This window comes from Solanum lycopersicum, chromosome 5 (assembly GCF_036512215.1).
Source record: "Solanum lycopersicum chromosome 5, SLM_r2.1".
Taxonomy (NCBI): Eukaryota; Viridiplantae; Streptophyta; class Magnoliopsida; order Solanales; family Solanaceae; genus Solanum; species Solanum lycopersicum.
This window is the reverse complement of record NC_090804.1, coordinates 353,224-416,032: the sequence shown is the minus strand read 5'-3', so window position 1 is coordinate 416,032 and position 62,809 is coordinate 353,224. Positions and strand designations below refer to the sequence as shown.

The 62,809-nt window shown below is 30.9% G+C and overlaps 7 protein-coding genes across 13 annotated transcripts; all 7 read left to right on the top strand.

Moving 5' to 3' along the window:
* Window positions 1-13,168: 13,168 nt before the first annotated feature.
* Window positions 13,169-17,014, top strand: LOC101246135 (ATP-citrate synthase alpha chain protein 2). Its single transcript, XM_004238599.5, has 12 exons — window positions 13,169-13,587; window positions 14,608-14,784; window positions 14,967-15,128; window positions 15,219-15,299; window positions 15,419-15,470; window positions 15,556-15,670; window positions 15,799-15,880; window positions 16,002-16,097; window positions 16,177-16,278; window positions 16,426-16,542; window positions 16,619-16,735; window positions 16,819-17,014. The coding sequence occupies exons 1-12, from the start codon at window positions 13,489-13,491 to the stop codon at window positions 16,888-16,890; spliced, it is 1,272 nt and encodes a 423-aa protein (XP_004238647.1). The 5' UTR covers window positions 13,169-13,488; the 3' UTR covers window positions 16,891-17,014.
* Window positions 17,015-20,643: 3,629 nt separating this feature from the next.
* Window positions 20,644-22,608, top strand: LOC101246424 (F-box/kelch-repeat protein At1g23390). Its single transcript, XM_004238600.5, has one exon. It carries the CDS (start codon window positions 21,290-21,292, stop codon window positions 22,400-22,402), a length of 1,113 nt encoding a protein of 370 aa, XP_004238648.1. The 5' UTR covers window positions 20,644-21,289; the 3' UTR covers window positions 22,403-22,608.
* A 3,721-nt stretch (window positions 22,609-26,329) lies between these two features.
* On the top strand, window positions 26,330-32,127 carry LOC101245842 (protein NSP-INTERACTING KINASE 3). Of its 2 annotated transcripts, none has more exons than XM_004238598.5 (10): window positions 26,330-27,147; window positions 27,541-27,673; window positions 27,781-27,852; window positions 27,959-28,102; window positions 28,243-28,302; window positions 28,535-28,632; window positions 28,775-28,921; window positions 29,805-30,146; window positions 30,912-31,306; window positions 31,487-32,127. In XM_004238598.5, the coding sequence occupies exons 1-10, from the start codon at window positions 27,042-27,044 to the stop codon at window positions 31,799-31,801; spliced, it is 1,812 nt and encodes a 603-aa protein (XP_004238646.1). In that variant the 5' UTR covers window positions 26,330-27,041; the 3' UTR covers window positions 31,802-32,127. The 2 variants fall into 2 exon arrangements, with proteins under 2 accessions (XP_004238646.1, XP_025886795.1); XM_026031010.2 differs by having other exon boundaries at window positions 26,467-26,533.
* Window positions 32,128-32,824: 697 nt separating this feature from the next.
* Window positions 32,825-46,516, top strand: LOC101244666 (putative late blight resistance protein homolog R1A-4). 5 transcript variants are annotated; one of them, XM_069297679.1, is made up of 7 exons: window positions 32,825-33,218; window positions 33,919-37,858; window positions 37,947-39,115; window positions 39,890-40,406; window positions 40,599-40,656; window positions 41,954-42,750; window positions 46,246-46,516. In XM_069297679.1, exons 2-3 carry the CDS (start codon window positions 34,470-34,472, stop codon window positions 39,103-39,105), a joined length of 4,548 nt encoding a protein of 1,515 aa, XP_069153780.1. In that variant the 5' UTR covers window positions 32,825-33,218; window positions 33,919-34,469; the 3' UTR covers window positions 39,106-39,115; window positions 39,890-40,406; window positions 40,599-40,656; window positions 41,954-42,750; window positions 46,246-46,516. The 5 variants fall into 5 exon arrangements, with proteins under 5 accessions (XP_069153780.1, XP_069153777.1, XP_069153781.1 ...); XM_069297676.1 differs by having other exon boundaries at window positions 32,847-33,410; XM_069297678.1 differs by having other exon boundaries at window positions 32,850-33,414.
* LOC112941517 (protein NSP-INTERACTING KINASE 3-like) lies at window positions 39,257-40,439 on the top strand. Its single transcript, XM_026030998.2, has 2 exons — window positions 39,257-39,260; window positions 40,039-40,439. Exons 1-2 carry the CDS (start codon window positions 39,257-39,259, stop codon window positions 40,437-40,439), a joined length of 405 nt encoding a protein of 134 aa, XP_025886783.2.
* Window positions 41,529-42,713, top strand: LOC101245543 (F-box/kelch-repeat protein At3g23880-like). Its single transcript, XM_026030967.1, has one exon. It carries the CDS (start codon window positions 41,529-41,531, stop codon window positions 42,711-42,713), a length of 1,185 nt encoding a protein of 394 aa, XP_025886752.1.
* A 943-nt stretch (window positions 46,517-47,459) lies between the features above and the next one.
* Window positions 47,460-50,492, top strand: LOC101245252 (protein trichome birefringence-like 2). 2 transcript variants are annotated; one of them, NM_001324532.1, is made up of 5 exons: window positions 47,460-48,453; window positions 48,899-49,091; window positions 49,174-49,364; window positions 49,454-49,612; window positions 49,978-50,481. In NM_001324532.1, the coding sequence occupies exons 1-5, from the start codon at window positions 47,699-47,701 to the stop codon at window positions 50,309-50,311; spliced, it is 1,632 nt and encodes a 543-aa protein (NP_001311461.1). In that variant the 5' UTR covers window positions 47,460-47,698; the 3' UTR covers window positions 50,312-50,481. The 2 variants fall into 2 exon arrangements, with proteins under 2 accessions (NP_001311461.1, XP_025886701.1); XM_026030916.2 differs by having other exon boundaries at window positions 47,486-48,453; window positions 48,971-49,091; window positions 49,978-50,492.
* The last annotated feature ends 12,317 nt before the right edge of the window (window positions 50,493-62,809 follow it).

Genomic DNA, 62,809 nt, shown 5'->3' with positions numbered 1-62,809 from the left:
AAAGAGGGCACGTGGTTGGGTGTATAAGTGGTCAAGACCACTGATTATAACAGCTCTTTTATGATCACATGCAACCTTCACGGGCTTAAGTTTTTTGTACCTTTAATTTTCTCTTCCCCTCCTGCAATTTCCATTTCAAATGAATTACTTCTATCGAATCATTATATTTTTATTCCCTCATACTATACTATAGACTTCAATCAGTAGAAAAAATGAACAGATTTAATATATAAGCATATATATATATAGATGCAAAGTGCGTGCAAGAAGTGAGTTCAGCGATTTGTAATTACTAATTTAAATTTTGGATATTTGATTAATTATCAGGAAGGAAAAGTACATGAATTCCTCCAATGTATAGTTTGGCAAGTGCAATCGTACTCTTATTTGTTTGATTTTGTTACTGTTTTTTTTCCCAGTTTGTTTTAATTAAACTCTCATCTTACTATGATCTTATAATAGTTACGATTAATTAAAAAAAATTATAATTGTTTCATATGGAAAAACTAGAAAAGCTTCGTACTATTTCAGTAAAAAAATCTGATTCTCATCATATATTTTCTCCACGGAACTGATTCAATGAAAAATAAATAAAAGTATTGTGTCTTATGACATATATTTTTCACTGATTTGTTGTGAAAAAAAAATGTTTATTTCTAGTAGTTGTGAATATAAATATCAAAACGTGTTTAAAATAATGATTTTCGAGGATGTTTTTTAAAAAAAAATTATTCTAAATTAAAATTTTATCATATAAAATGAAACGGAACGATGTAATCAACGAAAGAATGGGGTGGGGGAGGGGGAATAGAAACATAACGCCCATGGTTTTGTACTAAGGTAGGTTTTATTTTTATTTATTTAAATATATGTGAATAAGTAGTTGCATGAGGTTTATGTACAGTATACTACTAAAATATGCATACACAAAGCCAAGTGTCCAAACTGACAATAATTTAGTCCACATAACATCAATGTACGTAACAAAAAGGATCACATGCTTTAGCTGTTTATGGAATGGTGGGTTTAGAATAAAGTTTTTATATTATTTATAAAAAAAAAAATGTAGATAAAAAATTTGTGGGGGCTGTGGTAGGGCACTCTGGAATTCATGAATGTCACAATAGAATGTAGGTATTTTTTCTTTTTTGCACTTTTTATGTGAACAGAAATTGATCTGATTGTGACCAAAGAATTTTTACCAACATCATCATATGGGTAGTTTTTGAGCTTTCAATGACATTAAATTCTTTCTTTTCTCTCTTTTTGTTGATTGTCCAACTAAACTTTTTCTTTACTTTTTCAATACCTTTTTATGAATTTTAGTTCTTATTCAAAAAAAAAAAATACCAATACTTGTGACCTTGACACTATTCTCCCTTTTAGATTTTTATAGGGTCAAAAATTTGAATTTTCGAATCACATTATTGCATCATATTTATTACTATATTAAATTAAAAGATTCTAGATCTCTTCTTTCTAGTTTCAACAATTTACATCTATACACTAGAATATTTTCCCCACTTTTTGCACACTAAAATTTTCTTAACGGAAATTTAATTGAATCCCTTCGTAGCCTATACAATATAAGTATAGATTCATAATTTGAAGAAGAAAAAAAATATGCGAGTAAAATATTTAGAGTCGAATTTACGCTAATTAAGAAAATATTTTATATTGTCAGTATATAAAATATTCATAAATATTGTTTGTATATGTATGTTTCTATCTTCTTCTATTTCAATTTACATGACTCACTTTTATTTTTAGTCAATTTCAAAAAAAATGATAACATATTTTTATATTTAGTAATAATTTAACTTTGTCCTTAATGAATGATTTATAGTCAGTCACACAAATACTTACTTATAACTTATTTTAGACCATAAATTCTAACCTTTCATTTTTTTTATAAAAAAACATTGTGTCAAGTCAAATTAAGTCGAAAAAAAAAGTATATATCTTTTTTTTTTTCATATATATGTGAAGGTATCAAGAAGTTGTATGTCTACATCACCCTACCTGTTAAGCTAAGACATACAGATAGACAGTATTTTGGAACCACAATTCATTTTTTCCACCCAACAAGTTTTGTCTTTTGCACTTTGACCTCTCTTATCTCTATTTTAATTTGTATCTCTTTCTTACACATATATTGTATTGTTTGACACTTGTATTTCATGTGACTTTTGATTTGTTCCAAAGTTTATATTATATGATACTTTAGAAGAAGAAGTTGAAGGATTTACTAGTTTGTTTTCAAATTCATTCTTACTATTTGAATTGGTGGAGTATCTATTAAAATAATGTCTAGATAGTTTAGAGAAGTAAGAAATAATGTTTCAAAGTGTATTGTCACATTTTACATCAAATGGTTGAAGAGACTTACTTTTTTTCCTCGAATTTATATTATGCTAGATAATGTAGAAATTTATTGGTCTATTATTAATGGTAAAATAAAAATTATCCATTGAAATACGTACAAGACTTTACTTACGGCCTTATTAATCCTAATAGATATCATTTTAATTTTAAGGTTAAACATAGACTAATTCATGATAACAACCCCTTTAATTTTAAGGTTAATTAATGCAAAATAATCCTAATTTTATAAAATTGATAATCTATCCGCAGGTAAAATTTAAAAAGAATAGAGAGATTGTTTTCATAAAATTTTTGATTCAAATATAATAAATTTAAGAAAAAATGATCTTATACACCTTAATACGAGACCTTTTACCTAAATACAATAAGGAATTATTATAAAAAATCTCCATGAATTTTACAGGTAAATGCACGTGACGGTACATCCATTCAAAATGCCCTTTTGTAATCAATAATAATTTCATCCCATTTATGGGGCCATGATTTTTGCCTGTTTCCATATATTTGAAGATTTATGTAAAGCTCCTCTGACACGAATTAATTAATTAATTAATACTTAAATTGAAGTCATTTAATGTCCCTCTAATTTCTTCACGTAATATATAACTGTGGAAATCCACCTGTATTAACGTCCAAATGACACAGTATTTCAATTTGTACTAAAAACAATCAATAATTAATTTTCAAAACAGCTGTTCTTTCTAATAGTAATAAAGAAAATATTATATCACATGTATATAATCTTTTCCAGCATTGCAGGACGGTATGTCGAGCATGATTACCGTATTGAATTATTATATCGAAATTCAAAATTTTGATATCATTATTTTAATAATATATATATCAAAGTATATAGTTACATATATATTTATAAATATTATGAAAATACTAATAAATATATAAACTACTAGTATATTAGTACAAAACTACTCTAACTTGATTAAAATGTATTTTTCTATAATTGTTTAACAAAAGAAATTACTTAATTAGTTGCTCTAAGACGTTATTCTTTTTTATATATAAAAAATCAAAGTTGTAATTTTTTATTACGTGAGTATGTAAAATTATTATTGTTAATTTATCATCTCGCAAGTATCAAATCGTATCAATTTAATTTGATATAAATAATATTTTACGAAAACCAATAATGTACCATATGGTTTTCCTTTGATCTGTCTTGAGTCTTGATGATGATTACTCTCACATTGTCACTTTCTAAAAGTCTCAATTGAAATGTATAATACAAAGGCAATTTTTCATATACTCCTTTCCTTTCATTTTATCTTATTTGATTAGAAATAAAGTTAAATCTTCTTTCTTGGGAACTTGTGATAGAAAGAAGATCATAAACAATTGTCATGAAGAAAAACAAAAAAAAAATTGAGATTCATTTGAACTCAATAATTTCGATAGAAAATACAAATTATGCGTCTAAAAATTACAATAAAAACAAATTTAAATTTATATGTAAGAGTACAATAAGTTTAAATATAATAATTTATAAAATTTAAATTCTGAATCAGTTTGGTAGGACATTAGGAAAAGCAAAGAAGAAATATGATGAGTAGGGTAGGTAGTAGGATCTTCGTCTTTTAGTGGAAGTTATGCTCGTGAACTTATTTGATACCTCCCGTGAACTCAGCAAAACATTATACTATATTTTTTTAATTTTTTTTTAGTATATGATTGGTTTTAATAAATTGCCAGCTTTCTTTTCTCTTTTAGGCTTTTATATAATGCAACTTTGACATTTGGAGGCCAACCATGGTGCCTTATCCTATCATTATTAGCACCCAAATAATTATGATTCAAATCGTAACATTTACATCGCCTAGTTTATTATTTCTCAATTTTGTTATACGTCAACCATTTTCAAGAATAATTTGCATGATTTATAATTTATACGTTTGTGTTATACAATTAATTAGTTATAAACACTAAATTCTTCCATCATCAAACTACATCATGCTTAAAGATACTATTTTATACATCTTAAAAGATACCAACTATAATATATATTTTTATAATATATAACCAAGTCCTAATTTTGCTGAATAATTTGTACGGATGTTTTTCCTTGTATGAGTGATGACACCAACGGAATACCTTCATTCTTGTCTGCCAGGTCAATTTAATTTATTGTCTTTTTATTTAATAAATAATTTACATAATATACTATTAGCAATATGATGATTATTATATATTTAATTTATTTTTTAAATCTATGTTTTACAAATGTTAAATCTTGGGAATGCTACATTACATAAATTAATAATGAGTTGTTGTTTCATACACTTGCCTACTTTTTTTTATCGTATTGAATTTAATAGTCTTAATTAATTAGATTCTCAATTTAGGTGTTTTAATTTATTTTATTTTTTTGCCACTAACAGCTAAACACTATATAATGAAACAGAAATTCGTTAGGGAACATTATTTTCTTTAAATCTGAATCTATGCTAATTAAAGTTAATGCATGTGACTAAAAGTTAATCAATAGTTATACTTGAAAAGGATGGATGCAAAAGGTTAAAAGTAAAAACATCAAAGTTGTAATTTTATATACGTTTATTTATGCATGTACGATTAACAAAGATACTGAAAAGTACGTATATTATTTTTGGTGGTACATAGATAAGAAATAACTTAATAAATGTTGTATTTCTAACTCTTTGACCTTTCTGTTTGTATGAAAAAAATTATGAACAAACTAGTAGATTCTATTAATTTTCTACTCTCTTTGTTCTAAATTCTAATGTTTGATAACTTTTTGAGTTTCCATATTCAAGTTAAATCACGAGTAAAAAATCTTAGTATATATGAAGTGTTTTTTTCTTAAGTCTTTAGGCAATATAAATTTAAATGTTTTTTCTCGCAAATAGATTATTCTTGGGTCAACAAATTGGTCCAAGTCAACTTTAAAAATACTCAAATATTGATATTTATAAGATGTTTAACCATGTTTTATTATGAAATAAAAAAATAGTTTTAATTTTAGAAGTAAAAAATAATTTTTTGAAATGGAGTTATAGTTAGCCATGAAACAAAATTGAATTATTTTAATTTATTGCAAGTAATTTGAAGTAAGAAAACAAAATGAAAAAAATAATAATTATTTTTTGCACATCTAAAGAATAAAATAATCAAAACTGCTCAAAATATACTTTAGATTTATCCCTCAGTATAAAGAATTATTTTGTCAATTTCCTAATACTTATTGTGTGGTTTCTACTATTAAATTTTATCAAACTTTGAACTTAGTATCGAAATGGATGGTACAAAATTTTTATTTGACCCTCATCAATGAAAAAGTATCCAAAAAATTGAAGAAAAGGAAATAGATAAAAGAAAAAATTAGAGTCTTGATGACTTATATAACTTACTCCTAAGTTAGAATAATTTTTAAAACTAATTTAACTTAATACTTAATATGAGCTAATCCAAATAAGCTTTTAGCACTTCTTCTTGCATCCTAATGTAGGGCAACAGTATATATATAGCAATTTACAATTTTGAGATGGTAGTTAAATTAATCTTTAGCAATAAAAGGAAAGATATATATATATAAATTACTAATTATCATATTTTTGTTTTTTTTCCTCTTTTTCTCCTAGCCATATACACTGGATCAGATCGAATGGAAATTTTCTTTTGTCTTTATTGTAATTAATATTGTTATTTACTGGGAGTACTATTTTCTTCTTTTGCAAAACTGTTAAAATTACATGTCTAGATAAGTGATTGATATTTTATCAATGAGTAAATATAATTACTTTAAAAAAACTAATTATGATTGTTGATCATATTTTTAGACTTTAAAAAATGACTAAATAATTGTATTGGTCACTGATTATTACAATCAACTATAATTCTTTTTATTTATATTTAAATTCAAATTCACGCTAGCAAATCTCCTTATTAATAATTACGACTACACATGCAAATCACAATGCTAAACTCACATGTATTAAAGGGAGTAAATTTGTCCAACCAAAGTTAGAATTACCATGTGAAAAGCATTGCATTGGAAAAGTGGAACCATACAAATCAACTTCTTATAATTACTAACAATATATAATCGTATAAATATTTATAACTTACTTTACATTAAGTATTTCATCATTTTTTTTATTTTTAAATTTATACCCAATCAAAAACAATTTTTATAAATTTATATATATATATATATGATGGGATCTGTAATCTACACTAACTCCGTCCGAACATTAAAGACTTTGTTCACGGATCATCATAGAACTTTGTAAATTGAGACACAAAAGTATAAAAGAGAAGCAGAAAATGAGGGTATATATCTATCTGCTGTCCTATCTTAACCTTCCAATGGAAATGATTCATTAGCTTGTTTGACATGTGAAACTTTTAGTTTGTTTTTATTCAAGAATTTAAAACATAAATTTATAAAAAAATAGAGTTTTAGAACTGACTTAAATAAAAGAAATTTTCAAATAAAAACAGTTAAATTTAAATAATTCTTAAGTCGAAAAAAAAAAATTATTATAGGGGGAGATTTTCTTCTGTTTTTTAACTTATTTTAGAAATACTGTGATATATTGTAGCAATAATCAGAGAACACGGGCATTCACGGATTTGTCAAGTTTTGGCTATGTAGACCCCTTTTTAAAATAAGACTCATCAAAAAAGTCCAAAAAAGGTAACATATTTATGTTGAAAATAAAACCAAATTTTGTTTGTTGAGGCACAAGGTCAATATAAGAGAAAAAAACAAGCACATGATACTATAATAAAATTCATAATCTAGCTAGACATGTAGCACACCTACACTGTCATGTTCATAGCCACTTACATTAGCTAAGGTCCCCAAGAGCCACACAAATTATAATGGTAACTTGCTAACTTACGTTTTCGTGTATCTATACACATGTTATAATAATATTCTCTATTTTTTATTGTGTATACTACAATCTATAATATAAAATAGTTGAGGTGTGCACACATATTCTATTATGGTATTTTTCTACTATGTTACTTTCTTTTGTGTTGAAATACTTGTGGTCCTTTTTTTTTTTTTTAAAAAAAAAAGCATATACTAGTTATACTTATCATATTCAAATTTATCGGAATGACAAAGAATTTGAATTGTTGGAAACTATATTAAAAGAGCTTTCATTTGATATATGGTTCATTGATTAATTCATTATATATTAAGAGATATAATCGCTCAAAAGTTAGAGCACGGGTGTCTAAAGACCTTTTCATCCCTTAAAAGCAATTTCAATTTATTTCAAACTACTTCTCCCCCTCTACTAAATATCCCTATGGGCCTTCCAAACCTAAAATTTAGATACCACATACATTTACTATGGGGCCTTACAAAATCAATGAATAGTTCCACCTAATAAAAGGTACAACGACAATAATGAATTAAGTGAAATTTTATAAATTGCATAGAGTGTATTTCAAACATGATCATTATCTCTCTTAAGTAGAGAGATTGTTTCTAAAAATTATAAATTCAGTGAAATCCCGTATATATTGCATGACACTGTATGATCAACAATAAGGTGCAGCCACCTAATTAAACTCAGTAAACCACAAAGGTAGCATTACAAAATTAATCAATAGTTTTATATATGGTTGGATTGGCTTTTAATACAAGTTTGCAATTAATAAATGAATAGCTACCAAGAGAGACAATAAAAGGGATTGCTTTGTCATGACAAATATAAGAAAAGTGTACACAATTATGGCCATTTCTTATCTTGTGTTATATATGTACATGAAGGGACCATCAAGAATCAATAGAATTGTCATTTGCTTCAACAACACTCAGTTGGTTACCTTTTACTTTGTGATTTTTCAAGTTAGCATATTAGAACATTTTTCTGCTCATTAAAAATAAGTAGCTAAAAATAAGGATCTTGATTCCCCATATTGGGTGATAAAAGTCCATATCAAAAAAGGTTATTGCTTGCCTAAGAAGGCTCCAACACAGTTAATTATTATTCTTATCCATGAGCAATTATATTTCTGACCTATTGTATTTATAGATTAGGGACTCATTTGCTTGTAACTAATAGAGGTTTAATCTTAAGTCATTAAGTACATTCAGATGGAGTTGATTCTGAATACATCTTAATGATTAAGATGTTAAATAAAGTTTTAATCTCATCGGCCAGTTTGGAAAGTCATCCTTTAGTGTAGTTGGGTGTAATTACATTGTCTGACATACTTAATTTGTCGTGTAACTATTTGATCAGTAGATAATTGAGTGTAATTTGCAATCAGAATTATTGTTGTCAGTTATCAACCATACACAATTACCACTGACAACCAACACCACTAGCAATCATTGTTGTCAGTTATCTCCATCATTATAATTATATTCATTGTCACTGTCATAGTGATCGCGGCCGCTATCTTGACCACCACAACACTAAATCTAGAACAATTACTTGCAGGTCATACCACTGCTATGACCAATCCCTATCTTCACCCTATGGGAGAAGTTAGGTTTTATTTCACTAACACATTAGACCATGAAGGCGAGACAACTGATGTTTTGCCTAAATAGGTATATACTAATATTATTTGAGACAAATTTGGAAATAGAATTGCCCCATATAGTTAAGGAGTATATGACCCTAAGTATTTTTATGTGTATATTTTTATTATTATATATACACACACGTACACATAAAAATAATAGTAATAATTTCTAGTTGCCTTTTTTTAAAATTTATTTTACATCATTCTTATTTTTATATGACATAAAAGTGTTATTTATTTGAAATACATTACATTGTATATTATTATAAAAAATTAATTTAGTGATATAAAGGTTTAAGTCGTTTAATTTAAAGTTTTAAAATATTTTTGAGAAAAAAAGTAGGGTACTTTTGCTTCTTTTTTTCTGCATAAATTTTGATCATTTTTTATAATTTTCAATATTATTTAGATGAAAATAAAATTATAAAATTCATTATTAAATTTTTTGGGGGAGCCATTCGTACTTTCCTAGAGCGAACATTTTACAAGTATTATTATAAATGAATTTACTGTAAATTTTTTATTTAATGAGAAAAATAACTTGTTCGTTATTTTTTTGGTTAGTATGGTGACAGATTAAGATGAGAGAGAGATATTTTATAGGTTGAATACATATGAGAAATTTAAGGAGTAAACTCTTATTTTTACTCAATTATAAAAGATATTTTTGGGATATGAAATAGTTCATAATTTTTAAATTACCTTCAAAATTTTCTACTGTGTGTAAAATCTTAAAACTTGATACGTATTTGTGCTACTTTTTAAAAAGAGACAAAACATAAATGATAGCTTAAAAAGTGACATTTACACAAGTCAGCCTCTTGTAATAGGCCTATTCGGTGAATCTAAATTGGGCCTCAGAATGGGCTTCTAACATTATTGTACATTGGTATTAGTATTTTAAACGTAGATCGAATCGAAAATCGAATCAAAATCGGAAAAAAAATTGGATCAGGGATTGGCCAGATCCTCATGAATCTCTAGACACGTGATTTACTCCTAAATTAGTATGTTTCAGATATATTTCGATTTTAAATGCACAGAAGTAGATGTACATATTTTGCATGTATTTAAATATGCCAAATACATGTATGTTGTGACAAATATATGATTTATTAACTTAAGTGAAGACATGTAACTAGACACTAAACTAGTGGATTGATGTTGTTTACTCAAAATAATTTAATAAAATAGTATATAATTGTGTATACATCATTTTCAATAATACATATCAAATCAGTTTTTTTGAAAAATGCAGAAGTATTAAAAATCTAAACATCAAAACCACCAACTATAGATCAGCAGCCATCCACTTGAGTTGAAGTGAATAAACAACATAAGACTTCCATTTTTGTCATTTGAAATTTAAAAAAGTAAAAAAGAGAACACTACAAGAAACTAATGTTATAATAAATAAAACAAAGATGGCTAAGCTAACATACTGTGAAGAACGTGAACTTTGCAGCCTATCCAGAAATTGTAATAAAAAAAGTCAATAAAATACTAAAGAATCATATATATATATATATATATATATGGGGTATAATTTTGACTTAGTTAGCTTAAGCTGAGACTTGAGAGTATCATTTTGACTGGCATTCTGGGAAGACTAATTATTTATTTTCTGTTTCAATTTATATCATTAAATCTAAAATTTGTGAGTTAAATGACATTGATGGAACAAATTTTTAATAATGACATATATGAATTTTTTTTCAAAATCTACTAACATATTTGAGTTTTTTTCTTAAAATAATTTAAATTATAAAAAAATAAATAGGGTCATATCAGTGGAGTGGAGTGATGAATATATATATATATATATTATACTATATTATATTATAGAAGTCATACTTCACAAGCTCCCAACAATTCCTTTAAGCTTTAGCAGACACATGAGTATTGACTCTTCCAATCTAAAATGGTTGAGAAATAGTAATGTTTAATAAAACGATTAAACAAAATAGAAAATTAAGAAGTTTTTTGATATTTCATTCGGAATCTATTTTGGCGAGATGGATCAATTAGAAATGAGTGAAAATTCATATTCTAAAAATAAATTTTATTTATAGTAGTATTAGTTTTAAATAAATTATCAAAAAGCACGATATAGCAAATAAAGAATCATTTGGTATAAGAGTGATACTTTCTGTGTTAAATTTTTTGTTATTTTTACTTTCTAGAGATACTTTGTTATGAATATAACTAAGATGGAGAACTCATGTGATAAGATATCAAATTACATTTGAGATCTCGAAAAGATGTTTATGTATAAAAGGGAAATATTCAATTAGCTAGGTTTATGGAACTTGTCTCTTACTTCTTAGTTGCTTAGATTAATTTCGAACCTCCCTACCTTCTTACTTTTAATTTCTACTTCTTCCTCTTAAGGATTTGTTACCAGTTTGAAGTCATTAAGATGATAAAGTCTTATAATTAATCGTGTGATTTTTTAGATTTTTATTTGACATCCTCTGCTAGATATGTCTACAACGGCTAAATGATAAAATATTTTAAAATTACTGACACATATATATTGAATGAATTAAATATAAATATGTATATCAAGAAATTAAAAATGTATACAACTATAAAAGAATATTATATTTAGCGTGCCACGTTAAGCAAACTTCATTAATTTGGTGTTTTTGGCAGCCTACCACTTCTGGCAATTTCTCGCCTAAGCCTAATTTTTTTTGGTTACAATGCCATTAAATTTGATAGCCACAAACACTATGAGAATAGTTTAATTATAATTAGATAGAATTCATGTACGACCTCTATTTTAAAAACTTTATTTGAGATTCGTTAAAAATTTCACTTGGATTTAATATATTTAAAATAAATTATATTTAAATTTGACCTCATGTATTCAAGATAAATATATTCAAAGGTAAAATCATGATCTAAAGACTTCGGGTGCATCAATATTATCTTGAATAAATTTGCGAATGGTTTATCTGGATGCACTATTTATTATATTCTAATTTATGCAAGTTTCTCAAGATATATATACATATATATACATGACTTTTTTAAAATTAACAAGTGTACGTGCACCCCTATAGGGGGATTCGCCTCTATATTTATCTAAACATATTTGAAGACATGAAAATCTAATAAAATACATAATATTACAAATTAAAACTTGTCAAAATAATATAAAATTTATGTACGTTTCTTTATACAAATCTTTTCAACCGTTTGTTGTAAAAACAAAGAGAAGTATATCATTTTGTTTCTTTTTACTCGTGTATATTCCATCTTTTAGACTCCGACCCCCATCTGTTCAAAGTGTCACACTTATAATATTAAAATAAAATAAAATAAAATAAGACAATCTACTAACAAAATCAGACATGGCTGCCTAGAGATGACATAACTCCAGTTTTTGGACCGTTACACAAAAAGACATAACTCCACAATTTTTACGCCATCAATATATATACCTTTTGGTGACTTAATACTATAAAAGAGTATTTACACATTAGCATACAAAGATAAAATTAATGTTTTTTTATTATATATAGTATCATTAAATTATAATAGCATGTTAGTTATCATTTTTAATTAATATGATACTTATAAATAATTTCCTATTAGTTATAATTTTTAATTACCAAATTATCAATTGATACTTATAATTTTTTTTAACCTATAATTACTAAATAAAAGCATAATTATATAAATATTTGAAGTTCTAAGAAATGGTTATACTTATTTTCTCCTATAGGGAGTGGGTCAGTGGCTAAAGCCAATATGGTGTGATTGGAAAAAATGTCTTCTGACCAAATAAATTTATTTTAAATATAAGAAAAATGATTTTTATGATAAACTACGAAAAAACAAATTACATAGATGACATTTTAAATATATTGTCTTACCCCGATCCACCCAACTCTCGAATCACCGATCTCTATTCTATCCCCCTTTCATAGCATTAGCTAGATAACATAAATGCTTTTGAAGTAATATATTCTTGATCACCTATCAACGGTGGAAAATATCCTCCAATGTACCAAACATACCAAGGGGTAGTTCAGTTGAAAATATGTTATTTCAAGATTAATTAATCATCCAAATAGGTTAGCTCACTATATATGTATGATATAAATTGTGGAATAAATAATCTAAAAATTATCTAATATCGCTAACGAAACAAAAGATAAAATATCTTATGTTTTATGTCAAAATTATTATATTTTATATCTCACGTCAAATAACTTATTTTACCGGTTGGTTGGTCCACATTGGCGTGCAGGCATTTTTTTTGTGCTGTTATTTGTCCGCTGTCCATTAGACTTACCAACAACTAATTCCCGCTAACAAACCATCTTATTTTTTTTTTTACAATTCCTTATTTTTTCATTTGTCTATTATTTGTTGAACTTATTATATAAATAGATAGAGGTATTAGAGTTCCCAAGATTGTCAGTGTGTGCGTGTCTCGTTTTTAACGTTAAAGATCTCAACTTTGTTACTATCATATTGATCTGTGAAACTAGATTTGATTTGGATTTTCAGATCTGTCACTGAGATTTGAAATTTTCTCCTGTTTTTGTTAAAGAAAAAAAAATGGCCAGGAAGAAGATCAGAGAGTATGATTCAAAGAGATTGTTGAAAGAGCATTTCAAGAGACTTGGAGGTTATGATTTGGCTATCAAATCTGCACAGGTAATCTTTTTTGTTAATTTACAAATGTTGAACAAATCTTTATGTCTGATAGATAGTGATACTCTGCCCTTCCATTTAGCGGGATTTCATTCGGATCAAATCTTTAATGTTTAGTTTAATTTGAGTGGTTTTTTATTTCAAAATGTTTAGATAAAATGGGAAGAAGAAGAAAGTTCTGTTTTTTTTAAATTGATTGTGAAATGTTGGAATGTTTTAGGTAGAATTTACATTAAAAATTAGGCCACCTACTTGAATCCATATGATGCATATGAGTTTTTATTTTTAATTTTAAAAGCAAACTCAATCTAGAAATGTTGATTTTGACTCTGGTTTGTAAAATCCTTTCTGCATTTATTTTGAAGTAATGGTTGCTACCTCTACATTTGAGATCTATTTTTGATTAGTGGATCAAAGCACATGACATTAGTGACCTTAAACTTCTTATTAAGCCTATTCTTTTGAGATGTAAAGTTTTTAATAAGTAAACACTTTGGTTGGGGAATAGACCGACAATTTGCTTATATGAGCCTGAGCAATCCTCCTCTCATGATCTAACATGGTATCAGAGCCATGTCGACTTGGACAATCTTCTCCCTATAATATAGTCGATCCATGTGAGGGTACTCCCTAATATGTCACACTTCTAGTAATTCTCTCCTTTTATATGAAAAAATTAACCTTTTCTACAAATAGTACTTACTCAACTATAAACTTATTATTGCTAAAAGTAAATAAATGAAGCCCCTCAAATTTGGGGGGCTAAGATACCCTTGCCTTTTGTTTAACTCTTCAGAACCTCCCATATAGTGGGGCAGAACAGGTAGGTCAGCTACAATGCTAAAACTTAAAGAGAGTGCCTAATAATGAAGTTTGCTACTTGATAATCCTAACATTCTTTAGACTCAAGTTATTAATTCTCTTAGAAAATACTCCTAATAATGAAAAAAGACAAATATCATCAACCACTTGTGTATCTTCCTAAAATATTTGATGGTATTTGTCCCTTCTTTTGTGGCTTAGGTGACAGAGTCTACTGACATCAATGAGCTAGCAGAGAAGGAGCCTTGGCTCAACTCAACAAAGTTGGTTGTAAAGCCTGATATGTTGTTTGGCAAGCGTGGAAAGAGTGGACTAGTCGCCTTGAATCTTGATCTTGCTCAAGTTGCTACTTTTGTGAAGGAGCGTCTTGGCAAAGAGGTTGTTCAGATATTCATTTACCTTGTCCCTTTTGATTAAAACCAAGCGTATTGTTTGTTTTATGTGGACTATTAACACATAGTGTCCTTGTCTCGGATCATTTGCTCATGTTTGTTTTGGACTATTAACACATAGTGTCCTTGTCTCGGATCATTTGCTCATGTTTGTTTTCACATTGGCAGGTGGAGATGGGCGGATGCAAAGGTCCCATCACAACCTTCATTGTTGAGCCATTCATCCCCCACAATGAAGAGTTTTATCTTAATATTGTCTCGGATAGGCTTGGTTGCAGCGTAAGCTTTTCTGAATGCGGAGGAATTGACATCGAAGAGAACTGGGACAAGGTATGTGACTAAATTCAAAAGTAGGCATGTGAAGTCCAAATCTGTTATAGTATTAATATCTCAATCTAACATATAGTCCTTTTTATCCAGGTTAAGACCATCTCTGTGCCGACTGGGACTTCTTTTACATCAGAGATATGTGCTCCACTTGTAGCCACTCTACCATTGGAGGTAAATATTTGAAAGAACAGGAAGAAGAAATAATACTGCAAGAATAGTCTGTCTACTTTTTACTCATTCATGCAATTGATATCTCAATTTTAATTTGAAATTTTACTTGTATGTTACAGATTAAGGGTGTCATTGAGGAGTTCCTCAAAGTGATTTACGCTCTATTTCAAGGTATCTACGAGATAATTGGTCATCGCTAGATCTTTAAGACCTTTTTGTATTTTTGTGTAACCATCTCAACATTTCTTTCTATCAGATCTCGACTTCACTTTCCTAGAGATGAACCCTTTCGCATTGGTTGAAGGGAAGCCTTATCCTCTCGATATGAGGGGAGAGCTTGATGACACTGCTGCTTTCAAGAACTTCAAAAAGTAAATCAGCTGCTCCAACATCTGAATATACTCTTATTACTCGCTTCCTAAGCTATATTGGCTAAAAGTGAAATCAACTTTTGGTAATCGACTCATCATAGACTAAGAATATGCTTTTCATCCTGCAGGTGGGGAAATATTGAATTTCCATTGCCATTTGGAAGGGTTATGAGTGCTACAGAGAGCTTCATTCACGGGCTTGATGAAAAGGTATATCTTGAGCACAATAATTAAGTGTTGAGAGGCAAAAAAAAATTCTTCAGCTTTAGATTGCAAATTATCTGTCAATGACTACATCATATGCTAAAATGTTCAAGTCGATTTATTGCAGACAAGTGCATCTTTGAAGTTCACAGTCTTGAACCCCAAGGGGCGAATTTGGACTATGGTTGCTGGTGGAGGAGCTAGTGTCATTTATGCCGATACTGTACATATCTATCCTTGGAAAATACTACCTCCTTTGATTATATATTCTATTGTCTAAACTTGCCATTTTACCTTAACAGGTAGGTGATCTTGGATATGCTTCTGAGCTTGGGAACTATGCAGAGTACAGTGGTGCTCCCAATGAAGAAGAGGTCTTGCAGTATGCTAGAGTTGTAATTGATGTAAGGATAAACTGGTTACATAAAACATTTTATTGACACACAGAAAAAAGAAAAAAAAAACTCATTACATTATGTTATGCCACATTCTCCGTTTATGCACCCTGAAAGGAATTGGAGAAGGATACTGACCCTAATCCCATATTGCAGTGTGCCACTGCAAACCCTGATGGTCGTAAGAGAGCCCTTGTGATTGGTGGTGGAATAGCCAATTTCACTGATGTTGCTGCTACATTTAGTGGTATTATTCGAGCTCTTAAGGAGAAGGTATGGTGTAGTGTAACACAATTGGCTGCTCTTGCCCTGATGTTGAGGTTTCCTTACTGAACATTTGTTATTGCAGGAGTCAAAACTTAAAGCTGCAAGAATGCATATCTATGTTAGAAGAGGAGGTCCAAACTACCAAAAAGGTCTTGCAAAAATGAGGTCTCTTGGTGAGGAAATTGGCATCCCAATTGAGGTATGTGCTAGTAGTGTCAACTACTGATAAAAGATTGACTATTTTCCCCGCTAACATCAAATGAGTTGTAATTTTTGTTGAAGGTTTATGGACCTGAGGAAACCATGACTGGCATCTGCAAACAGGCTATTGAGTGCATCAGTGCAGCTGCATAAATTAACCAAGTTGAAACTTTTTAGTCTCTGTCTTTTTTGCTTTGTGTTAGTGTGTTATTTGATTTGTATGTTTTGACATTTCACATAAATGGGCAATGAACAATAATGAATTTTAGTTTTTCAATTTCAACAATCATTATACTACCAGATGAAAGAAAGAGATATTCATTAATTACATAAAGATATGTTAATGGATCTTCTATCCTTATCTCTACATTCCAAAACAAAAACCTAACTACGTACATATATATATGTTAGTGTATATATATACATACACTAACATATCTATACAGTTGCCTTTAATTACTGAATATTGTTGTTGGCTACTCCAACACCATGTATACTTGCTCACCTTTTTTGTATCATTAATTTTGTGACTCGCAGATTCATTTCTTCAATAGTTATCGCCGAGGTTGTTTGGATGTAGTTTATTTTTAAAAATTAATTAATTAATGTTTGACTGCATCTTTGGAGCTTCACATATATTTGTATATATAAAAAATATGTCTATATTGCATGAAAAATTAGAGACATATTTGGATTAAGTGATTTGGTGTGTACCAAACAAAAAATATATTGTTTTTGACAATATAGGGTGAGTAGGGCCTTCACATTAGTTGGTGAGATGTGACATTTGTCAAAAATATATTATTCCATTACTAGCCTAAAACAAGAAGCAAGGAGCACTACCAAATAAACAAGATTAGGAACTTGACCATACATATAAATAAAAAATACAAAAATGTAGAGATAATATGAAAAATGACATAACTTAATTACAATTAGGAGGTCAGCTTCCTAGTCTATTGCTTCAATTGCATTATTGTGCATTGGAAAAACCATATTAGAACGAGTATATATATATATATATATATATATATTAGAATTTTGATCCAATTTCATTTCGACGAAACTTTAACGTCATTTTATAGCATTTACTTAATTGAAATCATCCTCATAATATGTTTTTGTAATTTTATAAATGTAAGATTCCAATGCCAAAGAAGTGTAAAATTAGTACAAAAGAAAATTTTAATTGTTAGTAATAATTAAAGCAAAAGGAAGATAGACGATAGTGAGATTTACTTAAGAGCTTCGTCGTTAGTAAAATAAATTAATTTAAAGATGCCTAATGATGTTATCTTTGAAAATGACTTGGACAAATGGCAACTTCTTGGTGGTGTTCATTTTTTAAATGTTTTTTGGTGGTGTCCATTAAATTTAACTTTTGCACTAAATAGTTGATAACCTTTCTTTCTTTTTAAGTGTGGTAGTTATAACCATAAACTTTAAACTTATGAGTAATGTTCAATTGATCCTCCACAAAAGCTATTTTTTGATGTTGATATGTGACCTTTTTGTCAACTATACAACTTTAATTAGGTGAATAAACGACATAGTTGGACCAAACCAAAAAATTATGTGAAATGAAATGGTTTTAAAAAGCTTATAATGTATTGAAATAGCATAATATATAAATATGTCATTTAATTTGACTTTATTTTATATTTGTGTTTTCTTATTTTTTTGGTGCGCATAAGTAGACACTTAAATTTGTATAAAATTGAACAAGTAAAACACATGAGCCCTATATGACAAATTTAAATTTTTAATTGTGCATACTCAAAATTAAAGAATATAAATATTATGTAAAGTCAAGTTAAAAAGATAAATTTATATGTTATAATGTGTGAATCACAATTCATAATGCACTTCGCCTAGAAATGGTGAGACAGGTTGAAAAGGCTATGCGAGGTTATTTGAAGGCAAAACAGATAGGTTAAAGGCAATGTGGAGCGGACAAGTTAAATAATAAAATAACTAATTATGAAAAAAAATGAATGACTATTTTGAATAATAAATGATAGTTAAATTATTTTAAAAATATACAAATATCTAAATCTCCTAATCCACTCATATTTGTGTTTGGTTAGGTCTACTGCACTAATTATCAAAGAAAATTCTATTATTAAGATTTGAATTAACTTATATTTTTATTTTTTTAAATTAAAAATAAAATGATCTTAATCGTGTCTATTCCACCTTAGTGAAGAAGAAAAAGAAGAGAGTTTTTCGATATTATTGATTAGATTAAATTTCAATCATTAATAATTATTGAGAGTAACTTTTTTTACTCAAAATAAAGACTTAAAGTATATTTATTTATAAAATTACATCACGTACATTTGATTAAATTGTATTTTGGGCTCCACTTTGTTTGCAAGAGAGCACATACTCCAAATTGTATTAATTATTATTGAATGACAAAACGGCAGAAGGCTATATAGTACCCTCAAACACTTGTGGCTCAAAATAGGTTTCCTTGATATTATGAATTAATGAAGATGGCAGAACTTTTTTCACGTTTAAAACATCACACATTTTTTTAAAATAATGTCAATAATAGTTGTCTAATATTATTTATCTAGCTTGAAAAAATAAGATATAATTTATTTTTTTACGTCTATTTTATCATGTGACTATTCAATACTTTTCTCTATTTCATGTTAATTGAATTTTAGAAGCAATGTTATTAAGAAAAACATCTAAGGACATAATTTAAATCATACTTTGCACTATAAATAAGGTAATTTTTCCTCAAGAAATCAAACATCATCAAATGAAAGGGTAAACATGGGAAAGAAATCATCCGTCTTAAATGTTTGAATGATTTAATTATTTTGAACAATGATAAAAATAAAAAATATATGTTTTAAAGCATTAAATTTAATGATAATGTTAAATTACCAGAAATTTTAAAAGTCCATAATATTCTTTTTATTTAAAATAAACTGATTTTTTTCAATTAAAAGACATTAAAATTAAAAGGTAAAATATCACAATGTGAAATGTGATATTTTACTGATCGCCAAAAAAATCTTTTTTTGATTTAATATATTCAAGGGCTAATGTATTAAAAGTTTTTCTTGATATGTGTGTCAAGTCAATAATCGACCATTGTTATTGGACAAAAGAGTAATAATATTTTTTTGATTTATTTATCAATATAAACAAGTAAATTGTAAAAATATATATTAATTCCTTCGATCATTTTTACTTATAAAAAAAAAACAGTGTTATTTGATCAATATATTTCTCGTTAATTATTTAACCTTCACGAGCGTTCCTTTAAAATAATTAATATTATTTTTTTTAATTATCTAATTAACAAACTATTTTGGAACAAATACTTTTAATAACTGTCAAAATAGGATATAAGAATAGGTAAAATAAAGCAAAAACATATATATAGTATAATTTTTGTGGTGCACCTCTTCGCCTTATCCTCAGTAAATCTTAAACCTTATCCCATGTGATTTTGTGAGTAAAATTGTCCCTCCATTTCAATTTGCCGCATCACTTTCATCGTTCAGTATTTATTGATCTGACTTCTAAATTATAGTAGATCTTTTTTACATGGTACCATGATACTGTTCATGAAAAAAAGAAAGAAAATATATTTGTTTTGTAATGAGAGGGATTGAGGTGTGGGGGCGCGAAGCCTCGAGGATGATAAGAGTGAGTTATTCAAATGGTAAATTTTAAAGGCGTTGAAAAATATAATAAATATAAATTTTGTTATTCAATATTAATCAATATTCAAAGGATAATATAACAATATCATCTATATTATTTATCGTTTTTCAAGTTGTGTGTTAAGTCAATATTGAGTAACATTAATTTTTTAATCTATTAAAAAATTTATATAAATATACAACTTAATTTACCATATATTTTACAACAAATACAATATCCTATTTTCCAAAATATGTCTTTAATGATAAATCGTAAAAAATATTAAAAATTAAAGCCAAACATTACGAATATTGAGTCATACAATGAGACATGAAAAATAATTAAGATATAATTCTGAAACAATAATAAACCAAGACTCAGAACATTCTAGCCTCCAACGAAAAAGAATCTACAATTTTATGAAATTCGTCCCAATAACAACATATGACATTAAAATAGTACATCTGAAATCAACATTCAATTTAAATTATTTTCTTGAAAATAAAAATGATAAATTATGAATTAAAAGGAAAATTTGGTGGCGCCTCCGTTTACGAAGGACTCATTGGCCTTGGACGAAATATTCTGCTGCTCACGACCATTCATCACAAACTAGTCTACCACTAAAAGTCATATGCCACCAACTTTTCGGTCTTTGATTTATATGATAGGATTTTTAAGATATTAATTTAATTATACTCTATTTTTATAATTTCAAACAGGAAAAGTTGACCTGGCTCATTGTTGTTGGTGAGTCAAATATTACAACTACAAAGACATGTATCATTTCTACGAACCTAAAAATTCCTATGGGCTCTCACCAACTCTTATCCAATATAAATAACATACCAAAACCCTATTCTCTTCACAAAAAAAACATAAAATGGCAATTATTCTTGAGGATGAAGCTCCTATTCATGGAGATGTATTGGAAACGATTCTTTCACACGTGCCACTTGTCGACTTAGTTCCTTCTTCGTGCGTTTCAAAATCATGGAATCGAGCTGTTGCTTCTTCTCTGAAATGCTTCAACAAGCCGAAGCCGTGGTTAATTATCCACACTCAATGCACCCGCTCACCTTATGACATTTCGGTACGTGGCTACGACCCTCGCTCGAATGTTTGGGTCGACATGTCTCGACCATCCATTAAGTATATCTCTGCACTCCGATCATCTCATTCCAATTTACTCTACATGCTTTCTCCATCGAAGCTATCCTTCTCCCACGACGTCATGAATCTCACGTGGCATCACGTCGATGCACCGCGCGTGTGGAGAACCGATCCTATTGTGGGTTATGTAGGTGGCTCCATCGTTATAGCCGGTGGCACGTGCGATTTTGAAGATGATCCATTAGCTGTGGAAATTTACAATAACGAAACCAACACTTGGGAAACGTCTGAATCAATGCCCGCCATACTCAAAGACTCAGCGGCATCTACGTGGCTGTCAATCGCTGCCACCGGCGATAAACTCGTCGTTGCAGAGAAATTCACCGGAGTTACTTACTGTTTCCATCCGAAAACGAAGAATTGGTCAGGTCCGTATGAGTTAAAGCCGGATCCACGTATTTTTCACTCAATTATCGGGTTCGCAAACAATCGATTGATCCTGATTGGGATGATCGGAGAGTCCGAAAATGTGGCCGGAGTTAAAATTTGGAAAGTGAATACGGAGAATTTTGAGTGTGAGGAATTGGGGGAAATGCCGGCGGCCTTGATTCAGAAGGTTAAGAGTGAAACCTATGGAGTTTCTTCAATCAGTGTTTGCTTAGCTGGCAATTATGCGTACATGAGCAAGTCGTCGGAGATGGCGGAGGAGATAGTAGGTTGTGAGTTCGGAAACGACGGCGAATTACGGTGGTGGAGCATGAAAAACGACGCTGCCGGCGACGGGAATAGATCGCAGAGAGTGGTGTTTAGTTGTTCTGTTATTGGGTTAGGTGATTTGCAACGAGCTATGCTATCGGAAAATCGGAAATTTACTGTGTTGTGAAAAATAAAATTAATGCATGGACAAAACTAAGTGTTATTTTTTTAATTTGAAAAATGTTGGTACAAAGTACCAACTATTGTTGATTATTAATTACTAAATTAAAAAGGAGTGTTTGACCATTTGGTTAAGTTACCAACAATGAACCACTTTTTTCTAAATTGTAATTATTTGATATTAATTATGATTTAATACCGGATTGATTTGAAGTTAAGATTTTATATAGAAGTAATTTGAATTAAAATTATTTTTGATATTTCTTTATTAAAAAGGATTCTGAAATATTTGTTTGTTAAGTAATAAATTTTCTAGGATAACTTTTAAAAGGGTCTATGCATATGTTTGGTTTATTTATATATATAAATGACAAAATATCTTAAAAGGTTATAAATAAACAAAGAAATTGCACAAGTTGGAGATTTAGCTTACCAAAGGAACAATAATTTTACTCATGAGATGAATCCAATTTATGGGGAAAGTAAATATAAATAAAATAGATTCTATAATTTTGTTTATTTTTGGATTTATTATGAAGCACTATAAAAATAATTGAATTAATCATGTCAAATTTAATTTTTTAATTTAGTTGAATGATTTTTAAAAATAAAAATATTAAATTAAGTGATTTTATTGATACAAGATAAAATTTAATTACTTTATTTGATAACTTTTTAACGTTTAATGACCTTTTTAAGATATCAAGTCAATTTATTGGTATCAATTATGCACAACATAATATGTATAACACTATAGATATAGTTCTTATATTATATGCAACTGTTTGAATTTTGCATACACGTCTTTAGATACATATAGTGATTAATTGTAGAGTGGTAAACATGATTAAATATACAATATTATTTTTGCCATGTGAATATGTATATGCAAATACAACAATAACAAAACTTAAAGCAAATTGCACGCATGTTTATGTTTGGTGTATCAACTTAAATTGCGTATTGCTGAACATTAAGAGCACCACATATTCTTTATTTTTTAAAAAAAACAAAACCAATATTATCTGAAAAATATGTATACATTCATGTGTATCATAAATTATGAAATATTTCTGACAAAGTTCATCTTAGTCCCTTTTAGTTTGGTATAAGACCACTCATGATCAAATTGTCGATTTGCTCACCAAATTATTGTCAAAATCTCGTTTCTTAGTTTAAAATCCAAGTTAAAGAAATATATTAGTATAAATTGTGTATCTTTAAAAAAAAACACTAGTATATTATACATTTAATGTTTACATATTATACTGAAGAAAAATGATAGTGTTGGTGGATATTGACACAAATGAATAATATTTGTGTGGAGCTAGGTGGGGTGGGGGTTTGTATCTATCATGTATTAATACATTACGTATCATATTAATATTTTTCGAACTTCAAGGTATTGAATTATAATATTTTGAAGTAGGTTTTAGATTTTCCAATATGAAAACTAAAGTCTATATCAAACGGATATATTTGGAAAAACTTGAAAACAATGAAATATCATTAGTACTGCAAAATGAGTTTGTAATATTTGTTGTAGTTTTGTAGTAAACTATGTGTTAGATTGTTGAAATCCGAAGAACAAATTGTATTTTCTGAGCAAAAAATGGAAGGTGAGGTTTATTGTCATGTATAACTGTGTGTATCCACGAGTATATAAGTGTATATCCACTTCTATATCTACAAATTACAAGTTCATATATATATATATATATATATATATATGCAAGTTTATGTGTGATATACACTAATATATATGGCACAAATTGTTATACACATATCGTAGGTGTTGTTATTACTAATATAATAATGACATACACGAGGATATACATGTTATTGCATGAAATTCTTTAAACTCGTAAGATTGTGTAATAATAATTAAATTTACAACTCATATTTTATCGCCTAAAATTGCCATTATAAAAATCATAAAGTTGAAATCATAACTTTACTTATGCCTCTTCCGATGTTAAGCTAAACTACTGGTATTTTCTTGTTATTTTTAGTTGTCACGGTTTTTTTTTTTAGCATCAAATAATATGAACTTTGATAAATATTTTAAGATGTATTTTTTTTATTATATTAATTTTTTCTATTTTCTTTTTTATAATTTATAGAACTTTTCTATGATTTTTGAATATATAGACTTTAAATTTAAAATTATCAAATAAATATAATCTAATTTAATTTAAAAATTAATCAAATTAACTATTATAAACCAACCTCCACTCAATGTGTATGAGGATGTCACACAACTAGTCATTGGGCCGAGAAAAAGCCACGTAACAGGAAGGCCTTTGCAAAGGCTGATTCAGGACCTAGGCTCAATTAACAATTTGCTAATAGAATGAATTTAAAAGTTGTTTACGCAAATTGTTGAGAAAAATATTTAATTCTTTTATTCCTTTCTTTGAGTCCTACTTCTCATCTCCTTTCTTCTATTCCATGCTCTTTAATTTTTTTTTTTATTTCTTAAGTTGTTTGTGTTTGAAGTATGTTGGTCTAGTTATTGAGTTTGTTACATTAACTCTAAAAAGAAATAACAACAAATGTCAAGAAAGTAATACAAATATTATAATGTATTCGAAGAGTCTATCTGAGACTTTTTAACACTTGTTAAATTTATTATGTAACATGACAATTAAAAAAGATCGGAGAATATAAAAAAGGTAGACTTGATCATTTATATTTCTTTTTATGAAACTAATACTCTATATTAAATAAAAGGTTTAAGAAAATCAGTGCTGAGCAAGTGATTAGAGAGAATATTCGGTCTTCCCAAAGCGACAAAAATACCCTTGAGCTTTGGGTTTTACAAACGTAAATAAATTAATGCATTGTAAAAGGTGCAAAATTAGTATTTATTATGAACAATGAGTATATTATTTCATTGGAAATGATTATACCAAAGTAATCTTGTGACCCTTTTAAGCATTCACAATTCCAATATGAATCATTTTTAAATTTTTTGTGTTTCGACCTTATTATTATTATTATTATTATTTCATTATGATTTTTGTAGAACTTAGTTGTATTTGTACGAAAGAAAGTATTTTTTGTTTAACTAGTTAAAATATTTTTAAAAACTAATTTTTGAAGAACATATATTTCTTGAGAACAAAATTATTTTTAATGAGAGGAGGTAAAACAGCATGCCTAAATGACATATTAATTTAATTATATGCTCCCAACTTCTAAACACCCCACCCACCCCATCTACACTCCCTCACTAACTAAAACTTATATATAAATAAATAAATTTGTAAAAATATATTCTATATACTAACTAAAACTCCTAAGCAAAAAAAAAAACAAAAAACAAAAAAAAAACTAAAACTTCGAAATAAAATGTAAAAGTCACTTATTTAATAATTTTTTTGAAATTGTATTTAGGAAAGTATCATAATATTTTATACATAACTTCGAGTTGCGGTTTCAAAAATTTCTACACTTTTTTGGAGTCGTTAACTTGAGCTTGGACAGTATAATATGGGGCCAACATTAATGAACAAATAATTGGGATGGATCTAACTCAAACATCATACAATATTGTGTGAAGATGATATAATTGGGATGGATCTAACTCAAACATCATACAATATTGTGTGAAGATGATATAATTGGGATGGATCTAACTCAAACATCATACAATATAGTGTGAAAATGAATAACTCAACCCAAAAAATAATTCAAACAAGTGAATTTGCGTGAATCCGCCAAATTTCTATAAGAAAATGAAATTTTTTAGCATAAGTAAGTCAAATAACAACAATTTTTCATTTAGACTACTAATCGATTAATTTTATTTCATCTTTACAATTCTTAGTTATATAAATTATATAGTTTGAGATAGACAACTGCCAAAATGCATCCAGTTTTTTTTTTTTTAAAAAAAGTAGATGGTTTTTTTTACTACGTAGTACTTTGTATTCATTAACTTTTAAAGCTGTCCACATCTCTGTCTGAGAGTTTCTGGCCTTAAGAAGTTTGGCATGTTTGTATTTTTCTGGTTAATAAAGAAAAGAGTGACGAGACATAATAATAATAGAGGGAGATAATGATAACGATATTGAAAAGGGAAAACTTTTTTAGTAACTTTTAAGTTAAAATTCACCAAGAAGAATTTATGGGGGTCAGTTACTAACACATTCCTAGATCTCACGGTTTCCAGAATTCCAGGCTTTTTTCGTCATTCTGTTGTTTCTTTTTAAGCTTTCTCGATAAAAATTCTATCTTTATTACCTTTTAAGCTCTAAATGTTGCCAATTTTAGCATAATTGAGTAAAAGAAAGAAACTTGGCATTTGAGTTTTTTCTAGTTCTTGAAAGTGCTAATTGTGTAAAGACTGAAACTTTTTCATTTGGGTGCTCGAGGTTTGCAATCTTGAAATGAACTATTTGTGTAAATACTGGAACTTTGTCATTTGGGTGTTTGAGCTTTTTCCAGTTTCTTGAAAGAGCTAGTTGAGTAAAGACTGAAACTTTATCATCTATGTGTTTGAAATTTTCAATCTTGAAATGAGCAAGTTTATCAGGTTCTTGTGAAGGGATATTTGAAAATGGATAAAAGGGCATTTATTTCAATGGTAAATGATGGGGTTTTGTTAAAAAAATTACTTTGTTGAGTAGGTGAAATCTGTAATGGAAAGAATGTTGCATCTGTTTTGGAATGTGGTACTGCTACTGTTTTGTACATTGATAGAGAGTTCTTCTGCTACACTTTCTCCTGCTGGTGTTAATTATGAAGGTTAGCTTCTTTCTTGAAATTTATCAGTTGTACTGAAATTTTCATATTATCAAATTAGGCAAAAAGTAGAAGAACTAGTTAAATCCTCTGCATCAGGGGTGCAAGGGTTTCATCTGAATCCACTTCGACAAAAAATTGACCTGGTGTATTTAAGATTAAGATTATTTTTATCTATGTATAATAGACATTGAATCCCCTTGTATTCGTCGTGTGTTTACTTCTTTATATTTTGTACCCCTTACTCCTTTGCAATGTGTACGAGTATGTGATCTATCTTTTTTCTATACAATTGCCTCTCCTTACATTGAATCTTTGATGTAATGACAAACTGAAAAGTGAAAACAGTGGAACTAATCTAATATAATGACTCTTTTTCCTTATAATAATGTGCAGTTGTTGCTTTGACGGAAATTAAGAAGGCCTTACATGACCCCTATAATGTTCTGGACAATTGGGATGTGACTTCTGTAGACCCTTGCAGTTGGAGAATGGTCACTTGTTCCTTGGAGGGCTATGTGTCTGCTCTGTAAGTTGTTTAGATGAAAAAATATTTTTGTAGAAACTTAGTTGGCTCATGAAAAGGCTTGATTTTAATCCAGTAACTTTATCACTGAATGTTTTCTCCTGAATCAGAGCACTACCTAGTCAAAGTCTATCTGGCACCTTATCGCCTGGAATTGGCAATCTTACTAACTTGCAATATGTGTAAGTTCTTGACTATATACATCTCTTAGTTGCTAGCGTCACTTCTTATATGATTTTCCTAGTGTTATTAAGCCATGTTCTCGCAAACTGTTCTTGATTCATGTAGATTGTTGCAAAACAATGCCATTTCTGGTCATATTCCTGATGTGATTGGGAAGTTACAAAAGCTTCAGACACTTGATCTTTCCAACAATAAATTTGAAGGCGAAATACCCACTTCCTTCGAAGACCTGAAGAATTTGAATTATTTGTGAGTTCATAAATTTACACTTATTATTATTCATTTTCAAGAGACCTCTTATAACAGATTAAAACTGACTGCAACCATATATTTCACTCTCTCAAAGATTGTATACATCATGTATTGACTTAGCTGATCATTGCTTGCAGGGATGTCTCTTATAATAATCTAAGTGGTACCCTTCCTAAACTATCAGCACGAGCTTTCAAGTGAGTTGGTTTTTCCTATTGCCATAATACTCAGTTATTTCACTTTCAAGTAGTTATTATTAATATTATTGAAGTTAAACTATTGATGTACCTGTAGATCTCGATACATAGTTGACAAAAGTCCATTAGTTAAAATACAATGACAAATGTTTCTGGGTGAACTGCTACTTGAAAAGTATTTCATTAGTATTCCACGCTATAGTGACATTGACTTCTTCTTCATGGCTTTCAGAGTGCTGGGGAATCCTTTAATTTGTGGTCAAGGTTCTGAGAATAACTGTTCAGCAATCTATCCAGAGCCACTGTCCTTCCCACCTGATAGTCTGGCAGGTACATATAAGATTTTCGTGATCAAGTCCCTTCCCTTTGCAGCTGAAAATGGAAAACTGTTATAACATATTATACATACTGAGGAAGTTATGCTATTTGTGTTGTTGAAAATGTGTTGCATCTCTTATTTTTGATATCACAGATCAATCTGGTGCTGCACGCAAGAGCCGTCGCGTGGTTGTTGCGTTTGTTGCAAGTTTTGGTGCTGCTTTCTTGGTCATAATAGCCCTGGCTTTGCTTCTTTGGTGGCGCTACAGACATAATCAACAGATCTTCTTTGATGTCAATGGTAAGTTGATTTACTTCTCCCCCCTCTTCTATATGATAATTTGAGCTTTTATTAGTTCTGCATGTCTAATTCTTTTCCTGCCACAGATATATAAGTTGAGCCAAGTGAGCTTTTCATTATTGTCTGAGTGATTGGTGTTAGGTCTCATGTGAATATTTTTTAAGCTAGGATGTAATAGAGTCACCTGCTTGTGGTTTGAATCTTTATTTTAATCTCTATAAAGATTTTTGTCATTGTTGATTTTAAATTCATTTTTAGTTTTAGAGAGGACATGAGTGATCAAGTAATAGGTATTGGGGATAAATTCTGTGTTTACCATATTCAATAAACCTGTTGAATATGAAGAACTTTTGAGCCGCGTCAGTTAGAAAATTATGCCCTTTTGCATACTCAGTAGTTCTGGTCAATTTTCCTAGTAAGGACTCATAAAAGTTGTTTGAATTTTGTTGTTATCGGGGCAAGTCCTGATCCAGTACAGGCTAACTTAAACTTTTAGTTCCAAACATTAACAGAATAATTTGTTAATCACATATCTGAATGGTCACACTTGCATTTTCTTGTGAAAGTTGAAGTAAATATTTCTGTAAAAGGAAGATGGCGTTGTGTTCACTCTCTCCGGCCACCATGCCTGATGAATTGCCTTGCCACATTTATTGCGTTGAAAGTTACTCTTGATAATCTTTTACTTTGTTTGTCTGATTCATATATGTGGATCAGTTTTGGGACCTTTTTGCCTTTACTCTTTCTAATCATTTGCCATCACTTGTTACTACAAAAACCACTACTATTATTTTCTCCCTGTCTCACTTTTTCAAAAGATATTCTTCATCTGTCTCTAGCTATTCCTCAAAGCTGTATCTGAGTAGCGACTTCTCAAATGCAGATCATTGTTATCCAGAGGTATGCTTGGGTCACCTGAAAAGGTACACCCTTAAGGAACTACGGACTGCCACTGACCATTTCAGCTCAAAACGTATTTTGGGAAAGGGAGGATTTGGGGTTGTGTATAAGGCCAGCTTAAACAATGGTACTGTTGTGGCCGTCAAAAGATTGAATGACTATAATGCTGTTGGTGGTGAAAATCAATTTCAGACGGAAGTAGAGTTGATTAGTTTGGCTGTCCATCGAAATCTTCTCCATCTGCTGGGGTTTTGTTCAGCTGAAAGTGAACGGCTTCTTGTTTACCCCTATATGCCAAATGGAAGTGTAGCATCACGATTAAAAGGTTACTTCTTGCCTCCATGTGTTAATACATAATAATCACTATTGATTTCAGATAATGAGTCCAACATTTCCATTTATAAAAGTTAAATATCCTCACATGGTGTTTGTTTGTTACTACTCCATTCATTCATTTTGTTTGACAGATAATTGATAGGATACAGAGTTTAAAATTTTAATTTCACTCATTTATTACATTGGAGTAGGAGAATTTTTTTAAATAGTGGTTATTATACTTGTTGAAGAAAGCATCATATAAATTTTAGAGTGAGGATAGTTAAATGAATTTGAGTTCTTAAAGTTGTAAAAGGTGTACAGACCAATATAATTCTAGAATGGTGCCAAATTTTGAAGCATGTCTAATTTAAAAGTAGTCATTTAGTGAATAGTTCCTACTTCCCAATTTATTGCCATTAAACATGATAGCGAGTGTTCTGAAGACCAGCAACCGCTGTCATAGATGAATTGAGGCCATAAGATTCTGGTTAAGTACTAGCTTAGATGTTACGACCCACCCTTACCTCAGTTCCATCCTTGAGCCCGCGGTGGTATGCTCACCTTCACATACTCTGTACTTCTGTAGTTATCTGATAGGACATTATCAGTTTGCTGCTGGCTGAAACCATTGTGGTATGTTTCTGCATGTTCGTAAGCCAAGCAAACTCCTTTTGCTTTTCTGGAACTTCATCAGCTACTTTTTAATAGTTTCCAACTCACTGAATTTTATATTGGCTTGATTGAAAATGCATTGTGGTTTCTAAATTTGCAGATAGCATAAATGGTAAACCAGTTTTAGACTGGTCAAGGCGGAAGAAGATAGCACAAGGTACAGCGAGAGGGCTAGTTTACTTGCATGAGCAGTGTGATCCGAAAATTATCCATCGTGATGTCAAAGCAGCAAACATTCTGTTGGATGAAGAATTTGAGGCAGTAGTTGGTGATTTTGGATTGGCAAAGCTCTTGGATCACTGCGATTCTCATGTGACAACTGCTGTTAGGGGCACCATTGGCCACATTGCTCCAGAATATTTGTCTACTGGCCAATCGTCTGAAAAAACTGACGTTTTTGGGTTTGGAATCTTGCTACTTGAGCTGATTACAGGTCAGAAAGCTATGGACTTTGGTCGAGGGGCCAACCAGAAAGGTGTTGTTATGCTTGATTGGGTGCGTCTCTTTCTCTTTCTGTGGATGTTGTAGTGAGTACTTTTTGAAATATGTAGAGTTGTGCATCTCTCTCTTTCTCATAGCTGTTTCCTTTTCAGTTATAAGGAGTTGTTGGTTGAAATAGCTAGTGCCTAGTGGTGTGTACATGTAGTTTACAAGGCTCGTTTTACTGATATGCAGGTGAGAAAGCTGCATCAAGAGGATAAATTGAACCTTATGGTAGATAGCAATTTGAGAAATAGTTTTGAGCGTATTGAGCTAGAAGAGATGGTTAAAGTTGCCCTTTTATGTACCCATTTCAACCCTTGTCATCGCCCAAAAATGTCTGAAGCACTAAGGATGTTAGAAGGCGATGGATTGGCTGAACAATGGGCGGCATCACAAAATCTGGAGACTCGTAGAAAGCGAGCTTTTGAACCTACTCCACAAACGTATTCCGACTACGTCCAAGACTCTTCACTAGTTGAACCAATGGAACTTTCTGGACCTAGATGACATCCACTTTGAAGTGAAAAGTATTTCATTGCTGTTCAATGTGTAGTATGTATTCTTTTTCTTATTCTCTAAAAGAAAAGGGAATAAGTCATGCATGTGTAAGCTGACTTCATATATGATATTATATATCCCTTCTTCTTTCAATTTTTAAAATGATAGGGCATGTAATTATGATTTCAGTACTCCTTTTTATATGAAAGATTTGAGATTAGTGGAGATATTTTATTGGTTAATTAATGTAACCTTTATATAACCTATAGTAAATAGCTGTAGTTTTTATGCAGTTGTAAGGCATTTGATATTATAGCAATACACTTATTATCAAAGCTCCAACACTTAATACTACTTTCTGTACTCATTTTATTACCTATATTTCCAAACACATTGGACTGTTAATAAACCAAATCCAACAAGTTAAATTAAATTAAATATACATATCTTTGACCTCAAACAAATTCAACCATACCGTCCTATACTTGCTGAGTTTAAATTTTTTGCAATGACATCAGACGAAAGGGACATAATTATTTAATTAACTAGTTCTCGAACACGTGCACCGCACGCATATTTTATACCATTTTAAATTACACGAGTACACAATCAACTATGAACCAAAGTGCTCCAAGCATAGTCCATGTCCACATTTCTAAGTTCAAATCTGCAAAGACATTCACAGATCAACTTGTATCTGAATTTGAATTTTATTGCTAACAGAAGCTTTTCATAAATAGATATTATACTAAAAGAAATGAATATGCTGCTAGCTTAGCAATAATACAAAAAGTGTTGGTCAGTATTTATAGCTAAATCAATTATATTGGAATAGATTTATCTGAAGTAAGACTTTTTGGAGGAGAAATCTAATCAAAATAGGCAAATGAAATAATTGGACAAACCCACCTTATAATACACTTTATAGAGTATTTAACGAATGTTAAAAGATTGATCAGAATAAATATTATTGAGAATATTAAACTATGTACAGTACAACCAATAAAACAAATAAATTTTATATATTAAAATATGAATGAAAATATAAAAAGAAGTTGCAAGAAAAGACAGAGGTAGGATAAATGTGACATTGTTTTCTTCTTCTTTCTACTTGAATTTTCTGCACTAGAGCCTAGGGTCAATCTCTATACCTCTCAGAACTGGATGCTAACCCTATATTTATCTGAGTCTTATGCTAAAAAGATCTAAGCGGCCTGCCTGCTAACCAAAGCGACTCCTTGTTGGTGGTTGATAGGTGTTGGTCCGATTCACCTATGTCAGTTCGAACTTGGTGGGTCGTTCGTTCGTGTCGAGAATCTCTCTCGTTACTCAGAGTTGATCCGATGCGTCATAGATAGAATGGAGTGGGCTATACGCCGACCCACGTTAAAAGCTTTCTTCTCTTATGAGATTTTGGTTCCAGAAGGTATAGCTCTCGCCTCAGCTTTTTCTTTGAAATCGGAGACTGTTCCAATTTCCTTCTGAGATAGGCAAGCGGAGGGAGAACTAGACGTATCTTGCTAGGCAAAGACAGGTTAGAATGGATAGCTCGCGGGTGGGATTGACGGGATAGATCACTATTGCAGAAGGAGGTAGAACCGGGGGAAGAATTATGGCCGTAGGTTTGCATACACTCTACACTCTACGGATTCGATGGCTGTTGTTGTTATTCCTAAAACTCAAAGTATTTATATATTACTCAGGAAATAGAATAAAAATTCTGCCCCCCTATTACGCAAGTGTGCAGAAACTAAGCTACAAATAAAGAACCTGTTTTGTATAAGTATTTAGTTCAAACAGTTATAATTGTGAAGTGCAGAATAGTAATGGACACAAAATTTAATGTGAAAAATCATTTGGCTCAGAAGGTGTAAAATCAGGATGTATCCAGTAAGATTTAACATGAAAAAACACCTATCCACCTGGCTCAAAAGGTGTAAAAATCGTCAAGTACACAGTAGGATTTAACTTGAAAAATCAATCGGCTTTACAAGTGTAAAAACCGCAACCTAAATCAAGGATTCACTGCTTAGCGGGTAATGGAATCAGTAAAATTAATGAATGTATGAAATATGTTGGTGTCAAGCTCTAAGTCAAGTTGATATTGATGATTCCATTTAATGCAGGATTTGTTAACAATTAGAGGGAACTGAAATAAGGAGATGGCCATGGAGTGTGGCAAAGTGATAGGCGCCATGAACTTTGTGAGGGACGTCCAACATTTTGATATGTCGACGTTTCATCAACTGGAGGATGCTAGAAATAATCTAGAACATGCAGCTGGATTTCTGAGAAAACTGGAGAAGAGATCCCCGGAGAATACGATATCAACATATCTTAGGCCCCTATTTCTAGAAGCTCTTGATGGTTTGTCTGCAATATCTTCTCACATGAAGGATCAAGGCCAGAAGAGTGACATCGTTGAAAGGATTTCGAAGGTGCTGAAAATAATCAAATTGAAGAACATTGCTGAGCGAATCAAAGCTTCAAAACCATCAAGATCATCTAGCCAAGTCACTCTGGAGATGGTGGAGTTTGTCAAATCTTTGCTTGTTTCTGTTCATCATGCACTGTTCTTTATTAGTGCAGATGCTCATGTGTCTGTTCTTGTCAAGAAGCTGTGGATATACGAGGCTTCTTCACGTTTATTGCAAAGCAGTGCATTGAGCATGAGAGTATGAAGGATTTCTTCACCCATGCTGAGGATGTAGCTTACACTGCAGCATACCTATGTTTCTTAGGCTTGAACGGCACTATGGATACTGATATCTCTAAATTTCTGAAAAGGATAAGTCCTTTTAGCCCTGATGTGAGGCAGATTTATCTGAGTGTCTTGATGGGGTTAAATTCATTCAGATCAGAGACTACAATGAATGCCAAATATATGTTTGATTTTGTTAGTGCCCTCCGTAATGATCTGGAAGAGCTACTAAGCAATGTTCATCAAAGTCCGTGCATTCGTCTCCAACAAGGACTTTCACACCTTTCTAGATTTCTCTGGGACATAAAATCAGATCCATTTCCACTTGGAGAATTGATTTCTCTTCAATCACAGATGCAAGCTGTGGCCATTGAGGCAGCGATTGCAATCTACACCTCATATGATGAGAAAGTGAAAATGAAGACTACTGAAACAGACCATTTGCCTTTTATTTTGCAACTGAAGTTAAATCATGTCAAGGTAGAAGTCTCCCTGATTAAGCTACTGAAAAGTAAACCCACTGTAATAGCTCCTCTAAAAGATCTGATTGATTGTGTTCGGGAAGAGCTGATATTCATGAATTTTTTTTTCATGGATGCATTTGAGCAGTGCAAAGAGCAAACTAACGTCACTGAATTTTTCAATCTTATTCAATCTGTAACTAGCCAAGCATGGTTGGTCATTTATTCTCTTTATCGTGACATAAAGAAAGAAGGCTTAGCCAGGGAAATTAGTTGGTCACATTTTCAGTTGCTTCTTAAGTTCAGGTTTATTAGGGCAGTGATTGGACAGATATGTCCCAGAATTTCTGTGTCATCAATACTGGACCATCCCACAATAAATCTGTTGAACTTTCTTCCTCTCAACTTTAAGGTCCTTGATTCTTATTTCAGCATGCTAAAATCATCAACGATAGATTCTTCCGATAGCCCGATGATGGATTTGGTTTTGATGGGGTTTCATGAATATATTCTTGACAACCTGCAACTGAAGAATGAAACCAGTTTGACATTTACTAATACAAATGAGGTTAAAAAGTTTTACTATGGATTGTTGCTCCTGGTAACATATCTTTTTGATCCTCTAGTTCAGTGTAGTGGATTTGGAACTATCGAAATTGAGGCTGCTGGTGATAGTAACAGAAATAGAAGGGTCAGTCTTGTTCTTCAGTATTTGACTGTAGCTTTAAAGCTTATTGAGCCTGAGGAAACCTTGATGGATATGCTAACCAAGGCCACATTGAAAGCTCCAATACTGGATATGGTTGAAAGTGCTCATGAAGAGCTTATTTTCCTCAGAGCTTTTCTAATGGATGTTCTCAGGCAACAGATGAAGCTTAACAAATATCATCATCTCTTGAGGAATGTTGAGGAGACTGCCAACAAGTTAGCACAACTCAGTCGTTTTCGTAATGAAAGATTCATGGACGAAAACAGCACCTGGGAAGTGTGTCTTATATTGTCTGATTTCCTATATGATATTAAGTTTATCAAGGTAGAAATTAGAAAGGTATGCATTCAGGTCTTGGATGCATCACTTATGACTTTGCCAGATATCAAAGGCCTTTTAAACTTTTTATCAAACCGCCTGGACACAGTGCTTGACTGTGATGCTGGTTCGATTGCTTTTCTGATGAATCGAAGTAGAGTTCTCAAAGAGAAACTTATGTACTTGGGACACTTTCTTGCAGATGTTGTACAACACTACAATATGCATCAAGGACTCAAAGACCTCATGAAACATGTTCTAGATACCAAGTATGTCTGTTTATTGTCTGTTGGGGATTATAAATCTGCTTGGTATTACATGTTATCTCTCTCCGATATGAAGCAATTGCTTAAGTTTGTTGAGACAGAGGTCAAAACAATTATTCCTAAAGCTCCAGAGTCATCAAGTTATAGCTTCCCCAAGACAAATGGATTAGGATTTCTTCAATTTTTTCTAGGAAACTTGGAGGAGCTGTTATGTTCTAAGCTCGATTCCGTTATTGACTGGAAGGATCAGATTGGATCAGTCAAGGAAGGCATACTGTGTCTAAGAGATCATTTCGCTGAGAACTTTGATGAGCTAGATGAAGTTTATGGTTTTATATTGAAGGTCACTGAAATGGCATATAAAGCAGAGTTTGTCATTGACTCCTGCTTAGTCAGTTCTCATCCACTCTGGTACAAATCTCATCGAATGTCTGAAGTTCTTAAGAATATCAAGCTTTTAAATAAAGCTGTTACTGAGACTTATGAAAGAAAGGAGATAGATGTGATAGTGAACAAAGTTGCAAAGACCTCCATGAATCCTGTGGCATCCTTATTAGCTTATACGCCAAGAGAAAATGAAGAAATGGAGGGCTTTCACGAGGCAATGGATAAAATTAAGAGGCAACTACTTCGAAGATCTTCTCAGCTAGATATTATCTCCATAGTTGGTATGCCTGGAATCGGCAAGACCTTTCTGGCTGAGAAGATTTACAATAATCTCATAGTTACCCCTCACTTTGATGTTCACGCTAAGTGTCGTGTGACTCAACTATATTCATGGAAAGAGTTGTTGCTTACCATCTTGAATGATGTTCTTGATCCCGCTGATCGCACTGGAAAAGAAGATGGTGAATTAGCTACTGAGCTGCGTCAAGTTTTGTTAACCAAGAGATTCTTAATTCTCGTTGATGATGTGTGGGATAAAACAGTCTGGGACCATTTATATATGTGCTTCAGAGATGCTAAGAATGGTAGTAGAATTATTCTAACTACCCGGCTGAGTGACATTGCCAATTATGCTAAATGTAAGAGTGAACCCCATCATCTTCGTTTATTCAGAGATGATGAGAGTTGGACATTATTACAAGAAGAGGTGTTTCAAGGGGAGAGCTGTCCAACTGAACTTGTAGATGTGGGATTTCGAATAGCAAAAAGTTGTGGAGGATTGCCACTTTCCATTGTATTAGTTGGTGGTGTTCTAAAAGAGAAAGAGAAGAAAGAAGATTTGTGGAAAGAAGTAGAAGAAAGTTTAGGTTCCAAAAATATTGGTAGCTTGCAAAAGAGTATGTCTTTAATTGGATTCAGTTATAAGAATTTACCGCATCATCTGAAGCCTTGTTTCCTCTATTTTGGAGGATTTTTTAAGGGGAAGGATATTCATGTCTCAAAATTGACTCGGTTGTGGCAAGCAGAAGGGTTTGTACAAGCAAATAAGGAAAAAAGAACAGATACCGCACACGATTTCTTGGAAGATCTTATTAGTAGAAATCTAGTAATGGTCATGAAGGAGAGACCTAATGATAAGGTGAAAAGTTGTCGCATTCATGATCTCTTGCACAATTTCTGCCTAGAAAAGTCCAAGCAAGAAAACTTCCTTAACCAAATGAACAGGTACTGAGAGAATTATACTGATTTCGTTGTGTTATGCTTCTCATTGTCACTTATTTTTGTTTATGTTCCTTCTTTTTTTCTGATTTAGGGGAGAAGATATGCTTCCTGAAAAACCTCAAGACTACCGATTGTTCATCCATTCTTACCAAGATGAGATTGATTCGTGGCGTCCATGTGGCTCAAATGTCCGTTCTTTACAATTCAAAGTGGCAGACCCGGATAGCTTGTTATGGCCTCGTGATATCTCCTTCATCTTTGACAGCTTCAAACTTGTTAAAGTGTTGGATTTGGAATCGTTCAACATAGGTGGCACTTTTCCTAGTGAAGTAGAGTCATTAATTCATTTGAGGTACTTTGCTGTTCAAACATATGCAAATTCAATTCCTTCGTTTATAGCTAAGCTTCGGAATCTTGAAACTTTTGTGGTAAGAGGATTGGGAGGAGAGGTGATAATACCTTCTTCTATTCTAAAGATGGTCAAATTGAGGCATTTACTTGTAAAAAATCGTGCTTCATTTAGTTTGCAAGGAAACATGGGTGAATCATTTTCTAACTCTCAATTAGATTATTTGGAAACCTTTTCCACTCCACGCCTCTCTTATGGTCAAGATGCAGAGATGATTTTGACAAAGATGCCAAATTTGAGAAAGTTGAATTGTATATTTTTGGAGACATTTAGTTATTTAGAGAAATTGAAGGGAAGGTGTGTTCGTTTTCCCACATTAGAGTTTCTAAGTCACCTTGAATCCCTAAAGTTGGTTTCCAACTGCTATCCATCTAAGCTTCCTCATGTGTTCAATTTCCCCTCAAAACTAAGGGAATTGACTTTGTCTAAGTTTCGCTTACCCTGGTACGAAATTTCTATCGTTGGAGAACTGCCTAACTTGGAGATCCTAAGGTTGCTTTCCAGAGCCTTCGAAGGGAATGAATGGGAAGTGAATGATTCAGAATTTCGTGTACTCAAATACTTAAATTTGGACAACATCAACATTTCACAGTGGTCCCTCTCTAATGATGCTTTTCCTAAGCTTGAACATTTGGTTTTAACCAAGTGTAAGCAGCTTGAGGAAATCCCTTCTCATTTTGGTGATGCCGTAACTCTGAAAAGCATTGAAGTAAACAGGTGTGGCCGGTCTGTTTCCAATTCAGCCTTGGAAATTCAAACTGCGCAACATGAAGACATGGCAAATGATGCTTTCACAGTTACAATACAGCCTCCAGATTGGGCTAGAAAACCATTTGCTTGACTCGTTTCTGGTACACTCTTGCGATATTCACCTAATTACATTTCGATTTCTCTAAATTTTAATATGCGTATTTTCTAATGTTATACTTGTAACTAAAGAGGCTATATGCTATATACTTGAATCTGTGTGCTAAAACTGAACTTTTTTGAAGATGGGTCAGTTCCTTTTTTCTCATAATTGGGAATAGTACTGCTGTCCAGTTTTTGAAGTGTTTGATATACCATTCAATATCTATTTCTTGAAGATATGTGACTGAAGTTTCTATTATTCATCTCTAAATAAAAGCTAGTAGAGGGATGCAAAGAAATCATTTTCTGTTGGGTTTCGTATATTTTGATGATTGACAAAGTAATGGAATAACTTCATGAAATAGGTAGATGATACATGTTTTAGCATACAGAGTCCAACTTGACTTTATCTCTGAATAAAAGGAGTCTTGAGTAGAAAAGATCACGAGTTATAATACTACACACACATGAGCCTAACTGAACCTCAAAAGCTAGCTCATGAGGGGAGGTTTGTCCAAGTCTATCTAAAGAGACCAAATTCCCATCCCTCTACCGATATGAGACTTCTTAACTGTACAACACATATCCAGGACAGGAGTCCAAAGACGTATAGACTTAAGTATCCAAAGCAACAAAAGAGTCAGAGTTCTTAGAAGATGGGAAGCACGGCTAAGAGCTATAAATATATAAGGTTTTCCACAAAGGAGACTCACAATCTGAACAATATTTTTCAAATTGCTATCTACCATAACATTCAATTTCTCCTCTTGATGCAGCTTTCTCACCTGCATATCATTAAACGAGAGAGAGTTGAAGTATGCGAGCCTTGTAAACTACATGTACACACCACTAGCTAGCAATATTCCATATAGTCTAACAATCAAACATTAAAATAAAATATTTTATTTTAATGTTTGATTGTTAGACTGGTCAAGGCGGAAGAAGATAGCACAAGGTACAGCGAGAGGGCTAGTTTACTTGCATGAGCAGTGTGATCCCAAAATTATCCATCGTGATGTCAAAGCAGCATACATTCTGTTGGATGAAGAATTTGAGGCAGTAGTTGGTGATTTTGGATTGGCAAAGCTCTTGGATCACTGCGATTCTCATGTGACAACTGCTGTTAGGGGCACCATTGGCCACATTGCTCCAGAATATTTGTCTACTGGCCAATCGTCTGAAAAAACTGACGTTTTTGGGTTTGGAATCTTGCTACTTGAGCTGATTACAGGTCAGAAAGCTATGGACTTTGGTCGAGGGGCCAACCAGAAAGGTGTTGTTATGCTTGATTGGGTGCGTCTCTTTCTCTTTCTGTGGATGTTGTAGTGAGTACTTTTTGAAATATGTAGAGTTGTGCATCTCTCTCTTTCTCATAGCTGTTTCCTTTTCAGTTATAAGGAGTTGTTGGTTGAAATAGCTAGTGCCTAGTGGTGTGTATATTATGACATTTCAATTGAGTCGTAACTTTATGATATGTATTTACAGAAAAACAATATGTGTTGATGTGAATGCAAGCGAATAATCAAGAAAAAATATGAATCAAGTAAGTACCTACCTACTTTTTTTCCTTTCATATGAAAAGACTTAAATACCAAGAAACTCATTGTTTATTTGAGCTGAGTTTTTTCTTCACAGTGAATTAAAATTATTAATCATTAAGTGATAGTCAATTAGGCTTTAACTAGTTATGTCACATGATGAGTCAAATCTTGAAAATATATTTTTCTAGTTTTTGATCTCAAAATATTCATTTTTTTTTTAACTTAGACTTCATTTTTTTAGAGTACTATCATACTTATTTTACTAATCTCGCAATTTTCGATTGATTATTTGACTAATTACTATAACTATGATATTATAGCAATTTTCGATTGTTATGCGTTGATCGTAATTCGATTTGAGAACTTCTTTTACAAAATTCTTTATCAAGTCATCGCCAACAATCAACTTAAGCTATAGAAAAATAGAATTATACATTTACCGAATTCACTAAAAAAATGAGCATCTACCAATGAAACATCACTAGAGAAAACTCAACAAAAACAATTTTTTTCATTTAAAATGAAAAAGGCGCGAAAAATAATCGTTAGCGCAAAAATCTCAAAAAGAAAAAAAGCATAACAATTAACATTGAGAAAAAATTTGATTGATTCGTAACAAAATCAAGTGGTTAATTGAAGAAGAATAGAAAAAAACTTGCTAAAAATGACGAATATATTAAAAAAGACAAAAGAGAAATGTGTATATATATACATTCTGTTGGTGAAGAATGATTAAAAAAACCCTTTATTACCGACCAAAAAAAGGTGATATATATATATATTATAAGAGTAGTAAATACTATAACTTGCGGCAAGAAGAGAGGTTTCGATAAGGCAAAGAATGAAGCTTTCGATGAAATTTTTGGTCGCCAAAATGATATCTGAAGGTCGTCATCGACGCCCAAAACAGAGGAGGCTGAGAAGGCGTACTGAAATTTCTAGGGAAGATTCCATGGGGTGTTTGCCAGAAGAACTGATCCTAGCTATTCTTGTAAGGGTTCCAGTTAAATACCTCTTACAGTTCAAATGTGTTTCCAAAAATTGGTTTAATTTGATATCTAGCCCTGAATTTGTGAAAACTCATCTTGATTTTTCTGCTAACGATTACACCCGCCATATGTCTCTGTTACAATATAATGCACTATCGACGGAGATTAAATATTGTTATGTTACTTGTTTATTTCATGAACCTGTTATTGAGGCGCTTGATTTGTATTGTCCCATGAAAAATACACCTCAAAGTGTTCAAATTTCGGGTTCTGTTAATGGTTTGGTTTGTCTTTCTGATGGGTTTGGTAGGTTGGTGCTATGGAATCCATCAATTAGAAAGTTCAAGAATGTGTTTGGATTTCTGCCTACAAAGATGGGTTCCGCCTGGTTCAAGAGTGGTTTTGGATATGATGAGGTCCATGATGACTATAAGGTAGTGGGTATTTTTAGTAACATGGTTAAGGCCTATTTTGAGGCTGTCATATATAGTTTAAAAAGGGATTCTTGCACAACACTTGAAGATTTTAAACCTGGGGTGACTTACTGTGGTGATGCTAAATTTGTGCATCGTAAACTTCATTGGATTACTTATCGTAGACGTGGTTGGGGCATCTCGTGTATTGATTTGGTTGAAGAGAAATGGGGAAAGTTGGAGCTGCCTAGCTGCAAAGAAGAACAAGAATTGAAGCTTGGAGTGTTGCAAGGTGATCTTTCGTTCCTCTCTAGTAATGATGAGAGAAATCACTCTGATGTGTGGGTAATGAAGGAATATGGAGTTAAAGCATCTTGGACAAAACTGTATACCATCAGGTATCCCGAGAACTATAAGCTAGTGACGCCCCTTTTCACGTATAGTAAAGGTAAAATTCTACTCGCGTTTAAATCATCTTTGGCGATATATGATCCAAAGAACGACTCTATCACATATCCAACGGTTACTAATGTTGAGCTTACTGACTCTATCACACATGCAACGTATAATATTGACGTTACTAGTTATTACAGCATTGTTGAGGCAGAAATCTGCATTGAAAGCCTAGTTTGTCCGGATTTACCAAACAAATATTGAAAGATGTCAGAGCTCCTGTCGTAATAGTTAACAACTTGTAAGTATTCTTTCGCTGCATTTTTCACGTGTTTTAATATTAAGCTTATTTTTTCGTTTATAGTAGACTAACTTTAGAATGTTGCCCAAGATGTTCAAAATGAATACACCAGATATTCCTACTTAAATTGAGTTATCAATTCTAATCTTGGAATGTCACTCAAATATTCAAAATAAATATTTCCATGTATTCCTACCAACTCCAAAATATATATGACTTCTACCAAGGTGTTAATCACTTCAAGCCTGAAATTAGGAGCTAAGAAGCATTGCAGAAGATGGAGCAATTCTATCCTAGCAGTAAGACTTAAACATAAAACCTGCAACCAGCCTTGCCGCGCATCAATTTAAAATAAATTTACCCGCCCCGCAGTGCACAGCCTTACTTTAAACCTGCCCGCATACATAAGCGGACCCACATGCACCCGACAACTTTTTTTTTTTTAATTATATCATATATATATGTATAGATGGTCTATAAAACGATAGTATATTTGATTGAGCAATCTTATAACCAAAAGTCGTCTGAGTGCACTTGGTCGAAGTTTCCCCTTCGGACTGAAACAACGCGAGTTCAAATCTCGCGAAAGGTTCTATTAATTGCCTTTTTGCCACCTCATCTGACCCACCTCCTTTCTTAATCACCCCTTTTTGCCATCTCATCTGACACCATTCCTTTCTTTATTGAAATTAAAGACAAATAAAAGCCCTAGCACAATTCTAAATAAAACATAAGACTGCTAGAATATCTACGAACTTACAACTTACAAGTATTCTTCAATCTTCATACATAAATGAAGTCCTACTCCTAATATCTTTGCATAAATTGACAAGTTCTTCTTTTTAAGCGTACTTATATTTGTCCTATGAAAGAAGGGGTGTGATTCCCCTATCAGAAATGTGGTGTTTATTTATAAGTTTATATTTTATAGTCTTGTGAAAAGAGGAGTGTGATTCTTCCATTATATATTGTTTTTGTTGTTCTAAAATATTCTTAATAAAAAGTAGATTGTTTTTCTCTATTTTTTTTTTTAACTATAATGTTCAGTATTTGTTAAACTGGAATAAAATATAAAGTCACTATTAAAATTCATTGGGGCCTCAAAATTATGGAGGCCTAAACAGACGCTTTGAGAACCTTACCCTTGAGTCGCTGCTAGCCTTACCCTTGAGCCACTTTTGGTGCCCCCTATCTTCAAATCTCGGGTTTGCCTCTGCCCGCATAGGCTTAAACCTGCCCTGCCCTGTCCGGCCCCACCGCATTGCCATCCCTAGAAGGTAGATGTTATCATCATTTAAAGTTTAACAAAAACTTCCTACTTTCGTAAGAATTACTCATTTTTCAAAAGTTTGAATCATTTTGTGAGCATAGGCACAGTTGGAAGTGTTGATTTGCAGTGTCCAACACACTATAAAACTAACTTATTTCCCCTTTACAAATAGGAAGATCAATTTCTTTTTCTTTTTTCAACCTATATGCAGGTGAATTAATTTTTTCATTTTCTCTGACCTTCGTCGCTTCCATTTATTCAACTGCCTATAAAACATTGCTCACTTTTAGATGTTGGCAGCAACGTTAGCTCTTCCCTCTTAATTTTAAATTCTAAGCTTTTTATTTTAAAAATCTTGTTTCGGGGTCAGGATATCCTATTCTTTGCGTGATCTGTTACTCTCAAACTAAATCTCAATTTGATGTAACCAAAAGCACTCAACATTTACCAACCTTTAGGGGCTTAATATGGTATTTAGCTCTTAAATTTTGCCTCGTCAATAAGGAGAACAACTTATAGCTGCTGTAAGGCCCAAAACCGAATTCATATTCAACACCATCGTAGTACCTTAATTTCCCCTTCAACTACATCTTTTCTGGCAGGCTCAAAGATTTCTTCTTTATCATTTTCATCTGTATTCGGTGTACCTCTCAAATTATCAAAATAGGTTAAGTTGCCTATTTACAACGACGATTGAGGCCAAATAATTTCATCACATCTAAAACATGTTGCTCGGACACTCCAAAAATGATGCCCCACCCGTGTCGGATCCTTCAAAAATACACTATTTTGGGGGGATTGGACACGCACCCGTCGACATGTTTGAAAAGTCCGAGCAACATAGCTTTTTCGTGCAAATGTTGAATCATACAACATTTTGAATTGCTCAGATTTTGCTACTGAAGTTGCATTGAAGCTAGTCGACTTTGCTGTCGTCTGCAATGGTGAATAAGTGTTACGCCTTCTACTCTAGCTCTTGAGTCACGTGTTTCAAGTATGTGTGCGACTCGAGGATAATTGAGTCTGACCCAACTGATTTATTGCTTGAACTTCCTCTACTTTATCCAAATTTAAAACCCTGAAGTTGCTGCAAAACAGAATTTTGATCCTTCCCCTTTTAGCCATCGCCTTTATCTCCCTTAATGTTTCAGCCCATTCAAAAAACACTCTAGATAACTTTAGATCAGACACCTCCTCCTTCCTCTTTCATAGATACCGACACCTTTCCAAAATCTTCATGAAACGGAGTGTATCCGGCTCTTCTTCTTTCACTTTAGCATTGAGTTGAGAAACTGAGTTGAAGGAGAAAACAATTTTAGGAAGCGTGTAGCTGCTATAATCTTCTTCACTGCTATAAAAAAAATATTGAGGCCTCTCTCTTAAATATCGCTTTAAGTCCCCCAATATTGTTGAGTCGGCCCTGATTGATACTTCTGGTGTCATCGTCGACTACTTAAGAACTTTGTCTTCAGAGATCCAGAACTAGTAGAGACACCTTTGTTTGCTCGATTCCTTTTACGAGAACGTCTGGGAGAAGTGACCTCCTCTTCTTCATCTTCATCATCGGTGTTAATTGTTATACCAAATGACCTGATACGTTGAGGAATGTGAACATTGAAGTAATAGTTGACGATGCTTTGCCTATTCTTGGAAGGAAAACATGTTAATGCTGGTTTCATTAAGTGTTTGCCTTTCTACAGACACGTCTTAGCGAGGGACCTGAACTTCTTTTGGTCCTTAGTGTTCCACAACTATGAAACTTCTCCTCCCATTTCATCAAACTTCCAGACATTGAAGGCTGTCTCTAGTTCAGACTTCAACTTCACTTACTGCTGTATTCTATAATCTGAAACTTACATCATTCTTTTTCCCCTTTACAGATAAGAAGATTAGTTTCTATTTCTTTTTCAACCTACTGCTATACTCGCGAGTTAACTTTCTGTCCTGTCGATAAAACATTGCTCACTTCTAGATGTAGGCAGCAACATTATCTCTTCCGTCTCAATTTTAAACTAGAAGCTTTTAGTTTTTGAAAAAGGGGTCAGGATATCCTATTCTTTTTGTGATGTAACCAAAGGCACACAACACAACTCACATATTCTTTTACATGTATATTTCTTTGGTTATCATGTCTCCATAAGGAAACCAACCTGTAGGAGTTTCAACTGATATTTCGCACACTAATAAGAACAACTTATACTCATATATATTGTTGATGATTGCAGGTTGTTGTAGAATCATACATGTGTTCAGGGGAACATATATACTTGCTACTCATGGTTTAGCAACTACATAGGAGAAGCAAATGCAAGCTTTCGACCAAATGGTCTACTTTACCTCAATTCACCATTTTGAACCTTATACAAAAGATTTTTCCGTACTGTGATGTGAAGTAAGATTATATCATTGCAGGTTGTAAAAACTCTATGATGCTACTTAATTTTGTTGAAAGAAGCAAGAAACGCTCGTAAATTGAACTTGTTAGTTGGAACACAATCATACAAGTTTATGCTCTCGTTTTTTGTTTTTGTTCTTAAGTTTCTGCTTGGTGTAACTATACACAATTAGATATTTGATAACTTTGCTCTACAATATCTACCGTTCGTGATGTAGGTCTCGAGTAAATTTGAACATGTATTCACTCATCTACCGACTAATCTAATTTTTGAACTTGAAATTTCAATTAAATTATATTTTAATATTTATTAGGTGTTTAATAGGATGTGCCTTTGGATAAATAAAAAGTTTTGGCAAATATGAGGATTTAGTTTTCCAAATATCTAGAATTACTCCATATGTTCATGTTACTCCTCCGTCATTTTTTACTTGGATTTAGTTTAAAATTATAAACATTTTCTTACAAGAATTCTATGAGAAGTTTTGGCAAACGAGGCGTTGCCATGAAAATCAAATACTCTAATTAGTCTTATTTGATGTGGCAAGTGTCACGAACTTTATTACAAGTTGAAACAATTAATTTTATAATGTTTTTATTTTTAATAAAATAATTTACAATTATCTAAATAAAAGTTTATTTCAGACAATGCTTCTACATTTTTTCAAGTATTGTCCACAGTCAAACAATGTCACATATAACAGAAAGAGAAAAGTATCATTCATTTAATTTTGCTTGAAGGTATTTTTTTTATTAAAAAAAATATGATTTTGATGAACTACTACTCCCTCTATTGTTAACTAAATTTGTAAGATTGCACATATATATTCAACAAATATATTTAAAGACATAATTTTTATTATTATATATTTTTCATGATATTATAAAATAACCTAAAAAATCTAAAACTTCAATAAATAAATAAAAAGTAATTCAATTATTATTTTGAACAATAAAAAAAATCAAATAATATAAAATAAAAGAGTAATAAAATCGTCAAAACTTAACTATAATATAATATACTTTGTCTTTAAAATCTCAAATAAGTACTCTATATATATATAGTAATAGATTAGATCTCAAAAAAATAATGTAATTGAAGTCCCCCACAGTCCACCACGAGTCCTTCCTTAGAAGAGATCTACAAAAAAAAACTTTTTCTTTTTTGCCTCTTCCACATTGTAATTGCCAAAAGAACAAACTTTGTTCATAAAAATTGGTGTATATTACAAAGAAAATCATTGATTTTTTTGTTTTCCATTGATGAGGTTTTGAGATTTAGAATGGACTTGACGAAACTGCCATTTTCTGATTCTTCTCCAAGAAGAAAGGTAGTTGTTTCTGGCTTTGGTTTGGGTGTTGCTGCTTCTTTAACTTTTGTTTGTATTCTATTGTTGAAGTATTCATCAAAATCTCCATTTTTAATCCCTGTTTTTAGTTACAGTGATAATAATAATAATAACAACAGTAATAGTACCCTCATTTCTTGGCCTTTCGCTTTCTCTAATGCTAGTGTTAGTTTGAGTTCCAAAGCTTCACACAGTGGAAACTTTAGTACCAATAAAATTGATGAAAGTGGGATATTTTCCAATTTTGGGGAAATTTTAGGAAATCCCCATGTCTCTGAAAAGGTAAAAAATGAAAGCTTTCTTGTTCAAGAATCAGGGAATGGAACTGTTTTGAGTATCCAAGATTCCACAAACTATAATGTGACCTCAACTTATATTGAGGATGTTGTGGGATTAAGTGGTGGTGATAGAAAAAAAGTTGCAGTGGGTGAGGGTAAAGGGAGTTTGCCTGTGGAGAAGAATGCTGTGTTGTTTAAAAGTGATGGAGAATCATTGATTAGACGCCACAGGGATTTTTATGGGGATTGTGATGTATATGATGGTGAATGGGTTAGAGATGACACGAAGCCGTATTATCCTCCGGGTTCTTGCCCTATGATTGATAGGGATTTTGATTGTCACCTTAATAAGAGGCCAGATGATGAGTATATCAAGTGGAGATGGCAACCATATGCATGTGACATACCGAGGTACGAGTACTAATACTCCTACTCACAATGTTTGAAATTTGACTATGAATTACAATTTAGTCTTTGGTAACACCCTCAATGCATAAAGTGATATTTACTTTTGGATTGAACTTAAGAACAAATGTTCTGGAACTACCTTGTAAGACAGAACATAGAAATCTATATTCCGATGCTGCCCCAAAAAGTACAATGTATTTTCTAATAAGTTAATCCAGTATGTTGCAATTGCTTGTAAATTTCTTAGGGTGTTAGTTTTTGACTATATCTTGTGTGAAAGTTTGAGTGCACACCTATGAACTGCAAGCAGCCAAACTTGACGTCGTTTTAAATGTGTTTCTTTACTGACATTATTCACATCGCCAATGAAATTTATTAGATTTACATAGTCTATGTTGCATATTTAGTTATATTGGTCGATTTAACTGATTTACACCTCACACACTAGCCTCAATGCAACTGATTTTCTGGAGAGATTGAGAGGGCAAAAGCTTGTTTTTGTGGGGGACTCATTGAATAGGAACATGTGGGAGTCCCTTGTTTGCATTCTTCGCCACAGTATCCGAGACAAAAGGCGAGTTTATGAGATATCAGGAAGGCATGAATTCAAAAAGAAGGGCTTCTATGCATTCAGATTTGAGGCAAGCTATTTAACCTCTTTTTTCCGTGACCTGAGAATTGCTAATATCCTTCTCATCTTATCATGCTGTGATTTGGTTGCAGGATTATAACTGTTCTGTGGATTTTGTTAGCTCTCCATTTCTTGTCAGACAATCAACTTTTAAAGGGAAAAATGGTTCTTTCGAGACGCTAAGATTGGATTTGATGGACAAGACGACTTCAATGTATAGTGATGCTGATATTGTAATTTTCAACACTGGTCATTGGTGGACTCATGAGAAAACCTCCAGAGGGTTAGCACTTTACTTCTTTCACTAAAAGCTGGATCTTGCATGTCATTGGTAGTTGAAATTTATGAACTTGTGCTCTTGGTGGATTATAGGGAAGACTACTACCAGGAAGGTAATCATGTGCATGGAAGGCTCAAGGTTTTAGAGGCGTATAAGAGAGCGATTTCCACTTGGGCAAGGTGGGTGGATCAGAACTTTGACGGAAGCAGAAGTCAAGTTATTTTTAGAGGATATTCGGTCACACACTTCAGGTACAATTCTTTGTTACATGTTACTTATGCTACAACTCTGAAGGGGATGTCATGATTAAGGACCTCTGGGAAAGTGAATGTATGTCCTGTTTTCTGTTAGGCTTGTTTTGTGAATGTATAAAGGGATGTGCTGTTTAGTGAGATGGTCAAGTTGGTCGCTCACTGCAAACTTGCACGTAATGAATATACAGAAGAATAAACACTTTAATTTTATCAAATATATGTTGATTCCTTCAGAAAGTAGATAACTATGGGATTCTTTTATTCACATTACATGTACTCAGCAATAGTGATGTTAAAATAATCTCTCACGTTAGTAAGTTTGTGTATTGAAGAAGGGATTATTATTTATTTTTTTTATGCAGGGGAGGTCCATGGAACTCAGGGGGGCAGTGCCATAAAGAAAGGGAACCAATATTCAACAAGTCTTATTTAGCAAAATACCCTTCAAAAATGAAAGTGCTACATCACGTCCTTCATAATATGACTACCCCTGTCATTTATATGAACATTAGTAGGCTTACAGACTATCGTAAAGATGGTCATCCATCGATATACAGAAAGGAGTACAAGAGAGTAGAAGAAGCAATACACTCTCAGGATTGCAGTCATTGGTGCTTACCAGGTGTACCCGACACTTGGAACGAGTTGTTATATGCGTCTCTCCTGAAAACCAGAAAAGGCTCTTGGAACAACTGAACTTTTTCTTTATTGCTCATTCTTGTCAATGCAAAAAAGAAGCTGGGGATGTTCGTGTGTATTAGATAGATCAGTATTGGAGATGAGAATATTGAGCTAATCACACTATTTTTCATTATCTAACAATGTGATATCTTGTATTTAAGTAACAATCAAAGCATAAACACAAAATTTATACTCATGATATTCAAGTTATATATATTCCAACATAGGACTAGAGAAGGAATGTACTACAATCTTACCAAAATCCATTAGAACATACACACTTGCATGTAACCTTACACAAGAGTGGATATCATATAATAATATACTTAAAGGGTACAACATTAAGTTGAAAGCCAAGAAAGACTCCAAAACGGAGTCCACAATTGCCGTTTTGTGACTTGCCGGTTTGCCATCCTTTTGCCATATATCCACACATAATTTGGCTAAGTATGAGCAAACTTGAAATTGTATAGGGAGGAATTATGTTTGCTCGGACTCTCCAGAGATGTTGTTATAATCACGTTGAATTTGGAGAATCCAACATGTATTTGTCGATATTTTTGAACAAATTCGAGCAACATAACTGCCCTGCAGTTTAAAACTCCTCCACTCCAACTTGCCTATCTTTTCTAAGACCCGTGGATTGCTTCATCCCACTGCATTTTTTTTTTCTCTCACTTAATAATGTATAGGTTTCAAGAAGGGAAACTGAATAGTGTTATTTTCTTTAATTGTATCCAATAGGCTCTTGAGACAAAGCTAGTGGTAAGTTAGCCCATAGATTGTGGCCTTAAATAGAAGAACTCAACAAATCATTACATCATAAACCACTACTATATGTATTATGCTTTACCTTTTTCTTTTTCACTATTGCTCCCCACACAAATCTCTTTATATTTCACATCAAGTGTTTGGTGATTCACAAAATCCTTTTTTTAATGAAAATCTGGAAAAAGTATAAATACACAAACTAATTAAAGAGAATGTAACATTTACTATATATAAAAATATTAAATAATATAATTTTTTGTCTAAGCTGGCTAATAGCACTTAAATTCTTTGAGAGCGAAATTAGAAATTCATCCTAAGTTAGGCATGTGCCTATTTTTGTGTGGAAAATGAATAAAACGTAGACAAATATTAAATTCATAATTCATAATTTAAAAAATGCAATATCCTCAGTCTTAGAATCAGTGGTGAAGATCTATCGAGTTCGTTTTAAGTACGCTCAAGATTTAATATATATGGTTATAAAAATAACTTTTTAAACTGTATAAAATATATATACATTTTTAATAAAGGTCATTCAAATATCTATTCTTCAAGCTATTTGAATAGTGAGCAGCCATTAAAGCTTAGTGGAATCAATAAAATAATATGAATGACTAGCTAGCTTGTAAGTTTACTATATTCTTGCCAAATGGTGCATTACTTTAGTCCTTTTTTTTTCTCTTTACTAGTGAATCGACTCACTCATCCACCATCTTCCCCTTTATAACTCCATGTATGTATCAACTCAGTATTTCACTAATTAATCCCATAATACTTGTCGGCCAATTACAAAAAAACAAAAAGAAAAAAAATAGTATTTTTTCTCTTTTCATTCATTAATAATTGGCTGGCTACGTGAACAGAGGCAAATCCACATTTTATTTACACACTTGAACTAAGCCTTGTTATAATTGAACACTCCAATTCTTAATAATTAAATAATTTTGACATATACAAATGTCAAAGAAAAAATTGTGTGTGTTTTCAATTATCTATTACATAGTTTATCAAAAATCATTATAAAATTATTTTTAAAAAAAAGTTTCAAATTTATTATCTCCTCTCTACGCGCTCTGAATATTCCAACGTCCATCTCATTACAACTCCTCCCTATGGGCGAAATCTAACTTTCAGATTTATTATCCTCTCTCACTCTTTTTTCATTTTTAATGAGCAATGGGCTTTATCTTGTTTCATTCCCTTTTTAATGAGCTATTGGGCTGTTGGGACTTGGGCATGCAATTGACACAAATTTTAGGTTTAACAAATATTAAAAAAAAATTATATTATATGATATAGTTATGATTTTTATAATTACGTTTTATATCAAATTTTATATTTGCTTATGAAGTTATTAATTTGTATATGCAAGTATCCTTTCTAATTATATAAGTATATATTTGAAATATGTTTACAAAAAGAAATTGATTTAGCAGTAAGTTGTATAAGTATATGTTATTTTGTTGTGATCTTTAATCGTATATGTATGTGTGTATTACATGTATTTAGAAAGTGAAAAGCTAACTTCCTAGAATGAGAAAAAGGAGATAAAAAGAGAAAGAACTCTATTTTAAAATCGTTTGACAAATAATAAGAGAAATAAAATAGTAATAATAAAATAATAATTTTTTTCTTTAAAAAAACAAAGGATCAATCATATGTGTTTAAAGAAAAATAAGGGAATAAAAATATATTTTTAAATTTTAAATATAACACATCAGTTGAAACAACAACAATACTTAATAGTTAGATTTTTTTTCTAAAAAAAAATTGCTCTAATATAAATATTAGTCTAGAATATTATGTAAACATTTTTCTATTTGTTGGAATGAAAATATTCTAATTCTCTCTCATTTGATGCAGTCAATACTAGTTTAAAGTCCTAATTTAATTCCATATTTATTTTTTTTATTGATTTTCAATATTAATACACTCTTCAGGTAAAAAAAATTTAAAAAGAAAATCATAATATGTGCACGAAAACATTGCAACATTAGCAAAATACAAGAAAGAGCAATACTCTAAAGAGTCTTTTCTAATTTTCTCTTATAAGCACAACAAATGGAGGAATAATTTGAAGATAAGATAATTAAATAGGCAATAATTAGTATGCAATAACTATGAAAGTAAGTTTGACTATTCCAGATGTTTCTTGACCAAATTATAGTGTGCTTAAGCAACCAATGAACCATAACTATAGTCACCAAAAGGCAAAACCAATCCTCAAAAAGAAGATTAGCATTTTCAAAATGTTATGCTTTCTTTAGACAAATTATTGTAGAAGTTAAAATTAAATAAAAAGGGGTAACATTTATTCCTCTTATCATTAGAAGTCATCATAGCATCTTATATTAATAAAAGTTACATAATTAGCTAATAGCAAAATTAGTTTGTGGCAATACACCAACTATTTTTCTCCACAAAAGAAGTTGAAATACGAGGGATTTGATAGCGGGTTAGACTAATGTATATATTAGTAATATATATTGGTTATAAGGAAATGTCACTTATTTTATCGTAATTCTAAAATAATAATACATATATTATCTCATAACTTATACATGCGGAATTCTAAATTGCAAATTGAATACCATAACAATTTTATACATGAGTACCTAATCATCTTCTAACAAGCTATCAAACGTGATATTACTTATAAATAATTTATAAAACATGCATAACTCATTTTCAAACGAACTTGCCAGCAAAAAATATTTTATATAATTACTTTTTATTTGTTGGGATACTTTCAATCTTGATAAAAAGGTTCTTCCCATAAGAGCCCAATAAAAGAAGTCAAAACGCAACTTTTTAATGTCACAGAATGTGGAACGTGGCTTAATGATATTCGTATTTTGTGCATTTTAAATTAGTGAAATAATTAGTAAATAAACTTACCCTAATAAAGAGAAAAGAAAAAAAAAGGTTTCATTGTTTGAAGGCATCCGTTGATGATGACTTTTACTTAATTTGAAGAGAGCCACGAAGGTTTTGACTTAATATTTCAACTTTAAAGGATGACAATAAATCAATAATTAATCACTTACTTTTCCCTTAATGCTCATTCCATTGATATGGGGATTTGCTTGGTTGACTAATTAATCAGAATTTAATTTGTATTAGTGCTTCACTTTAGACTAATCATTTTTAATAACATTGTTACTCAATGGACCATTCGATCGGTTTTTGATCGATTAATGCTAAGCCATTTTTGAGCTGAGGCAAATCTAGAAGAGAACCTATAGATTCATAAAAATTCACTAGTTTTATCTCATAATTATTAATTATTGAGAAATATTTTATTGTAAAATTTAATTATTAATATATGTTAACTGAGAGGAATCAATCAAAGACGACTTTTCTCACGAGATATGATATGAAGGATTTGACTTTTTTGTCATGCCCCAAAGTTAATACACGAATCATTAACTTTTAGTTTTGAATCTGTCTATTTAAAATTAACATGTTTTCTATCAAAGACTACTCAATTTTTAAATTTCGACCTCACTTAATAAGTCTTATTTTAACTATTCAACACAAAGTTAAGTAAACACAAAACTAGTAATTATTTACATGGTATCTCACGTGTAGATATATTCTGATATCATATGTTTTAAAATTAATTAGTATTTCAATGGTCCAAATCAAATTAAATAGGTGTAGTTTAAAAGTCCCACTTAGGAAAAATATTCTATAAATAACCAAGCTAAAAACACATAAGCAAAAATCAAATTTGATCAGTTTTTAGTACCTAATTCTTTCATTATAATTTCCCTATTAAAACTCTAGGGGATTAGAGACATTTTCTTTTATAAATACATATCTCAAAGGTCAGTTTTGTTCCTTGCCTTTTTTAATTATGCAATAGCTGTATGATTTTTAACAATATTTCTTCTTCCTTTTTTAATTCTCTTTTTTGTTTAGTTGCAGCATGTTAACTTATAACTTCAAGGTGGTGTGATATCTGCTTTTATGAATTGCTTTTTCATAAAAAAGATAAATTCTGGTACGTGACTTCGACATGCATCTTTTTGTCTTGTGTTGACACCATTTCCTGTCATTCAAATTAATTAGAATCCGTTTGGATTATTTTTTTAAAAAAAAAGTACTTCTTAAGTTGAAAAGAAAACGTAAATTAAAATGACATTTATGTTTTAAATTAAAAAATAAAAAGAAAAGGAGATTTACTTTTAGTTTTTGATTTATTTTAAGTCAATATAAATTTATTCTAAGTTATTTTTGATTTTGTAAATTTGACAAATTTTTAAGTTAATTCTAGCACTACCTTAAAAGTGATGTATTATATGCGATCTCCGTATTAAGTTACTATAACATATGGCACTTGCATATGCATGTACACAATGAGAATTAGTTTTGTTAATTTTTATTGCTAGTTAAGGTGAGTGGACTATATATTTAGTTTTACAAATATATTAAGGAATTTTCAGAATCCGGTAGAAGGTTCAAGTTTCAACATGCTTCTAGTGTTCCTATTATTCTTTTTAATATGTTTCAAAAGGATTGATATTAATTTATTACGAATATAAGTAGAAGCGTGTTAAAATAAAGTATTCATGCATTTCAATATTTTATTATAGTAAAGGGAAATTTTAGGATTAGATTTAACCATCGTTCATTATCAAGAAAAATATTTTTGTGAGAATAATTAAATTCATATGCTATTGAGAATATTGATATCGATGCGATTGTACTCATTGATACAAATTGCACTTCTTAATATACTTGACGCAATTGTTTTCATTGGTACAACTGCGATATTTGTTATAAATTATATTTTTTAATACACTTGATAGAATTTTACATGTTCATACACTTGATACATAGTGTATATACAATTTGCATTTGTTGGTACACTTGATACAATTAGTATTGGTCATAAAACACAACGAATACAATATGTATTCGGCCTCTTTCTCGCTTCCCGTCCTCCTATTTCTCAAACTTCGCTTGTCTCTCTCTCCCTTTTTCATCGCCTCTTTAATTTCTACTTTAAACACGTAACTTTGAATCATAAAATTTAAATAACTTTAGTTATAAATCTATAATAAAGCTCCAACTATGTCCATTATTGCAAGTTGATCTTAATAAAGAGGAAGTTGGACCGTCGTATAAAGTTATATCATGTAAAGAGGAAGATCATACTCAAGCTTGAAAATAAGTAATTTTAAATTTTTTATTCGATTTTTCTGAAAGAGGTAAAATTAAATTAAAAAAAAATTAAAAATAAAGTTTGAAGGTTTATTCATTTAACAAACATAGTCAAAAAAAAGTTCAAAAACATCCATTTCTAAGATCATTCTTATAAATCAATTGTTAAAGATATAAAAAGTCAATACAATTTATTTATTTATTATACAAAATGGACAAATTTTACCCTTCGTTATGCTAACTATACCATAATACATACCCTTGAAGTTACGTGAATAGTTAAATTATAGCCTTCTTTGAGGGTGTCAAATGTTCTTAATATTTTAATCTACGTGACATCTTAACGCTCCAAACTAACATAATTATCAAATTTTTACCTTTTGCCCCATTATAGTAATATCAAAATTAAACTGAAATTGTATTGCAAGAAACAAAATAATTTCAGTACCCTTTGGATTCCATTAAATTGTTTGGGTATGCCAAAACCAATCCAATGGCTCTTGTAAGTAGGTGATGGAGTATTTATTTTAGCAGCTTTAAATGACAAATATTAATCAAATCAAATCAATCAATCAATCACAAGTATTTATCTTTGCTTTACTCTGGAAAAGTCCTGCAAATTTTGCAGCAAAAAATTGTTGCTCTACTTAGAGAATGTATGATAGTAATATTGTTCTAATAATACCACTAGTGTTTCAAATTTCGATCTTACCATGTGGCGGAGTGGGCGAGGCTATGGTCTCATTAGAATTTTGAATATTTGAATATGAAAAAAATTCTCAATAAAGATTTTTTTTTAAAAATTGTCTTACCTGACATAAATTTAAAATGTACAAACTCTGATATAAATATCAATAGTCATATTAAAAAAACAATAAGAAAAATAAATTTTATTCTAAAGAAATCTAGGATTGTTCAAAATTAAATCAAATTGATAAGTTAACCACAAAATTGAATTATTGATATTTGATTATTGTATTAATGGTTGATGAACGGATTAAAATTATATAGCTAATGATTCATTAGTGTGAGGACGAATTATTCAATTCCTTATTAGGTAAACTATTAACCTATTGAAAAGGTATCGTACTTGTATTTTTACCATAGTCAATAAATATTTTTGTGCATGCACCGCTCAAAATTTAAATTTTCATAGATTTTTCTCTGTGATTTACAATTACAAATCACCAACTTAAAGTAGATCTAAAAAGGTCTGTTTTGTTTCATTGGAGATGAATATATTGGTGAGTAAGTGAAAGAATGGAGTACGAAATGATTGACCTAATCCATTCTCGGATAATTAAGACTTTAATTTTAACTTTCATATTTTTCGCTAAATATATGCATCACAGAATTATACATACTGCGGTTTGAGGTAATTCAAAAGCATCTAACTTTACGAATTTTTATGTATCAATATTATGCAAAGCGAAAAAAAAGAGAGAACAAGAATAAAAAAAATTATATATTTATATTTGCATGCAAAGTAGTTGTGGAAATTCTTGTGAAAAAAAAAAGATTAAAAAGAACATTCTTATCTAAATTCCAGCGTCAAGTAGGGCTTTCCATTTGTAGCAAATTTATACGACGGAAGAATTCGAATTTTTATGAGAAGCAAACCTAACAAAGGTAAAAAGAAAAGAAAATAATGTGACTTTATCTTCTACCATTTCCAAGTAATTGGATGGTTTAAGTTAAATCTAAAATTTGAGTGAGTTTGTAAAATAGGCTTAAAATGAAAGAAATAAAAATCAAATATACAATTCCCAGTTTCACGTTTGTCTTCTTCCAAAATTCAGATTCATCCAAAAATAAAACGGCAGACATTTACCAAATATATTCAAACGCACCACTTCTATAAATTTATGGCAATAACATGTATATCTTTATGTATATTACTGTATACCAATATATTTTAGTATCTACTCAACTTATTTGGATAACCACACGTGGCGGTGACATGCTGCTTCACCCTTGTGGGCGGTGTGGTTTCATTTGTCTATTTTTTTCTTCCCTTTTAATTATTTATTTTATTTTTTATATATATTTAAAAATAAACATAAAAACGTGATAAATTATAATAATTAATAATTTAAAATATTTTTTAAAAAAATAAAATTTAAAATATAATAGATATTGAGTCCGTGCTACCACGGACATTTATGTCTAGTTACAATTATAATAGACAATACATGTGGCATATGTATATCACACTATCTATCAATGTATGCAAATATATACATGAGATATACATAAAGATATACACAAATATCGAACCATCATAAGCACCAAATCTTTTCCAAATGTGCTCTTCAAATTTCTAAACATAAAATATTGGATTTCTACATTCCTATAAGTTTCCAATTGTGCCAATTTGAGCCACATAGATTTTCTAGTCGATCAAAGCTGTTAGATGAATTAGACTGAGTTGGATTTTAACTAAGCCAGAGGGATATAAACTCTCAAATTTGAGTTACATTTTTTAAGTGTGATGTTTTTTTAAATCTTTTGTCTGAACGTAAAATATTTTAGATATTAAGTTCCTCCTACTCCACCCAAAAAGTATATTACTAGATTGGGATGGTTATATCCTTTAAATTGAATACATTTATTATGCTTAAAAAAAGCTAAAAGACAAGAAATTACCATTAACTAATCAAAGCAAACAGTCTTCCAGGAAAGTGACATATACATACCATAAATCTTCATTCACTTATCTCTTTTAATTAAATATTAGGATTACCTAATGTTTTCCATTTTAGGTCTCAAGACTAAACTGCTGTATTGTCCAAATTAAGCAAAAGAAGGATAAAATGGGAATCAATCCTGTTGGCCATTATAAAACAGTCAAAATCATTATTGCGATTATTTAATTTTCAAGAATAATCTCTATCTTTTTTACTAGGGTATACATGATATGATCTCAATTTTATATATATACACACACATATATCGGTAAAGAAAAACAATAGAAAATATTGTAGAGACATATTGACCGAATCAGAGGTAGCTTCTGCCACGATCCAAAAATGGATGGTGGATGTGAGGACTTGTCTATTTTCATCAAGACAAATCATTTTTAACCCAACGAAACGATAAGAATGCTAAAAGATACATCAAGACCAAGATAACGCAAAAAGTTTATTTTTTCTATTAACACTTCAAAATTTGATTGTCACGTATACAAACCACTAATATAAAAACATAATTCAAAAGATAAATACAAGTCTCAATGTTTTTGTTTCTCAAGTAGAATAAAACATAAAATAGAGGAATAAGAGAGTCCGTCGGGATGACAAGCAACTGCCACTCAAAAATCTTGACAAGCCACAAAATCAGAAGAAGGAGAAGGCAAAAGGAGAAGGAAAAAGAGATCACACAGGTCCGAACTCGAAATCTACACATGTGTAAGAGTAAGGAGTGAGTACCAACAACAAATACCCATCAAACAACCTAATAAACAAGCTGACGTAGCTAGAATCAAATACTCCTTTTCATCCCAACTCAACCTCCTCAAACTACAACCCGCCCAAAATCAGCTCTTGAAACTTTTTAAAAATGACTGATCGGGTCATTACAACATCAAAATTTTAATTATATCAATCCTGATATCAAGAGACACGTGAATTAAAACTAAAATTGAAAAGAATGAGATATATGTTATAAAATTGAAGATTTGTTATTTATTTGTGAAATTAATATGTGTAAAATTAGGTGTTAGGCCTAACTCACACTCAAAAAGCTAATTCAAAGGAGGGAGGATTGCACAAGCCTTATAAGGAGTCCACCCATCTAATTAAGGAGTCCACCCATCTAATTAACCACTATTGTTGGACTTTTGTCATTCTTTAACACTCCACCTCACGCCCAGTGCTTAATATCTGGTGCGTGGACAATTTTGATTTTAGGGACCCCAACATCGGGTGAGACGGGTCATTTTAGGAACCCCAACATCGGGTGAGATGAGTCCTGCTCTGTTACAATGTGAAATTAGGTCTTACGCCCAACTCGTACCCCAAAAGCTAGCTCAAAGAGAGGAAGATTGTCCAAACCTTATAAGGAGTCCACCCATCTCACTAACCATCGATGTGGGACCTTTGTCATTCTTTAACAATATGAATAATATTTGATTGAATTTTTATCCTTATTGATTTGGTTGAAGAAAATTGAACGAAAATCATTACTTTATTTGAGTAATTTTATTGCCTATTGAGTCTTGAATATTTGAGTGAATTCGAATGATTAAAATTATTGATATTGGTATTAGAAGATCGGATGTAAAAATATAGAATTGATTTGACTATTTTTGAAGCAAAAATTGTTATAATTCATCAAAATTTTAAGGTCAAATCCTAAAAATCTATTTAAATTTATAACAATGTGAATTTTATCCCTCAGCCTCTTATCCGTTTGAATTTGGCAAACTCTATAGAGAATATAAAACTAATTAATCCTCTACATTAAAAAGAAAGGAAAAGTCTACAAAATTAACCATTTTGGGACAATATTCATCTAATTTGAAGGACTAATCTTTTTAGTTACAAATAGATGTAACCCTTTTTAATCCCTTGATTAATAATTAGATAATTAATAAAGTTTTTATTCATACATGTAGCTCTAAAGTACTTTGATTCTCTTCTCATGCATATATTCCATAATCGTAACATTACATTATTTTTAGTTTTAATTAATTAACATTAATAGTTTAATTGCTATTAAATACATTTTCTTTAATAATATTAGTACTTTTTGTAAATGTCTCTAAAATCTATAATTTTCTGTTAATATGTTATATGTATATTTATTTCGTTAAAAATTATTTTTGTTACAATATAACGTTATCTAAGGTTCTCTTTTTACTATTCCACAAAGTTATTCCTATAAATATCACAATCTGAATTGTCTGATCAACCATCATTTTCTCCTCTTTATAGGAGACTATTGCCAATAATTTTAGTTCTTTAAATATATTTTTCAACTTTTTATGTTTCAATTTTTTGTATTCCAACCTTTTAATATTCGAACGTTTCTTTTCAAACTTATGGTATACTGATCTCTTCTATCCTCCTTATTTCTTACTTAAATGGAAAAATTAAATAATAAAATATTTGCAACTTTAGAAGATTAGAGGAGATGTTTTTTCCAGTTCCACCAATATAACTCATATAGTTATTTAATTATATGATAAGGTGATAAATAAGAGTAATTGTATCTCTCTTTTTTCTTTTTAATCGATACATGCTATGTTAAATCGTGTTATTCGTTCTTTGTTTTTTTATTTGTTGTTGAACTTTTTCAAGATGTGTGAATGAAGAATGAAATATTGTGATTTTTCAGAAACATTGTGATTTTTTTTGAGAGATTGTGACCTTCGGAAGGGATTTAACTTTTTTGAAGGGGTATGACTTCTTGAAAAGATTGTGACTTTTTCTATACGACACAATAAATATATGTTTACACTATCTTTTGTTGTTTAAAATAGAGAGATTTCTTCTAACTTTTCAACAACGAATTTCATGAACTTCTTTTTTAATTTGTCAAATATAAATTCTAGTGATTTTTAATATAATTGAGTGATTTGTGCACATTATAATTTTAAGTATTGATATACCGGTTAGTAAAATATCTATTAGACTAAGGAAGTGTTTGGATAGCCTCCTTTTTAATTTTTGTTTTTACCTAAAAGTAAAAAAGCTATTTACTCTTAACTTTTTTTTTTTATAAATATTACTATTTTTAAGTCCTAAAGCACTATATGTCTTTACCAAAATAAGTCCATTCAGGCATCCTCACAGGCATTATGAGCCCCTCATTAAATATCAAATACAAAATGTCAGTCCTATCTTATACGAATTAATTTGACCTAATATAAAGGTTATGAACATTTTTTTTTTTAAAAATAAATAATAAGTATATAAATTTATCTTTTTTCTTTTGACTAATTAAGAAGAATAAATTCTAAAAAATTAAATAAAATTCGCGATTCTTTCATGATACAGGATTTTTTGATTAACTAAAAAAATAAATCATATAAAATTAAATAAGACTCGCGATTTTTTCGTAATACAGTTTTTTTTTAAAGTCAAACATGAACATGAATACGTGGATCTGATGGGAGGATACTCTAATTATTGGTTATATTGATTAAAGAGGTGGATAGACAAGGAGGGCATTTTCGCCATTAAAAAAGATGGCTTTGACTCTGCGAAGACTACATTTATGAAAACGAAATCAACAGGAAAAAAGCAATTGATCCAAAATTTGGATAGTACTTATATAGTTAGTTTGACTTAACATAAAGTTTAAAATAATTTTTTTAAAAAAAAATAATTATAATCTAAAATAAGTGATGCATGTTTGTTTGTGTGATTATAAATTATTTTAATTGAAAATAAAATAAATATTTTAATATTAAATTATTATTAAATATATTAAACTTAATGAAAAAATAAATAATATAAATGGAGACGGAGGAAATATATATTATACCTGGAAAAGGCACTAAGAATGGCCATCTTATCTCATGAACCTATTGGCTATAATTCTTTACAAATTGCACCATCTTTACTTGTT

Excerpts from the sequence above, each read along its gene's own strand:
- LOC101245252 (NM_001324532.1), top strand. The coding sequence starts at position 47,699 with ATGGACTTGACGAAACTGCCATTTTCTGATTCTTCTCCAAGAAGAAAG. Across the intron at positions 49,365-49,453 it reads CATGAGAAAACCTCCAGAGG|GGAAGACTACTACCAGGAAG; the intron begins GTTAGCACTTTA and ends GGTGGATTATAG. Across the intron at positions 49,613-49,977 it reads TATTCGGTCACACACTTCAG|GGGAGGTCCATGGAACTCAG; the intron begins GTACAATTCTTT and ends TTTTTTATGCAG.
- LOC101246135 (XM_004238599.5), top strand. The coding sequence starts at position 13,489 with ATGGCCAGGAAGAAGATCAGAGAGTATGATTCAAAGAGATTGTTGAAA. Across the intron at positions 13,588-14,607 it reads TGGCTATCAAATCTGCACAG|GTGACAGAGTCTACTGACAT; the intron begins GTAATCTTTTTT and ends TTTGTGGCTTAG. Across the intron at positions 15,471-15,555 it reads GATTTACGCTCTATTTCAAG|ATCTCGACTTCACTTTCCTA; the intron begins GTATCTACGAGA and ends TCTTTCTATCAG.
- LOC101245543 (XM_026030967.1), top strand. The coding sequence starts at position 41,529 with ATGATATCTGAAGGTCGTCATCGACGCCCAAAACAGAGGAGGCTGAGA.
- LOC101244666 (XM_069297679.1), top strand. The coding sequence starts at position 34,470 with ATGAAGGATTTCTTCACCCATGCTGAGGATGTAGCTTACACTGCAGCA. Across the intron at positions 37,859-37,946 it reads TTCCTTAACCAAATGAACAG|GGGAGAAGATATGCTTCCTG; the intron begins GTACTGAGAGAA and ends TTTCTGATTTAG.
- LOC101245842 (XM_004238598.5), top strand. The coding sequence starts at position 27,042 with ATGGAAAGAATGTTGCATCTGTTTTGGAATGTGGTACTGCTACTGTTT. Across the intron at positions 27,148-27,540 it reads TGCTGGTGTTAATTATGAAG|TTGTTGCTTTGACGGAAATT; the intron begins GTTAGCTTCTTT and ends AATAATGTGCAG. Across the intron at positions 31,307-31,486 it reads GTGTTGTTATGCTTGATTGG|GTGAGAAAGCTGCATCAAGA; the intron begins GTGCGTCTCTTT and ends ACTGATATGCAG.
- LOC101246424 (XM_004238600.5), top strand. The coding sequence starts at position 21,290 with ATGGCAATTATTCTTGAGGATGAAGCTCCTATTCATGGAGATGTATTG.